We start from the raw sequence: 52,121 nt of genomic DNA, 5'->3' as shown, positions 1-52,121 counted from the left end.
TGCATCCTTACACCAAGTTTTGTGGAAATCCGTTGAGTTGTTCTTGTGAAATCTTGCTCACAAACAAACAAACGGTTGAAAACATAAACTCCTTGGCAGAGGTAATGATGGAGGTGATGGTGGATACTATTTCCTCCTGAATAAAGAGGTCAGAGGTCAGAGGTCAGGGTCTTTTCTTGATATCCATTGGGACATTTTTCTTCCGTTGTTTTTTTTCTTGAAGGGAAGTGAAAGAGTCACGTCCAGAGCAGCTGATGGTCACTGACCTGACCTGGAGATTCATGTTCTGCATGTTATATTTAGACCAACAGTGATGATACAGTGCAACTGAAAGTCAGTCTAATTCAGTTAGTTTTTGTATATTATCAATTTCATTCCTTTACAGTTTGTGCTCTCATTCAGAGAAGAGCTACTGGGAAGTCTTCTAACATCTGTGCTTCTATAACTCAGAATAAACCATAGAGTCATGCGTCGTGGTTTTATTTTTAGTCATCTGATTAATACTGAAACTAAATACAGAATGAGTGCTTACAAAGTTCGCAGCTGGATCTTATTGACAGTGAATGTAACTTTGTCATGCAGGTTGTTTTCAGTGGGGTTTTTTTCCAGGGGGAAGGGTCTGACACTGGTGTGGAGTATTCCAAAGCTCATAACAGGATGTTTACCTACGTCACCAGCACTCACACAAAGGAGAGCACATACGCTACACACAAACATCTCAGGTTTCACCTTGTCAACGCTGCATAGTCATGCTTATCCAGTAATTGTGGCTTTAATTGGTAGGCGTATATACGCACACATACGCAAACGGAAACACTCACACAAACCACAAATTAAAAACAAGTTTTCTTTATGTATAATCATGTGTTATACAAAAAAACGAAATTACAGAAAATGTCACAAATCTGTCTTTTTATACATTTTAGATTCATAGTAGTAACAGAATAAATTAGGGAAGGTGTGTACATTAAATCTATAAAGTCACAGGGTTGCAGGCCACAAAGTTTTGATTCTTCACGTGCTACAGTTTCTGTAGAGTATAGGCCTGGGACTCCATGATTGAGATAAGGCTTTACTTCAAATAGGGCAGTAACAGACAGCTGCTGAGTTGACCTGTAAGGATTATATGGCTGGATTAGCAAGGCTGTCTCAGGGCTCTGATATGCAGCTTGACTCCAGCTTGATGCTGGATGGATGCAGAGGTAAATGGTTCCCATGATGCATCTGCACACCAGAAAACTCCTCCGCTGATTGGCAGAAGCTCAGCCCAGTCTCCCCTCTGACGTCACCCCGGTGGCCCGAGGTGCAAGTCTCCATCTTCTGTATTAGATCAATAATATTCCCCTTGTCCATCTTGGCCTCTGCGGCCATGGCCTCCAGCTGGTCCGCCGCCTCGCTCAGGTCGAACCTCTGGATCTCGGCGTTGACGCGGTGCAGCTCCTCCGGCGAGTGTCTGTGGGAGGCCAAGGGAGAGAGGGGGCAGAAGCCCTGCAGGTGCACCTGGAGGCTGCAGTAGTGGAGATAGGCACAGGGGCAGTGGGGACACCGGTGAGGTCGCTCCCCGGTGTGGAGGCGTTTGTGGAGCTTGAGGTGGACGTACTGAGTAAAGCGGGCCGGGCAGAGTTTGCACTGGTAAGGCCTCTCACCCGAGTGCAGCCGTTGGTGGGTCTTCAAGTTACTCGTGCTACTGAATCTTTTATGGCACACCTATATCGGGAAAAAAAAAGATGAATTTTCAAAAATCTTTCTGGATCATCTTGTCTTGGTCATAGTTACTGCTTCTAGTCTTGTAACTTATTTTTACACTTCAATCATTGAATGTTAATCAGAGATGCGTCAGATATTTGTACATAGCCAGGCCTGTTGTTTCTCCTTGTTCCTGCTAAGCGAAGATAACTACATGAGTGTGGTGTAAATATTCACACTCAACACTCATCTAGAAAGCAAACAAGCATGTGTCCCAAAACGTGTCTTTAACAATCGTAACCACACCTTGCATTCATGTGGTTTCTCCCCTGTGTGAACCAGGTAGTGTTTCTGCAGGTGGGCGAGCTGAGTGAAGGTCTTGTTGCAGGTCTGACACCCGAAGGGACGCTCCCCGCTGTGAACTCGCAGATGAACCTGAAGACACAACGTCAGAGGTGAGTATTCACGTTTTTTTATGTTAACTAGAGAAACTAAGATGTTTTTACCAGACGACTTTAACATAACGAGGAGTAACGAACCTTGAGGTTGGACAGCTGCCCAAAGATCTTTCCGCAAACGTTGCACTCATACCGGATTTTTCCGTTCTGCCTGGTGAGAGGGTACGACAGAGTCTTGTAGCCGATGATCTGCCCTCCTTGTCTGGTCTTCCTGAGGTCGATCGCGACCTCTGTGTTGCCCTGAGAAGCAGAGGTGGGTCTGGAAGGGAGGCAGTCTGAGGAGGCAGCCATGCCCACCAGCGGTGAGCATCCTCCGGGTGCAAGAGAGGGCAATGCTCCGCGGAGTGAGGTGACCATGGATGAGGCACCGGATGTGGTGGGTAAAGTGAGGTCCTCTGAGGGGATCCTGAGGTAGCTGGATGTGAGGTCCTTGTTGTTGTTGTGTTCACTGGTCTGTGAAAGAATGAGGTCTCGTTTGGCGGATTGTGCAAGTGACAAATCTTTGTGTCTGTTGGCTAGAGGGTGGAGGAGGTGTGCATAGCTGTCAAAAGGTAATAGATGGGGTGAGAGTGTTGCGTGTGGTTTCAGTCGATCACCGCAGAAAGGGTACGAATGAGGTAGAATGCTGTTTGGGCCGAGGGAATAGTGAGGCAGATAATAGGGAGCGTGCCTCAGCGCGGGGTCGGGCACGGTGGGCTCGTGGTAAGGTTTGGCTGCAACAGGGCCTTGACTGTGCTGATAGCTCAAGTGCAAAATTGAGGGGACAGGGCGACTCAGAGCTGGACGTTTGGCAGCGGACGGGCTGCAGGTCGGCAGGGGGGGCAGATACGCGTATCTGTGGCCGTGCATCGATTCTGAGGTGGTCTGGATTGGGTAGACAACTCGAGGACACAAGGGAAAACCTGCTGAGAGGTTTGGCTGAGACAAAGCACTCTCCAGACGTCTGGGACAGGTAGTCAGGGACCTGGAGGGCTCGTCTCGGAGGATTTCCGAAACGCTGTGTCCTCGTTTCGCCGTCGTCTTCTCCTGCGCCCGACTCTGTTCTGTGAGACAAATAAACAATGGAGGATTGACGTAAGACACAGGTGACAACTTGTTTTAGATCAGACACAACAGTATTGTCATTCAACCACGGGACACATTTGTCCGTGACACTGACGTCATCATGCAGACGTGTCCCTTTTGAAGTCACCAGGCGTTTTTTATCTTTCAAAAGGTCCCTTCTGTAGTCCGACCAGTTTCTTTATGCTATAAAGATGAGAAGATAAACATGTGTGTTTCTTATCAGGTGTGTGTGTGTGTGTGTGTGTGTGTGTGTGTGTGCCTGTCTGCCAGACATCTCCCAAGCAGCTCTGAAACTGGACCCTGGAGGGGGAACAATGGGTGTTTGATCAGGCTGTAGATAGCATGGAGGACAGTCAGTTATAGTCTATCTCAAGCGGGGGGCAAGACGTACACAGGATGAGAAACAACGTCTCATATTCCAGCCCCAACACATCAACTAAACTAAAAGTAAGATTTATTTTCCTCTTAATTGTAAGCACAGGTCACATTTTTACAACATGAGGATCCAACTCTAAAGTTTCAAATGTGCAAAACTTTTCCACTTTATACCCAGGAAGTCCCGCGGAGAGATTTACTCAGAGCAGACAAAAGGACGCAAGCTGACAAACAGAGGAAGACGACACAGAGAAGTGTCCGTGTACATTTCCCCTCCTCATGGACGGAATTAACATCAGCCCATACAAACACAGAGCGACCCCTTATCTCCCGTGTGCTCCCCTGCGTTACCCTTCCCCACCCCCACCCCCACCCTCTCCTGAGAGGCCGGCTCTCGGCAAACAAACAGCACACACTCGGTGAGATATCAATCTGTCAGCGGGTTGCCTTGTCAGGAAGTTCAAGTAGTCACTGGAGCGCTTCCGACCTCTCTTCCTCCTTAAGAGCCAAATAAATAAGGGGTCTTGTGCCAGTTTGCTGTCAGCACCTCAGGCAGCCTCTTGTGTGTGTGTGTGTGTGTGTGTGTGTGTGTGTGTGTGTGTGTGTGTGTGTGTGTGTGTGTGTGTGTGTAAATGAGTATTTTTGCGGCATGTCCGTGTGGCCTCTCTGCTAACTCCTGCACTTTTTTTGTGAATGAAAGCCAAATGCTTCTTTTTTTTTTGTGAATGGGCCGGCAGCTGTGTTTCCATGCGGCGTCAAAGAAAAAGGGAAACTGAAACATTGTCCTGAAATTGATCTCATCTTACTCAGGTACTGAGGCTCCACCTGGAGACAGGTCCTCTCTGTTTTCGGGACCCTACTCTCCTCCTTTGTGTCCTGTATTTAACAAAAGGGGCCGTGGGTGGGACTTGAATGACTTCTTAAACCCCCCCACACAAAGAGAGTGTCAGTCGGCCGGTGCTTTGATCGGGTGCCTCACTCCACAGTGACAATACGCGCCAGATATGACTCAAAGCGTGGGCACAGGGTTGGTTTCTGTGAGACTGACACCTTCCCTGATACTACCGCCGCATTGTTAGATTCCAGGGTTGCCCCAACACAGAGGTGTCTGGCCCAGCTCTCAAATTAAAGGGTCAGGGTAAGTTGGCAGCGAGGAGACCCGACTAGCTTCTTCTAGCTTCTAGCTCCTATCCTGCTCCCACTGATAAATGACCAGAGTAACTCCAGCTCTCCTTTTATAGAGATAGGTGATGACTAGAAGTTAGCAAACGAGCCACGGAAAAGTCGGCCTCTGTTCATATGTCTTGCAGAAGTAGCCGTGACAAGGGGGCCGATGGGCGGGGGTGGGACGTATCAGTTGCATTTCTTTAAAGCCTTCTCCTGCTAGTTTTCCCAGGATTACCAACCCTAGCTTTTGAAGCAGACTCACCATTATTGTCAATAGGCAGTTGGCCCAGGGGGGGGTAGTTACAGCGCTGCGCAAACTCCGGGCAGTACCACACCAGCAGCTCCTGGCCCTGCTGAAGAGGTTTGATGGTGTAGAAGTAGATGTCCAAACCGCTCTGGCACGCCACCAGGTTCTGCTCCTTTGCGCTGCAGGCCGGGTTGACGTAGCGCATCCAGTTGCTCCGCTCCTCGTTCAGGCCGTCCAGGATGTGGTGTAAGTGCCCCTCCGAGAAGACCTGCGGCGCGAGGGAACCAGATAACGAGGTGAGAGATGATTCAGTTGACAACGAGGAATTGACGGCGTGGCGTGCATTGAATAAACCATGATGTCACAGGTTTCCTTACACCTTGATGGGAAGCCCTGTGTCTCCTTTCAGCTGAGATAGGTGTTGTCTCACTTTGTGGTACATAAGTCATTTAGAGTTATGAAAGCAGCAGTGAATACGAGTTTCGCTGTATGACTGGATTGCAGTAATGGGTTCACTATCCCGCCCACTATCGCTCAGCGATTACTGCATCTGGGTGATTGCTGACCTTTTGAAAAGTAAATTTAAAGTGAACCCCCCCCCCCTTCTTATGTCTTTAAAACTACTCCTCATACTTTCTAATCTTTGAAGCTGTGCCGTCACCTGAGTCATGCCTGACTTCGTTAACAGATTGTCTGTGTTATGGCTGTTTGGTCGGGGGGGGGGTGGGTTGCACGATGTCTAGGCTGCTGACTCTAAACTGTAGAATTACACAGTGTGTAATGGAAGGCGTCCTGATGCTGCCGATTTGTAACAACATACTTCTCAGGCTCAAAGCCACTTCCTTGCTTAGTCAGTGTGAGAGTTTTGTGAGTCTGGCGGAGTGAGGACATGTGTGCACGCCGTATTTACTGGCAGCGACACCGCTGCCGAGTGAAGCGCAGACGGAGGAGAAGCGCTGCGTCACTGAAACCAAACAGCTGTGCGGGCGTGACCTCAGGCAGCCATGCACATAACCAGCAAACAAACTTCAATGCATGCACTTGTGAAAACCCATTTGATTTGAGTGACATTTAACGACACATGAACATTTTCATCCCTTCGCAGGTTAGTCAGACATTGACCACAGCGGCTAAACTAGAGCCACACCACAGCCACAGCCACAGCAGCTCCTCCAGATGGAGATATACAGGATGTGAACAGTTTTGAAACACAAACCGAAGAATTTCACACGCAATCCAGAGACTCTCGTGCATAAGTCACTCACCCTCCAGAAGTACTTCCTGTCAGCCCCCGTTAGCAGTATGTCGCTGGTGTAGCTCTCCCCCACCAAGGGGCCAAAACGCGTCCCCTTAGGAATCAGCTCCTTGCTGCTCACCCCGAGCACCTGTTGGACAAAAAGGACACGGAGTCGTCAAACCACAGAGCAGTTCACAAATTGGAGGCCTGAGTTGAAAAAACTAAATTAGAGGGATGAGATTCTCGAGAATAAACTCCTACTCATCCGATCCTCTATCCACAAGCCCTGTTTCCCTTGTACACCCTGAGGAAATAAGCAATCAAGCAATTAGCTCTTATTATTGAATAGTGACCCTCGTGACGCTACTTCCACGGAGACTTTTGCAGGGCTGTGACAGAACGTGTCCCTTGTTTCACACGCTGAATATTTCATAAGCCAATCACCCGAGTTATCTTCAGTTCTCTCCACCATATTCAAATTTCACCACTACTCCTGCTCTGCTACCTGCAGGTGTGAAACTCTCCCCCTGCGTCCCAGGCCTCCAGGGTGGGGAAGAGGGGATAAGGTGTCACGGGCACACCCCTACCAGTGGACTGCACCTTGAGCTCTGTGTTCAAATCCCCCTAAAGCAATGGCAATGCATTCTCTCTTTCATCTGTCTTTCGTCACAATGCTGCCGCAGTGTGTGTAGCAGGATCAACCGTTACATGCTTACTTTATCTCCAGTTTATGCTGCTTGTCTGACGGCTCCATCAGAGGTGCACCAGTGTCAGGGATTACAGTAGCGTTTCCTGTTCTTTGAGAGGTCAAGTGCTAGCACAGGTATACTGCCGCAGACGCCCGGGCTGATTGCCGTGTGTCATCCACGGAGACTCAACCCTAATTACGCATAGGGAAACTGTTTCCTCTCCATGTTCTTATCCGTTGTCAATCCAGTTAAACATAAACCGTCCTCCACTGTAACGGCCACGCACTTAATGTGGGAGATCATTTCCAGCACCTGAGCTGTGCTTTATGGTGTAATTGTGTGCCGGGGACAAAGGGGCTGAGAATTTTAAAAGGTAGCTACTAATCATACAGGCACCTCAGGCATCGTGCTGGAGGGGCTTTGTCTCCCCGTCTTTGCCTCAACATATACATAACAGAGAGGAAAGGCTGAAATTAGACAACAACATGTCAAGTACTTCCTGCCGGAGGATGGATGAGAGCATGGAAGGAAGTCGGAGTGACGCAAGGAGTCGGCAATAACAAAACATAAAGCAGCTAAAGTGCACACTTACACATCGCTTGGACATACAAGGAATTGGTTTGATCGTTTTTCTCCCTTTGCTTAAAAAAAAAAACCTCCCCTCAATTTGAATCACTACAGCCGCACTGATAGAGGCGTCTGCTTTGCTGCGTACCTCTGTTGAGTTGTGGCAGCGCTTCAGGGCCAGGTTTCTGGGTAGGGACCGCTCGGCTCGCGTCCTCCCGTGGTCGGCGGACGCTTGCTCCAGAGGCTGGTCCTTCACCATGTAAGTGCACTTCTCCTCAAAGTCCGCCTCGCTCCACGAGGTCATGTCGACATCCTGTGTCTCTGGCATCGTTGCGGCGGCGACCCCGACGCTTTGCAGTGACCTTCCTGAGGTCAACATGGCTGTGGTGCACTGAGCGGAGGAGGAGGAGGCCTAGAGGAAAGATTCACACATTAAATATGACATTAAATATGTTGGCAAGTCTCCATTATCCCATATGTCTGGAAAAACAGATGATTCTGGCCTCGAGAGAGACGTTTCATTTCTTTTACCTTTTGCTTTTATGTCTCAATTCAAGGGACAAACACACAGACTATACAAACAACAGACGAAGGGAAGTCGAGTTTTGAATGGAGCTAAAATTAGATGGTGGAGAGTGAGGTGTGACACAGAGGAGGAAGCGGCCAGTCTGAGATGTTGAGGAGGAGAATTGGCGGAGAATGTAACTTTCCCATCAATTGCTCCGAGCAGACAAACAAACTTCAAAGTGGAACCTTCATGCTCGCTGCCCCATTGCCCCCGCCGTCCCACACATCCTGTGACCGTCCAAATCACAACCCCTGGGCTACGAGGGAGGTTCCTGTGCATGTCAAGCCCCCGGAGCAGGACCACTTTCACAAGGAAACCAGCGCTGCCGGTGAATCGACCAGACTTCCTCTGACTGACTGTGACTTGGTCCCCAGCCAGATCCAAAGTGTTGTTCTCTCTCTCTCTTTCTTTCTTTCTTTCTTTCTTTATCCCTGTTGCTTATTGACTCTCCTCTCCTCAGGAAGACTGATGTCGTTCTTGTAACTCACTCTTGACAAAATCAGTGGCCCCCGGCTGATAGAACGACACGATGACAAAGTGAAGCGAGAAAAGAGAGGAAGATAGATGGTGTGTGATTAAAAGACAATGCTCAGATATGGCTTTTTTTTAGAACTTCTTCCTTTTGAAGCCTCATCAGTTTGCCTCTGAGATAGTGGAAGATAAGTCCTGTGTATGGTAATATTTGTCGAGCACACACATTGACTGACATTACCTAATGGAAATTGACCAAAGAACTCAAAAGTCCAGCACAATTTTGTGAAACTCTCATCCCAGTTTAGAATTTTTTTGTTATATTAGTAAATCAAAAACCTTTTAAAAGTCACATGGTAATCCAGTATTTTTACATCTATATGGAAAAAGGTGTCTCATGTGCTAAAGCACCTTATTAGGAAGAAGGGTGAAATGCGAACGAAAGTGCAGAGAGATGAGATTCATGGACGACGTCGTTTCTCCTTAATTTTTCACCACAGCTGACAAGCACTGACTTTCACAAGTGTGACAACTCACTCCGAAACTACTGAACCGGTGACACAGCAAAAAATATGTTCTGAAAATGAAGACGTGAGTCAAACGGCTGCACAGCTGCGGGTGAGAAGGCAACGTGTGACAGGTTGACTCTAGAGGATCACTCAGCTTGACTTTCACATTTCACCAGATAAAGATTAAAGATAAATGAAAGAATCCATAGAATCTATAATAATAAAACACAATCTCTGTCCTGCATGAGCGAGATGACTTTAGAAGGATGTTGCACACTTACTGTGAAGCCTTGAGAGGAGCCACACATATGGGTTGGATGTCCGTGCCCTCCTTGGAAGCCTGGAGTGTGTGTGGGAGCCACCAGTTGCTGCTCTCTCTCTCTCTCTCTCTCTCTCTCTCTCTTTCTCTCTCTCTTGTCCCTGTCTATCTCTCCGTCTCTCACTCAACCTCAGTATCCTGTGTACCTGTGTGAGTGTGTGTGAGCGTGTGACTCTTGCTCTTGCCCCTAACACAGGGGAGGAGGGAAGGTGTGTGTGTGTTTCAGAGAAAAGAGAGAGAGAGAGATACACTCCCTTTTCCTCTCATGCTCCCTCCCCCCTCCTCCCCTCCTCCCCTTTGCCCCATGACTCCTCCTTGGACAGGGTTTTTATGTGTGTTTGTGTCACTGTCTTGCCCCAGGGTGTGAGGCTTTCTCCGAGGATGGGGGGGGTGCACTGGCTGTCACACAGCTATGTCCGGATCAGACAAATGAATCTTCATTTACTGACAGTCGCCGTGCTCAGGTGAGAGGAGGGCGGACCTGTGTTGTGTTTATAAATCAAGGAAACAACCCGAGGAGATGAGATCACTTTTATTTTTATTATTTTTTTTTTTTTTTGCACATGTGCATGTGTGAGTTGTTAAATTGTCTATGCCACATGAGGCTATGTTTGCTGTTGGGATTAAATAAAAGCTCAATCATTATTCTAACGGCTGTGTCCTGTGTGTTCTGCAGCTTAAAAAGTGACTGTTACAGCCCGGCAGAGTGACACCTCTTGAATATGAAGAAACTTAATATCTGACTTGTCGTCGCCACAGCAGCTGCAGACTGAGATATTTCCACGTTGTTCATTAGTGTCGACTCAGACACTCGAGTCTGAGCTCTGGGAAGGAAAGAGATGAAAAAGACAACTGCAGAAAACTAGAAATTATTCACCAACTTCTTTAATATCTCAGCAGTGCAGACTTCTCTGGTGGAAAATTGGACCGCAACTAGAAAGTATGGCCATCAGGGTGAGGATAAGTGTGATAGTTAATTATTTGATATAAAAAAATACCATTAGACCAAATACCCCCCAAAATAATTAATTTACTACAATAAAAGACCCAGAAAAGCAACATATTGGAACTGGAACTCTCAAATATTTGGCTTTCTGTGTAAAAAATACAATTAATCTATTATAAAAGCAGTTGCCAATTCATTTTCACGGTTAATTGATCAGTGGTGGCAGCGTTCGAACACTGAAACAAGCTCTTATCAGTTTGAAGGATTTTGCAAAAACCCTTTCCAGAGAAATATGTGTGAATCTTGATGAAATAATTCAGAGAAAGTTATGGGGTTGTTATCGATGAGTGTGCGCGTAGTAAAAAACAGGACTAGAAACCAGTAAGTGCCACCAATGCCAAGATACAAGGCTCGATGTAATTGAGGTACGCACTCTGCTCGGTTCAATTCCCCTTTCAGAAATGATTTTACATTAAAACATGAAGCTGCACCATGTATAGCCTGAAGTTTCAGACAAACTCAGATGTATAAAGTGAGCTGTCAGCAGAGAAATGAACGCAGTCGTTGTGAAGATGTGTTTCCTGGGGCAGGCAGGACGGTTTCATCCTGTGTTTTCTCTCCTAATGGAGACGTATGTACGACACAGTGGGGATGAGATCCAGCTCGTGTGGATACTTGTGTCATGCAGTAAGTTTATCTGCAGCCCAACTCTCACCCCCGCTCCTCTCTCTCCCCTCCTTGCCCTTTTCACTGAAGGGAATATTTGACTTGACAGGCAGCCAGGCAGCTTAAGAGTCGTCTGAATTCACAGACCTGCCATCCACACGCTTGACACGCGACACACTGTGAACAACAGACCTTTGTGCGTGTCTCATGCCAACTGATTTCAGCTCATAGGTGCGTTTGCCGTCCTCGTTCACTTTCTCCACTTTGGGGAAATTCATATTGCATTGTCGAGTCGATCCTGTTCCTCAGAGGCTCTCCGTCATGTCTGCGGCGCTTTGTCCTCCCCTCATGCTTCCTGTACCACTCACCACACCTGACCAAGCTACTAATTACGGCTGCTGACATGAGCCACCGTGTAATTTAAAATCCACTTCTCTCTCTTGCCGCGTTACGCTCCCTCCCTTTGCCTTCAGTCATTTCATTCATCACCTTCCATTCAGCGCTCATTGTCCTCCTCCTCCTCCTCCTCCTCCTCCTCCTCCTCCTCCTCCTCTCCACTGCCTCTCTATCAGAACCTTCTTAACCCTACATCCAATACGCACTGTGAGTAATTCCCATAATGACAACATGATCTTTCGCGTGTCTCTGTGGTTAATTGGCCTGCGGGATATTTGGCACGACATTCTTAAGATGACAGACGATGAGCAGGAAGGTTTTATGGAAACACGAAAAGGCCAAAAAGAAGTGAAACCACACTGTGATTTGCATTTATGTATGTTGGACAAGAAAAACAGGATCACTGACTGACTGCGGCAGAGTTGGATCTTCTGAAGTCGTGCTCCTGAAACATTTGAGGTAGTTGTTATCACATACGTGCAAGTGTTTATTTGTCCTTTAATTTGGTTTTTGATGCTAGGAAAAGGAGGTGAGGTGTCATGATTGACAGCTGAGACGGACTCACGATTGGCTGGGCAGGAGGCGAGACTCTGCAGACCTGGAAAATAAGCAAACACCACAAATCAAAAACACAACAGCAAACAATAAAACTACAAATTCAAAAAACACAATGTCAAACATGGCAAACACAGCTTCCTGCTCGTTGCTGATTGGATGAACACACTGTCCGTGTTGTTAACAGGAAGGAAATGCTGACAAAATGTGCTTTCTTGATTTTTTGGTGTCAAACGCTGCTTGGTCTCACTGTAGGTTTCCTCCTAACTGGTATCCAGACACTAGTTTTGGTTTTGTGATATCTACCTTTAATATTTCTCCGATGCAGAGGAATGGAGATGAATTAAAATTTCCTGTGTAGCTCACATCACTGAAGAACTGTCCAGACACACTGTCCTCTGGGGACTTTAATCCTCACAGTGAACGGCTTCTATCGGAAAAAACTTTCTCACACATTGATAACCCTAAAGAAAATCACAGGAGAGTGAGACTGACCTTTTAACAGTAACTTTTAAGGAGACGAAACGACAAGGATATATTATTATTTACAGTAGGGTTCCTGGAGAGTAGTTAATGCCCGTAGCGCAGAGAGCTGCTTGTACGAAGGCCCCTTTGAGGCCTCTGTAAGTGACATATAGCAGCTTTACCTCTGTAATTTCATGCTGGAGTCTCTACCTGCCTGGGGTCATTTCTCGCGGTCGGTCTAAAGGTGACCACTCCTTCCCTGTCACCCCCCCAAGAGTGAGGACGCTGGTCTACGGCAGAGAGCGGCTCATTTTATGACCCATTTCAGCCTCCGCCTCTGCCTTCCTTTAAGTTTAATGGCCGACTCGAGAAGGAACATTTTGCATCCTATGTCTCAAGTAGCTTGTTGTCGCTGGCCCCTATATCCCACCCATGTCAAGCTCACCTTCCCCCCCGCTGCCGCCGCACTGCGCTGCTATGCGCCTTGTCAACCTTGTCAGCCTCCCCGTCCATTTCATGTTACTTAAAGTGATTTCCTCTGCCCTGCACTCTATTCGGCTCGGGTTTGAGAAATCGCTCATATAAACGCACACACACACGTGTTTTATCTGAACTTTGACAGTTCGGCCGAGGTCACGTGTGCTTCACTGACACGTCAGGAGCGATATGGACTTGATGAGCAGGGAAAAAAAACTTTCTGCCTTCCTCCGTCTCGCCCTCTCCCTCCTCTTTTCCATTTCAGGTGTGAATGTGAATATATGTCACCACCCACCTCGTCCACCAACATCTCCCCTTCATGGATGATCCCCCGTTGACAGGCCGAGGGTAATTATCATGGTTTCAGGGCTGAGAGGAATGCTACTGCGCTTCACAACAGATGTCTGCTCAAATCCAGGAAAAACCACCCACAGAGATGATGATCGAATACTCTCACTGTACTCAGCTGACCCACAGTGTGTGTGTGTGTGTGTGTGTGTGTGTGTGTGTGTGTGTGTGTGTGTGTGTGTGTGTGTGTGTGTGTGTGTGTGTGTGTGTGTGTGTGTGTGTTTGATCTTTCGTCGCCCGTCCACTGACTCCTGGTCAGCAATTTTGACCTTTCCCAATATTAAGGTTGAGACTTTACAACATCATTATTCATGCTAAGAGGAGTACAAAAATTATATATTGGGTTAACTCAAACCTGAACTTAAGGTATTAATGTTAATCACTAAACTTAAAACTTTACGGCAATTCTTTCAACTTTTTCTTGTATGTACAGTGGCAGTACACTACTGGTTTTAATCATGTGTGGCACAAAGAGCTGCCACTGGTTGTGCTGGGATCAGTTCCAAACCATGTGGCAGCCACAACCACTGATTTAAAACCTGTCGTCATATTCTGTTTGGTTTCTGTCACTACAGACTGTATCTGATATGCACAGTTTGCTGGTGGCTATTAAAATATATACAAATGCAAAATCTATGCAGACACACAATTAAACTCAGACTCAAAAACACACAAACATGAGAACTACATGACCTGCAGAGCTGTGGACGCTGTGTCCTGCTCCGGGAACTCAGCTGACTGTGGTTGACCACGGATTTCATTATACAGTAAAAATCCTTTTCTGGGTATTTGATCTCAAGCAGTTCTCAAGTGTTTCCCTTTTCCCACAGTCCTTTCAAACCTGATTACCTGACTCAACACATTATTCATACTTTAATTCCTTTTTTTCTTCTCTAGTTTACGTTCACTGGACGGACCCCACACTGCTGAAAATGCTAACTTTATTTAGAATTTATATAAAATGTATGAATATGTGTAACTTTTAATCAGGGTTTACTGACATGTGGTCGGCAGTGTCCGGCCCCCAGGAGCCACACCTGACTGTATTAAACAGCTCCTCACATTGTTTTGTCTCCCCCCCTGATTACTAAGGCAGACTGAGATGATGATCAACAGGGCAACACGTCATCCGGGAAGGATGCACTCACACACACATACATACACACACATACACACACAAACACACACAAACACACACTCCTTTCAACATCCTGCTGTTTTATAGAGGTTTTATCCAGCTGAAGAAAATGGTCCTGTTGAGCTTAATGATTTGTGTGTGTGTGTGTGTGTGTGTGTGTGTGTGTGTGTGTGTGTGTGTGTGTGTGTGTGTGTGTGTGTGTGTGTGTGTGTGTGTGTGTGTGTGTGTGTGTGTGTGTCTCTCAGGAGCCTCTGGTATCTCGCTGCTCTCAGATTCCTGCCATATTTCTGGACGGCCGCTGAACAAACAGAGGTGAACCTGATCCACGTCACACTTTGACACAGGGTAGATTTTCCTCTAACTCTTTCTCTCTCTCACACACACACACACACACACACACACACACACACACACACACACACACACACACACACACACACACACACACACACACACACATCCTATCATCCCAAATAAAGACCTACAGGAAGAACCAAGTGTCATCCATTTACATGCGTATTCGTTCGTTCACATTCCTAATCGTGTGTCTCCTCCTCTTGTGTGAGTGTCGCTCATCTCTTGACGCTGCAGTGGTCGATATTGACCCAGATCTCACCTTGACAGTTGTTTAATTATTTACAGCCAAGTGGATAAAAATAGCCTGTTTGTCCCTTTAAATAAACCTTTATCAATCGAAGAAATAAAGTGAAACCTGTTTAATGGAGCTGCGCGACTGCACCAGTCATGATGGTAAAAGAAGATAGAGTTTCCCTCAGGAACAGAGCAGGACTGGGTCAGACGTGTTCACAACAACAGGAAAATGTCAGCGGCATTTTGATGGGTGGTCCCTGAAAAGAGCATTTTGACACTGGCACATCGACACTAGTGTTGATCCTTATCGCGTAAAGCTCTGGAATCTCCGTCTGCGTCTTACGTGTACGGCTCCTCTTTTTCATTCTCACATGGGCTCACCTGAGCATTTTCTGGACATTACTCTGATGTGTTTTAACCTTTGGACAGAGCCATTCTAACTTATTCTACTGTCTTCCTGTCTGTAGCTGCCTATTTACAGATCACATAAGTTTCTGTGGTGCTCTTTCAAATGTCATGTTACAAATGTCAAACTATTTTCCAGGTATACATACGTCATGTCACGCATTGTGTGTTGACGAAAGCGTTTGTTGCAATGTCTTGGAGCACAAAAAGAAGAATGGTGTGTGTAAATGCTGTGAGTTATCTGCACAGGAATGGTGTCCATTATAAAAGTGGAACTTTACTGCCGCTCGGTGACAACACCGGTGACATCACCAGGTGCCACTGTGTCTGTCTGCACATCTCTGTGTCTGTGCTGACGCTCACGTAAACACACACAGGGACACACATACACATACACACACACACACACACACTGTCTTTTAGGTGCAGTCAGACAGCACCATCCTCCACCTGTCTCCAGTGTTACCTGCCCCAGTCATTACAAGGGTCCCAGATCCCCACTGTAAGTGCACATGTCAACAGCAAAATTACAGGGCACGCACACACACATATTTGTTTTGCTTTTAAAAGGGTAATATCCGTCTGCACGCAAGCGATACGTTCATTTTCTCTATCTCCCCCCCCCTCCTTCTTTCTTCTTTTCTTTTTCGACAAACCCAGAAAACAAAGCAGGTGAGGTTCAAAGACAAAGCCCAGAGAAGGATGAGATGTGCAGAGATGACGGACGCACACTGGTGCTGTGTGTTTGTGTAATGACAAGGGGGACACTTTGTGTTGTTTGGAGCTTGTTTCTCAGTCAGTCAGTGCGGACTTTACCTCGGTGATTACAAACCCTCTCCTGGAGCCAAAGTGTCATTAGATCCCAGCTTTGTTCTCCCGGCTAAGCTCGCGCCCTCGCCGAACTAATGAAGACAAGAAAGTTCGTCCAGATGTCTGCGATGAAAGTGTCTCTGTCTAGCAATGTGACAAGTCTGACAAGGAGACGGAGAGACAAAGATCTACGTTCTGACAACGCTGTCAGCTTTGTGTTTTCACTGAAATGACTTACACCAGTGGTTTACTGTCAGTGTAAATATGACACGGTGCATGCACAAGCAATCTTCTCTTTCACCAAGTTGGCTCATGGGTAACGTGAGTGCTCTCTTTCCCTTTTCAACATGATCAGTACAAACAATGACAAACTTTGCTTCTCCTCAGGCTGATTGACTCGGTCTTATTGTGGGCTTCATTATCCGTTTAGTGTTCTGCTGAAAGAGATCACGACTGTCTGAATAGATACTGACAGAATCTGTTTTTTGGGATGTGGCATCATCCTAAAAACAGACAGAGGTGAGGTCACCGGTGGACGAAGCCGGACTTGTTTCCACTGCTCGGATAAAAAGTAATGATCGCTCTTTCGTCGATTATCAACACATGATATTAGTCACCCTGTCTTTCCTTAATCCAGAGAAACTTCGTGGAAATGGCACGGCCTCAGACAAAAGAACCAGCTTCACCTTCAGCCAACACACTGTACGTGCATGATGACAAACGCATTTAGCATTTCCTATAATTTGTGCTTCCAATCACGTCCGTCTTCCGCGTGAGCTGTAATTTCCCTTTGACTGGATCCTCAATAACATCCTGTCTGAGGACATCTGAGGGGACAGGTTGGACGGACCCTCCACCACATCACACACGGGACAGAGCAGGGACTGTTATTCCGGCCCTGGCTAATGACAGCTGAATGAGAGAAACAGGCAGGAAGCTGTTCCCTGTGATCTCTGTATTTAAAAGTGTCCTTATTATTGCTTTTGTATTGTATCGGTGCGCAGGGATCCCTTAAGAGCTCTATTATTAAGTTGAAGGACTGTGACACGACTGTGGCAGTGGATTTTTTTGCTTAGGATGTCACAAAAGGACAATGGGCTTCCCTTAGTGATGAAATAAATGCTCGGGAAAAAACAGTGTGATCCTTTCCAATGATAAAATGACTCATGAACAAATGTTTCTTTTATAGGAATCCAACAGTTGCAAATAAATGAAGTCAAAACCACACATCAACTTCACGGTGGCTCTTAGGAACATCTATCCATTCATTATCTAGACTCTCTCTATATCTTGGCTGGATCTAATCTCAGTTTACAATGGGCCATGGAGGCTGGCTACACCCTGGACTGGTCGCCAGCCTATCACAGCGCCAAAAGACAAACAATGATTCATGCTCACGATCTTCCATGAATCCTAAACTACATGTGTGTGGGCTGTGGGCGGGGGGGGGCAGAGTACCTGGAGGAAACCAACGCAGACACGGGGAGAACATGCAAACACAGAACCTCACAGTGCTGCCCTACTTCAGGAAAAGTAAATTCCCATGAGAGTGTCTTCAACGAATTAGCCTCTGGGAGCAGCGGCAAATATTTTGGGGCTTCTGGTGCAGACATGCGGGTCAAGACTCATCACATGAGTCGATCGTTGTCAACACGAAACACAAACAGCAACACAACAGTTGTTTTAGGTCCAGACGACATTTTGTTCTCCTCATGAGACATGGACGTGAACAGAGCTGACAGAAGTGGCCATGGCGTACGATTTTTAATAAATAACACATCTACATTTGGAAAAGGCTTGAACCGTCGACTCACAACAAGCAGGTTATTGGAAATCTGAATAATGAAACCAGTAGTGAAGGTATTTCAAAACCTCCAACTGTTGCAAAGCTCTTAATTAATGTTTGAACAAGGTGTCAACTTACTGTTTCTTATTGTATCTGAATTCGATTTCACAACGCATGTGAAAGTGCGTCAGTTTATAAAGAGGGATTACTCAGTGTGTTTTAAATAAGGCCTTGGTTGGCCAACAGCATTTATTGTTTCATCCTGTTATGTTAAAACCAGTTCATCCAGTCGCATGATGTTAGAATTTTAATGTTGTTTTTTTATGATCTGTGTTGATTGACGTGATCACTGCTTCCTTCTCAGTTTCATTATTTCACAAGGAGGTGGGGGAAAACAAAATGAGCACCTCTCTCTCACTGAAGGAGCGACTGGGAGTGCAGGGTGTGGAGATTTACGAATGAGTTAACCTCGTGGTAACCCTGCGTAGTGAAACACAGCAGGTGGTCATCCGTCTTTGTCCGCAGCGACAGGTGCTTCCGACTGTGGGGGGGGGGGGACAATGGAGGAAAACAGGAGGAGGAGGTGGTCTATGGACACTCGGCCATTCTCTACAAATGCATTGAACCCACCCACTCACTCCGAGCATTAAAGTCCATATTTCAACACAAGCACAAACACGTTCCTACAGACTGTCAGTGTTTTTCCATCCCGTAGGACAATAGTTGTGTGACCCACATCTGAGCCTGACATAGGCAAACAGGAAGAGATCCCCTCAGCGTATGACGGGTATTCTTGACTCCAACGTGAGGAAGAGAAGAAGAATGGAGTGAGGGGGAGGAGGAGGCCGGGATCATCCTTTGACCCAAAACATCCACCTACAAACATTTCCGATACCAAGGGTCTATCAGAGGAGGCCTGAGATCAGCAACACACCCACGATTACATTGATTTCAACATAGGTGAAGCATTTCTTGCTCTTCCTCCACCTGCGTCTGTCTTTCCCCACTTTCACTGTTCAGCCGTCCACACCGGGACGCCACCACGTGAGGAACCGTCTCCTCTCTTAAAAATCCGAGAGCTGAGTTGCATGACAGCTCTGACACGCTTCCGAGAGGCGAATATGAAAGTTACAACTCTTCGGAGACATCTGACTGTCTGATCGGCCGTGGTATCCAAACAATGCGTTTCCTTTTCAAATGGAACAAACGCTGCTGTGTAATTATACCTGTCCCAAGGCTCTTATCTGCATAGCTGCAGGATGACACACAGCCACAGTGTCGCGTCACTGGAGAAAAAACACAACACATGCAACAGGATCGACTCTGTACAAAACCCTGCAATTGATTTGAGCTGGAAACAGGTTTCTCTGTCGGCAGACTGAGAGAAAATGTTATCAAAATAGAGATTAATCCAAAATCTATGCAAAAATATAAATCATTCACTTCGGTTGATCCCTCGGATACGTGCTACCTCCGAGTCCTTTAGCCTCTACTATCACTCATTGTGTAAGAGGAGGTGCCGGCGGTAATGATGGTGGAGTCAGGATTGATTGATTGAAGTAAACAGAGGACGGAAGAAGAGGAGGATGATGAGCAGTAAGAAAGAGGAGTGAAGGGTTGACCTCTCTCCTTTGCTGCCACGCAGATAAGAGCGGTGATGGAGATTTCCAGTGGACTCAGATAACCTTTACCTGGAGGGGCACACGTCACCTTTACAACTTCACTGTCTGCACCAAGTCTAGACTTTTTGTTTTTGAAATAATAGGGCGATAGTGTCATATACTTTATGTTCTTTATCTTCTAGGCTCAACCTGAATAGTGACATTGGATACAAAAGAACTTTGGACTGTAGAACAAAAACAAGTAATTATCAGCTTTAGTTTTTCTTTCTTAAGTTTTGTTTTAAATTCAGCGGAATCAGAAAAACAGTTTAAATCCCTGCAGAGAAATTGCTGCCTTGCTGTTGCTCAACACTGCACACACACACGCACACACAGACACACACACACACACACACACACACACACACACACACACACACACACACACACACACACACACACACACACACACACACACACACACACTTGTCTAAAAGGTGTCTAAGTAAAAGGAAATTAGAAAACTGCACCAATGCTAATGTGCAAAAAAGTCACGTGTGAGGTAGAATCTCATTATGGACAAAAATGTACAAATCACATATATGAAATTGCTCAAATAGAAAATGAATATTGCTCCATTGAATTAAAACCTGTTAAAGATGGATCAGGTGCATTTCATCAAATTTATTGTCTTAATTTGCTTTATAACAGTTTCGCATGTATATATAAAGGTGTGATGATTAATTTTGTGTCATTTAATTTAAACCTTGAACACGATGATTAAACCAAATCTGAATTCATTACAGTTTATAAACTCAGGGTCGGTGTTGTCTGTTCTCGCTTGTTCCCAGCAGGGGGCGCTGTGAACACTTTCTCCCAGCGTCGCTCGCCTGTCTTCACTCGTTGTGTGTGCGTCCTGACGTCACTTCCTCCTGTTCGGCTGCGGTGCCCCCAGTTGATGTTTTGCAGGATCAACACAGTCGTTGTCAAATCTCTCTCTCGCTCCCTGAGGCCGCGTTTCTTGTCCCGCACTCCCCGCACACCGGCTCCCAGCATGTCCTTCCAGTACCCGCAGGCGTACCGCGACCAGGCAGTCGTAAGTACACCCGGCCGGCCGGTTAGCCTAGCGTGCTAACCGGCCGGGGATGCTTAATCATCACGCTCATTCATTCGCTGGAGCGAGCCGTCTGCTTTGTTAGCATGCTAGTTAGCTTAGCCGCGCTCCTGCAGCACAGACCTGACAGTGTTGACAAATGAATGTGACGCCTTTTAATGCTAGTTTTTTGTTTTAAATGTAAATGAAACACATTAGCTAGCATGTCCGTCGCTACTTCGGTTAACTGGGCTAACAGCTGGGCTGGACGTGCCAGCTCGGTAGCAACAGGCTGCCTGGGCTGTTTGGATGCCACACCCAGCTGCTGCATGCTTCTAACATCTGTCATCTGCCTCAGGTGGACGACTACCACGGCAGCAAGATGCCAGATCCGTACAGCTGGCTGGAGGACCCGGACAGCGAGAAGACGCAGGTAAGATCAGCTGAGAAATCACAACACACGTCATAATGACATGAAGCCCAGATTGGCACATAACGTCCCTCAAAAGACAGCTGTGTAATTATAGCCTTGTTTTGTTAATGTTGTGCTGCCTATGTCATGTGTTGTCGTGTGGTGTTTTCCAGATAATGGTGTCATTCATAGTGCATGGGGCTCTGTAAGTTTTATGTTTTGTTGATGTGATCGGCCTGTTTCTGAGATGCTGGTTTACTAAGAGATCTGGAGAACTAAACCAGGTCCTGTTTAAACACCCTGGTTGTTCCCCTGCAAATGTGCTCGTATATCAGTACTTTTCATTTTTTTGAATTGAGCACAGAAATGTTACCGCTGTGTAAATCATCCACGTATTGATTTCTTCTTCCTCCAGGCCTTTGTCGGTGTTCAGAACCAGCTGACGTTGCCGTTCCTGGAGCAGTGCGAGGTCCGGGACCTGTTCAAGGAGCGCATGACGGAGCTGTACGACTACCCCAAGTACAGCTGTCCCTTCAAGAGGGGGAGCAGGTGAGGTGATGGAAGAACTGCAGGTTTACTTAGGGTTGCTTTCATTAACACAATAAAGCCTCCTATATTGTATAATAGCAAAGCCTCCTTTTTCACCTGAATGGATTTTTCCTCCTCTGCTCAGGTACTTTCACTTCTACAACACCGGCCTCCAGAACCAGAGTGTGATGTACCTGCAGGAGAGCCTGGAAGCTGAGCCCACAGTCTTCCTGGATCCAAACACGTTTTCTGATGATGGGACAGTTGCCCTGCGAGGTAAGAGATGAAAATTAACTTTTGTGTGATAATGTTGTTTGATCTGGTATAAAAATAGAATCTGTGATGTCCAAAAATACTTTGCTATTTATAGTATCCACACTGACGGCCAAATAAATAATTTAACGTCGCTGTTATCTGATATTCTATTTATGTCTCTCCTCCTTTGAGGCTATGCATTCTCTGAGGATGGGGAGCACTTGGCGTACGGCACCAGTGCCAGCGGGTCCGACTGGGTGGAGATCCAGTTCCTAGGGGTTGAAGGGGCCACGCCTCTAGAGGACCGCCTGGAGCGAGTCAAGTTTAGCTGCATGTCCTGGACCCATGATGGGAAGGGGCTTTTCTACAACTCCTACCCTGAACAAAAGGGCAAGAGTGATGGTGAGATCAAGATGTGCTTTCTCTCTCCCCTCCCACAGCTTTGTTTTATCACTGATCTTTCTGCAGTACACACCCTCTCACTTTGCTTCTCCTCTCTACTCTCATCATGTATTTTTCTGTCACCACTGGGGGGCAGTGATGAATCTAAACCCTGTTGTCTCTGTTAGGCACTGAAACCTCCACCAACCTGCACCAGAAGCTGTACTTCCACGTCCTGGGGACCCCGCAGTCCGAGGATGTGCTGTGTGCCGAGTTCCCCGACAACCCCAAGTGGATGAGTGGAGCTGAGGTACGACCAGAAGGTTATCTTGCTTCTGAGAAAATAAAAGACCCAAAGGTTGAGTGTTTATTGATGTACGACACATTCATGTGTACTGCAGGTATCGGATGATGGGAGATATTTGCTGCTGTCCATCAGGGAAGGTTGTGATCCAGTCAACAGACTGTGGTACTGTGATCTTAAGACCACTCCTCAGGGTATTACAGGTATGTTATGCCCAACTGTTTATTAAGCTTTTCAACATAATTTTTTTTTTTTAACCCTGAATTAAAACTGTGACAACTAAACTACATATATAGCTTTGCTTTGTATTTATTGTGCCTGTTCAGCACCTTCTTATTTATATATAATATTTCCACTGGCATTTTCAGCCTTGATTTGACAGCCAAGTAGGATCTGAACCAGGGTGGCTTCAGTAATGATTCGCCTTCTTCATAGGATTAAAACACTCCTTATGTTCCAGGACTTTTGCCGTGGGTGAAGCTGATCGACAACTTTGACGCAGAGTACGAGTATGTGACCAACGAGGGCACGTTGTTCACATTCAAGACGAACCTGGAAGCCCCACGTTATCGCCTCATCAACATCGACTTTGCGTCGCCTGCCCAGAGCAACTGGAAGGAGCTCATCCCTCAGCATGACAAGGACGTTATCGGTCAGTTGCTGCAATACTCACATTAACTGTATTACTAAAATATCATCTGAGATTCTTAACTTCTTACCCATCGTCTTTCCTTTGCCACGTGTCGCCCACAGTGTTCGCCACCTGTACGTACTCGAGCTTCCTGTTCGTGTGTTTCCTCCACGACGTGAAGAACGTGTTGAAAATGTACCGTCTGAGCTCGGGGGAGGAGCTTAGGACCTTCCCCCTGGACGTGGGCTCTGTGGTGGGCTTCACCGGACGGAAGAGAGACTCTGAGATCTTCTACTATTTCACGTCTTTCCTCTCTCCAGGTAACGCTATCTGCAAGTTTTCAGAGACAGAGTGTGATGATAAAGCCGCTAAAATGAAAACGGGATTGTACTGACTGAGTGGGACTGACTTGATCTTGCAGCTGTGATCATGTGGTTTGATTTCTGGGTTACGTGTTTCTCACATATTGTCTTGAACAAATTAAATGATGCTTTTCCTTTTTTCCATCCAGCCATCATTTACCACTGCGACCTGACCCAGGAGCCGCTGCAGCCCCACGTCTTCAGAGAGGTCACCGTCAAAGGCTTCAACACCTCCGACTACCAGACCACCCAGGTGACAAGCAATTCTTTTTTCTTTTTGTGTTCCTAATAACTGAAGTGGTCCCTGAGACATTTAAAGGAAATGTGTTTACATCGAGTTGTTCACGACAGCCGACCTCGACCCAGTTTTTCTGAAGCAACGACTCGATGTATGAAAGGTATTAATCGAGTTGTCAGGAGAGAAAAAAAAACGCAGCCGACACGTGTGCTGGACCAGAACAAATCCCTCTGTCTGTTGATGCATGACAGGAGGCGTTTTCAAACTGTCTAATGTCATATTTCTCAACTTTCAAACAGCTCTTTAATATGTTTTATTATTCAAATGAAAGCAGTTGAGCCTATAATACAGTTTCTCAGAATCCGATTCATTGTTTGATCTCTACTGAGGACAGTGAATAACATTGTAAATGTGAAAAAACGGAGGCACTGAGGACCGGCTGTTATTGTGCCTCCTTTCTACTCCTCTCTTCTGACTCAAGGACAGAATAAGATCCAAGATAAAGCTTTGTTGTCCTTGAACGGTTCCCGACAGCCTGTCCTTGTCCATGTTTTGTCCAGATCTTCTATCCCTCCAAGGACGGCACTCAAATCCCCATGTTCATCGTTCACAAGAAGGGCATCAAGCTGGACGGCTCCCATCCAGGTTTCCTGTACGGCTACGGGGGCTTCAACATCTCCATCACACCGAGCTTCAGCGTCTCCCGCCTCATCTTCGTCAGACATCTCGGGGGAGTCCTCGCCGTCGCCAACATCAGAGGAGGAGGAGAGTATGGGGAGACCTGGCACAAAGGTGAGGCTGAACATGTGACACGCTGATGTACGTCTGATCACGTGACCATTCATGTCCAGGTTTGTGCGCTGGAGTTAACAGGAAGTAGATTGTCTTCTCTGCTACCGGTTCTGGAAAATAGAGAAAATACTACAATCGAGAAACAACAATGAACAGTGCGACAATAGATTTATTTTCTTGGGCCACAGACAACGGGGAAGTGTTAATAACGTTTTGCCGCCACTTCTCCGCTGGTAGTCGAGTTGAGGATGATAATAGTCCCAGCGTTTTATTCAAAATAAAACCGGTCCAGCAGCTTTATTTGTCAAGTCAGGCTCATCCGTCCTTGTAGCACAAACCTCTCATTTACATGCTTCCACTCTGTGCTTTTCTCTTGTAGCTGGCATGTTGGCCAACAAGCAGAACTGCTTCACAGATTTCCAGTGTGCAGCGGAGTATCTGGTCAAGGAGGGATACACCTCCCCGTCCAAACTCACTATCAACGGAGGCTCCAATGGGGGTCTGCTCGTGGGTATGTATGCTGCCGCCGGCTGAAGATCAACATTAACACGAGTCTGAGCTGCACAGTGATCAGTCGATGACGTATCTGTCTGCTTCCTCTCTCAGCCGCCTGCGTGAACCAGCGGCCGGAGCTGTTCGGCTGCGCTGTGGCTCAGGTCGGCGTCATGGACATGCTGAAGTTCCACAAGTTCACCATCGGCCACGCCTGGACCACGGACTTCGGCTGTTCAGAAGACAAAAAGCAGTTTGATTGGCTCATGAAGTAAGTGATCCCAGAACGAGTTGAAGTCAAATACTGGAATAAGCGTTTCATCTTTAAATGTCTAATTTAAATTTTTGTAAGTAGAATGTCACTTAGCAGAACAGTCTTCTTAGGAAACCACATGTAAATTCACTAGATCCAGATTTTTGTTTGGATCTACACCAAATAAATATCAGTCCTCTTAACATGCCAGATTTTTTTTCATTATGAATTATTGCCTTGAGAAAGTTGAGAGTTGGCCGATAAGTGCTGATCTGAAAAGTCTTATTGTACAGAATAAATAATACATTTACATTTTACGTAAGCCAGTGTTTGTTCTCTCTAACTTTCCACTCCTTCTGTGCCTCAGATACTCCCCGCTCCATAACATCCGCATCCCAGAAGGCAATGGGGTCCAGTACCCCGCAGTGCTCCTGCTCACCGGTGACCACGACGACCGCGTGGTGCCCCTCCACTCTCTGAAATACATCGCCACCCTGCAGCACATCGTCGGCCGCAGCTCCAAGCAGACGAACCCCCTGTTCATCCTCGTGGACACAAAGTCGGGCCACGGCGCCGGCAAACCCACCAGCAAGGTCATCCAGGAGGTGGCGGACACCTACGCCTTCATCGCTCGCTGTCTCAAGATCTCCTGGGTCAAATAACTAGTGTTTTTCTTTGGTACTCAAAATCATCTTTTGGAATACTGTTCACTTTCTGTACAACTTTACAGCAGCACTTGCTTATGTTTACCAAGCCATCACTATACACTATATCTTTAGTCCTGGCCATATTTGTAGTCCTTTTAAATCCAAGCGACTACATTTTCAGTGGTGGGTGTTTAAAACGGAGGCTCACCTTCACAGTTACAGCAATCAGCCAATCAGCCGTCACAGTCCTGAGGTTTAAGTGGCAAACGTTTATTTGAATTTGATCATTACCGCTCCAACATGATGCGTATTATTTATTTTTGGAAAGGATGTTGAATGGTATTGGGTTGTAGGGTTCTGACGAGACAGTGTTGTGCAAGTGGGAAAACTGTGTGTGTGTGTGTGTGTGTGTGTGTGTGTGTGTGTGTGTGTGTGTGTGTGTGTGTGTGTGTGTGTGTGTGTGTGTGTGTGTGTGTGTGTGTGTGTGTGTGTGTGTTCAAATGTCAGTCCCTACATTTCTTTCAGACTGATGATGATTTCTACCTCTTGACATGTGCTGATTGTTTACCTTCGTAAAGGGAACAGGACACAATGCCACAACTACAATAAATCATCTTTTTAGACAGTGAATTTGTTCCTGTCCGTTTATTCTTTTCAGAAAAATAACACTGATAGACAGTAGCTGTAGTTTTTTGTCTTTTACATACATTACAAAGAGCTGACCTATAAGGTCATGGTCACCAATATTTATCTAGAGATGAACTACAATTTTTTTGTTTAGTAGCAAATTGAGAAATAAGAGTTATTCTTTTGTTAATCTGCCACGAGTTGTGTTTTTTAGAAAAGGAAGTGACAGCAGGAACATGTGTAGATGCTGGTGTTTTTGTGAGTGTAGGTGTCCAGTCGTCCACCAGGGGGCAGTCGCCGTGACACTGAGCAACACGTGCAGCAGGAGCAGAAAGTGAGGGTGGTCTGACAATGGGCCCCATGTGGGTTACTCAACATACATGTTTTGTATTGAAGAACCTCACTGATGCTTCTCTCTCCTGTTTACAGAGGAAATACTTCAGAGAAATTCCTTTCAGAAATGATTTCCTCTATTTAACCACTGCTGTGACGATTATTATATTTAACTTATGATATAAATTCACAAAGAAATAAATGAAAAGTGCTTTAGTTTTTTTTTATCAGTTAGAAATAAACAACTTCCTGTTTTATTTTCCTGCATGAATGAGTCTTTGAAAAAGGAAAACATTTCTGCAAGGAAAATCTGCAATTTAACAAATTAATAAGTAGAGAAGAGCAGGTTTGACTGAAGTGTCTTCAAGTGACAGATCTTCATTCTCATTTCTGTCCTTTAAATTAAACATTTTGTTTTAATCCAACATTTCATCCAGTTGGAGACATTTGAGAAAATATAGTTCGGCCTTTACATCACAGGACAAGCTTTAAACGGTTAGTAGGATAAATTCATCTGAGCTCAACGGGGGAAATGATTTGATTTTGTTTTAGAGGCTTTTTTATGATTCAAGGAAACAAAAGCTCACAGCAAAAGAACTTTAGAATTCTTCTTCTTGTCAAAACTTCACTTCCTTAGTTTGAATTTGAACTTATAAAACAAACTTCCCATTTCTTCAAATAAGAAATAAAACATTGTAAAACAAGATACAAATCATGACGGTAATGAATTTAACATTTAAACGAGGAAAATAAATCTCTCTCAATTCAGTCCTACACAAAACTGAATTTGATGTACTTGTAAAAAGTTCTTTACACAGAGCAGGAGATGAAGTTGTCAGAACTTTTTATGTTTCTCACAGAGAACCAAAGAAAACGTAAACAAATTCTGACATCTGAAGACAGAAACACACACACATAAAACACATTACAAATTATATCAATTAAATCCCTTGCACAGTTTTGCACAGTTCATTTTGACCAGAAAAAGGCAAATTTACTCATCTGGTACAAACATAAATAATTTATCAAATATAGGCCTGAATTCAAGCGTGCATGAGAGTCTAGTGAACCACCAGGCGGCGCTGTGCAGCCCTGTGACACTGCAGCAGGCCCAGAGAGACTGATGATCTGCTCCGAATTATAAACGAATATATATAACAAAAAAATATTTCATCTTATCTCGACCTGACGTCATCTTGTTTATTATAAATCATTTGTTATAGATCATATGTTATATATTATCTGTTATATGTTATAGATTATAAACTATTGATTATAGATTACATGTTATAAATGATATGTTATATGTTACAGATTATATGTTATATATTACAGACTCAATTATTTAACGTTAGAGATTCTAAATTATAATATTTAATTATATTTATATTTGTCCACACGTGAGATTTGGATTCAGACATGTTCATCTTCTGCTCTCTGCACGTTACTAAGTTTTAATGCTCCTGGCTTCTGATTGGCTGACACGTTTGAAGACGCTCAAAAATATCCAATGAGCACACACCTGTGGCCGTGCTGAAATATTAATGCGCCGACCGGAAACGGCCGCCCGGGCCACTGCGGAGGGACTATATGAGGGACTATATTCCTCAGCGGATGAGCAACGATTTAATTAATTCCTAACGACACGTGGCGGTTTTAATAATTTTTAGATGATTGGTTTATTTTCTGTGGAGGAAGTTTTCAACCTGAGAAGATGAGAAGAGCAAATATTCAACTACATCCAACTTTTCTTTAAAGTAATAAAATTCAGTTTTAAAGAAGCAACATGGAAAACCACTCACATGAGGCCAGAATATTTACTCTTTATATTTACTTCTAAATAAATGAAATATTTCAATCCCTATGATAAATGTGTTATCTTTATTATTATTAATATTATTGTTGTTCTTCTCCTTATTAATATTATTATTATTACAGCTAGTTTTTTGTATCCTCTTGAGTAGAAAGGTTATTCCTTTGTGTAGTGATTTGCATTTACAGAACAGATCTACTTTGTCAGTTTAAGATTCTTTATAAAAGTATTTTCTTAAACTTTTCTGAAATAGCTTGAGGCCTAAAAACCCATCCAGGTCTCATGGTGGGGGGGGGGGGCATTATTCACAGGGTGGGCTTCAGGGTTGTTGCACGTGATTGGTCCCTTTAAGACAAAGACCCTGTAATACTGTGAACCACACAAACCGGTACTTTGCCGCCTCTGTGTGTGATCGCATGTCTTTCCCGGAAACAGAGGCGTGACCTGGGCCCCTGTCCCGCCATGTTGGCTCTGCTCAAAGCTAAAGGGACTTCATGTCTGCAGCGTTTAAATCCTATACCCTTAGCTCCCATATCAGCTGATCCAGGGTCAGTTGTGGCCACTGCAGGAGAAGTGAGTGCACGAGGAGCAGATGTCAGATCAGTGAGGAAGGTTTGATGAAGAGGATAATTACCAACATTTAGATTGAGGGCTGGAAACCTCCTGAAGGAAGGTGTCATACTTGTTTTGGAAATGAAAAGGAAAGTGTAATAACTGTGGTTTTTAATGGAGGATAAAGAGGGTGCTGGGTGGGGGGGGGGGTGTGGAGTATTGATCTTTATCAACAAGGGACAGAGGTGGGGGGATGGCTGGGAGCCTGCAGGGGGTGGGGTGCCACATGGTTTGAAGAGCAGTGATAAGCTCAGGGACAAGCAGAGGGTTCGCTTCTAATATCCACTCAGTGTGGAGCTGAAAACATCTGAAACTGCAGCTTCCACCTTCTCCTCACCTCAGGACCAGTGGGTTGAGCTCAGAGATCTGAAAATGCTCCTCATCTCTGCAGGCTCACTTCTGTGGAGACGCTTTAAATCTGCCTCCTCTTCCTCCTCCTCCTCCTCCTCCTCCTCCTCCTCCTCTTGTTCCTCCTCCTCCACCGCCGCTGCTGCAGCTTCTGTTACAGCTTCACCATAAAATATTCATCCATGGAAAGTCTCTCTTTGATTGCAGCGCGGTCACTTTGGCGTGCACGCAGGTTCACAAGTCGCGCAGCCTGAACATGTAACTCAAACCCCAGCGTCGGTGTGAAGGCTCCAGCTCCTGCGAGGCGACACCTTCCCTCCACATTCGCTCCAGCAGCGGGACGCAGAGCGCGCACTGCTCCGCCGGGGCCATCGCATCATCCACGGGGGGAAACCGGGAGGATGTCCGCTCCTACAGGTGAGTCACTTGTTTTTTAAACTCTCTACAGAAACGCTCCTGTTGCGGTTTATTCGTCTTTTACTTTGCACACATGTGGTGTTTGGCTGCAGGATGAAGCGCATCTGCACAATCTGCTCCCATTGATCCGAATGCAGATGTGAACAAAGTGACTGGTGATTGGTTCTGGTGCCACAGACACTCAGTGAAGTTATGGATTCATTAATGCGCCTTTAATAAACCTATAATTTAATAGGGGTGGATTTAATCACGTGCAAACTTCAAGACCTTATAATAAAGAAATAAGAATGAAAACCACCTGTTAATCAAATGTGATCGATCTCCTCCAGGATCGATGCTAAAGCTGTTGCACGAGTATTAAAGGATCATTGATGAGATCTTTCGTTAAAGAGACGAATCCCTCATCAGGTCTGAAGCCTCGTTCAGACGTCATTTCAACTTTGAACAGGTCCAGTGAAGCTTCGGGGGGAAACACGTGGAAACACACTGACCTGAGGAATCCCAGGAAAACGAAACGAATCTAATAAAGAGCTGAAACGCGGATATTCGTGCGTCCTTTGTGCGCATTTTTTTGTGCGCATCGGCTGCACAGGCGCTTCTTCTCCATCCCCCACCCCCCTCTCTCTCTCTCGCTCTGTGACGTCACCGATACGTTCATTCACATATTTCCAGGCTCTTTACTCCTGTCGGAGCACACAGAGGAATTTCAGGACAGAGAAGAGCACGTGGTTTAGTAGAACATTGACTCACCTAAGTGATCGTCCTCGTTGCTGTTGTCCGAGTGAACCTGAAGTAGGACTGAGTGAATCTGAGAGACTGAGATGAAGAAGTGTTAAAAAAAAAAACAGTCCTCAGTTTCTTAAAAATGTGTCGGATTGAAAAGCTCTTGTAAGAAACGTGTGTTTCTGCCGAAGATATGTTTAATAATCACATGAAATATGATTTGAAACGAGCGGTTTAGTGGCGTTTTGGTGAAATGCAGAGTGTAGAAAATGCACCACAGAGACTTGTGGGTCACCTTTGTGGTCACGTATGGAGCACATGCTTCACGTGAGAGGCTTTAAACTCCTTTTATTCGTTGGTTGAAAATATTTCCAAACGAAATTCGTGGCTATGTCCAAGAAACAACTTTGATTTAGAGGAAAGTTATTCTTCTTCTTCTTTTCCCAGAGCAGGAAGCAGAGCTTGTGAGAGGAAGTGATTTGAAGCTGCAGTGACTGAGGCCTGATCAGAATTAAAAAATGATAAACTCATCGTTTAATCGATGTTTTTCTGCTTGTGAGACGCTTCCTCTTCTTTCTGGGTGAAAACCTGTGTGTTGCATGAAGCTGCTTCGGGAGCACAACTCTGTTTACACTTTCTTGTGGAAGGATGTAAAAAGTGAGGGATTGGGGGCTGGAATGCATGAAGTGAACGACAAATAACAACCCCCCCACCCCTCCACTAAAAAGGAGAAAGAAAGGAGGAAAGAGAGAGAGACGAACCCAGTGAACCCTTTGAACTGCATTGACAGCAACGCTGGGCTAAAGGCAAATTTCCTCTGGGAGCCTACAGGGTGAGGAGTGGGGGTTGGGTGAGGTTAGCTGGGGTGAGGGAGTCTAAAGTCTGCTCAGGAAAGTTGGTATTCAAACAGCTCAGGAATCTGTGTGTGTGGCACCGGGGTTCAATCATCATGATCAACCATTCTCTGCTCAAGACTCAGAGATGAGACCGAGTTCAGTTTGCAGAAACTTTACCTCCAAGGCTTTTTTTCACTTCTTGGATAATTCACTGAAACAAGTAAATAGTTTGAGCTTCAGCTTTTCAAATGGAGACTTGTGTGTTGGGTTAAATCTAAATCTTTGTGAATTCATTGTAATTTACAGTTGATATTCTATTTACAAAACAAAACAAAAATCTGTATTTAAAAATGGTTTCAATGGATAAATTATTTTTAATTTATTTTCTGTTTAGTGTCTAAGTTCTATTTCCTCATCTGACATAAGTTTGATAAAAACACCAGAAGTTACATTTGAATAAGTCCAAACCAAAGAAAACCTGCACACTCTAAAACTAAATTTCCTTACAGGTTTAACAGAGATTCATTCATTCATTCATTCAACCAATCAATCAATTGTTTTATTTCATCATGACTGGACTTTTCATACAGGCAGAAATGTGACGTTTAAACTTACATTACAAGCTTTTCTTATCAAAGCTTTTAGGCCAGTTCATTGCAAAACATACAAGAAGTTGCTCTTTTGTCCAATTCATTTGTAAATTAGTAGAAAATAAGAGAACTGATTAACATGAAGTTACAAACTACATTTAAAACTATTTTATCCTGCAGCAGTTTGTCTCATAGTGAAGCAAATAACAAAGTAGATATAGATTAAAATGTCTTGTCCCTTGATCAAGTATGGGTCTGTTAACTTTTTGCAGAAATTCATATGAACAGTTTCTGGTTTTGTTTGATCCTAAATAGAAGCAGAAGAAACGATTGATCTGAAGTTAAAATAAGTTTGAAAACATTTTATCCTGCAGCATGAAGACAAATAAAAAGTGTGACATTTATTTTCAGTTCATTTAAAAAAATAGGCCCATTCATTCTCAAGTTACTAATATGAGTTCCCTAACTTTTAGTTAAGTTCATTTGAGAAACTCCTCTTCTCAAACCTTCACTGTATTTCTTCACAACTAGAAAAGTGAAAAAATACATAGATCTTCAGTGAAAAGACGTTATATAAAAATATAATAATCTTGTCCTGTTAATGCATGACTGTGGTTGTTTAGGTTGGTGCTGATAGTAAGTAAAAAAAACTAATGTGAAATAGACTTTTTTATATTTATGTAGCAAATATACATTTCTGGACTTTACTTTGACAAACTTCATATACAAATCACTTGGTGAATAAAATAAATCTGTACAGTAAAATATGAAAAACAATCTCATCACATAGCGACACGGTTTAATGAAAAATAACAAAAACGAAAGAAATGCAGCTGCAGTTTCAGATCAACTTTAAATTTGATGTAGTGTCAGTTTCTTTACTCTTTGTTACAAAAGCTCTTGTGAAAAAATGTTGGATGGATAAAAGAAAACTGAGTTAAAATAAGTCAGAAGTTGTAAAGTTAATAAAAAGGCGACTCGTGTTTGTTATAAAACAAGAATAACAAAAGAACGTAGATGTATTATTAGTTTATATATATGTCATTTCACTTCCTTTACTTTCTTTTCAATATTTCATATAGAGAGTAGATGATTTAATTCTCTTCTCCACAAGGAGAAAAGTGGAAAAAAGACTGAAACAAGTTGAACCAAGTTTAAGAAAACAATCTCATCCAGTAGCATTCGGCCAAATAAAATAACAAACAGTAAAAGAAGTTGTTTTTTGCAAATGTTCTTCTGAAAAGTTGCTCTTTTTAGTCCATGTGTTTGTCTCCATGATAAAACAGTGGAAAAACAATGTGATTTGAAATTAAAACTGGTTTAAAAACCATTTGATCCTCCAGTTTAACAGCAAATATTCAGGTGGATGTAAAGTATAACTTCCAGCTGGTGTTACAACTAACAACAGAAAAGAAAAGTTCAAAGTTTCCTTACAACTAAAATATATTTGGGATGTTTTCCTTTCACTTGACAAATGACTTAAAAAGTTGTTCACTCTGAGTTTAAGTCTTTTAAAATCTCCTCATGTTGGTGTTTCCGCTGCTGCTTGTGACAAACAGGCTCATCCACGTCAGGCTCCTCTTGTCATTAGCCTGCACACATGTCAGTGAGGTGTGTGATTTCCACTGACGTGTCCTAATCAGAAAGCTCCTGTCAGGATATGAGTGAGTGGATAACATCTGACACTGGCATCCAACCCTGTGACCCAAACAGTGCGGAGGCCTCCTCCTCTGCAAGCATCTTCAAAAACAGGCCTTCGCGCGGGGGGCTGGGATGGATGGGATTGGGGGCAGGGGGCAAAAAGCGCGTGAATTCCGGAGGGTGGGCTCTGCGGCCCCGGTGGGTGGAGATGGGGCTTGTTGTTGTTTCATTCCTCCAACGTGTTTTCCCCCCCTCTTCTCCTCATACCCGGGAATAACCCCTTGACAAACGTGCCACCAGGGGAGATGTGAGATAAGATGGGGTGGGGGGGGGTCCCGGTGAAAGCATGTTCTCCAGGCCTGTTGTTATTGATCTTGTGTGTGGTCTCACCAGAGCTGATGGTGGACATGTCATCTGAATTAGCACTGAGAGGGGCAGTGCTGTTTAAACCCGTGCAACACTTTCACTTTAAATGTTTTCAACGGAATAAGTTACATTTTGTGGTGTACTGTAGTTTTGAGCATCAATAAAGTATCAAGTTTGATTAATAATGGCTGTTTTTTGCCTTATTAAAGTTACTTAAAATAATCGGAGGTCTTCTATTTGCTGTTTCTTTGTGCTGTTGAAACGCAGAATTGAAAACAAGCTACAGGCCAACTCCTGCCTCAGTTTACGGGCTCTCTCTCCATATTCTTAAAAACTACCAAATCCAAATGTCCTCAGCCTAAAGGATTGATTTCCCATTGACAGCTTCACGTCACAGGACCGAACACATCAGTTCTCCCAATTGTTTTTCTCAGGGTTTTTTCCGTCACATTCCAAAGCTGTGAGTTCAGCTCTCCTCTGGTGCCCACTATGATGCTGGGAGGTAACTGGTCGTATATATGGGGGGAACACGAGCTGCAGCAGCAACAAGTCCATGCATGGAAACGCAAAGAGAAAGTGAACATGTAAAGTTTACTCTGTGTTGTTCTCAAGTTATTCTCAATTTTTAGTTACAGTAAATTCTCTCTCGGTTGTTTACATATTTCATATATTGAGCTTAAGTTTTTAAACCATTTAAGAGCAGAGTTGCTTGTATCTGTAGTCAGAAGTCAGTGGGTTGAATAACACAGATTGTAAACTAGTGGTATTGTTGGTTTACTTTGTATCTTCCAAATCATTTAATGTTCTATGCTTGTATAATAAATATCTGAGAGGATCCTCAAACATGTAGATAGATAGATAGATAGATAGATAGATAGATAGATAGATAGATAGATAGATAGATAGAAAGTCAAGGGCATTGCACAAAGAGAAAACAACTAAAAAGAGACTAAATACGAAAGATGAAAACTATGAATAAGAGACAAGTGTGCAAAATTACAGTAGTGGTTTGCAAAGGTAAAAATAGGAATATGACCAAAATAAACGTGAATATAAGGTGCAGGAGTAATCAGAGAGTTTTGTTGTGGACAGAAACTAGAGACTCATGGTTTTGAGAGTTTCACCGTTTGACAGAGGTACAGGTGTGTGATTCTCTCTGTGTTTTAGAGAGGGAGCGTTTCTTGTGACTGTAGGTTATTCGTTGAACTTAGAACAGAAGATTGAACTGAATTCTTTGGTTGTAATGTGTGTAAGAAGTCATGTTGATGACGTGGGACAGATGTTTCACCACTGTAAGGGTGTTTCATGTTAGCTGGGAACTAGCAAATTAAGCAATGGTTGGTGTAATGTGCAGATTTGTATCTCTACTCACATGTTGCAGGTCCATGAAGCACAAAACACAAAACACAATACACAATACACAATACACACAGATAGCTTCATCGTGTATTTAAAATCATTGATTATTTTTGTTACAATGGTTTATTTTTTGTGTTTTATCTGCTTATATGACCTCAAACCTATTAAGTCACAGAGCTGATTAAAATGTCTATCTAATTATCTGTATATAAGATATGATGAGACTGACTTTATTAATCCCAGCTTTTCGCCAAGATTACAGTAACGGTGAAAATACAATAGAGTACAATAGAATAAAATAGGGAAAATAAAAAATATAGTGTATTATGAGTGGTAATAAAATATAAAGAGTAATGCAGAACCAGTGCCTTATAGAAATAACAATATAATTCAAATGAGTTATGTGAGACAGTAAACTATTACTAAAGCTTTAAGAGAAAGGAGTAGTGTTAATAATAATAGGAGAAAGTAACATGGAAGTAATATTGCACATATTGAACATAATATGATGCTAGATGTAGTAATATTGCAGATGAATAGTAATACTGCACATAAAAAAGTATTATTACACATAAAAAAAGTAATATTACACATTATATAGAACATTATATGATGCTAAACGTTGTACTATTGCACATGAATTGTATTATTGTACATGACCCAAAGTAATATTGCACAGAGCGTGTAGTAGCCTAATGTTGTTGTGTTGCAATATGTGACGGTTGTATTTCCTAATCACGCGACACGTCGTTGTTGACGGTTGCGGGTGCGACTCCCCTCTTCCCCGGGAATCGCGGGGCAAGGGGAGCGAGTCGCGAGGGAGCGTGTAATTGGCGGAGTCACGTGTTCTCGCGACGGGAACGGACACAGCCAGCTCGCGAGCGAATGAGAGCGAAGGAGAGAGAGAGAGAGAGAGAGAGAGAGAGAGAGAGAGAGAGAGAGAGAGAGAGAGAGAGAGAGAGATCAGTACAGAGGTGGTGTGAGTGGAGAGAGGGATCGAAGGGACGGGAGAGAGACATGATCGACGGACCTGGAGGCAGAACGCACCTCGTACCATGCGAGCGGAACTGGTGACCGATGGGATCGAGGATGTCGGATTAATGGTGACCGCCGCAGCCCGTTTTCGCAGAGGAAGCTTCTCTAACGCAACTTGGGCGCAGAGGGTCCGCGGGGAAACATGGCCGAAGGTTATAAATCTGCAATTATTACCACTATCAGTATTTATTTCTTCCTTCTATTCCTCTGCCGCGCTCATAGTTTTTCTTTCTCTCTCTCTGAATCTGCTACGCGCGTGGAAGTAAAGGGGGAGGAGGAGGAGGAGAAGGAGAGGGAGGAGTGGTAGTAGTAGAGGAGGAAGAGAAGAGAGGAGGAGAGAGGAGGGGGGGGCAAGGTGCAACGTGATTATTGTTCCAAAGCTTTCACACAAAAAAAAAAAATCTACGACCTGAACCTCCAGTGACGAGCAGCGCGTGCAGAGAGCGAGTTTCTCTGCATGGATTTGTCAGAGCTGTACAGTAGCTCGAGGAAGCATGTGTGTGTGTGTGCGTGTGCGTGTGTGTGTGTGTGTGTGTGTGTGTGTGTACACCTGCCTTCTGGATCCCATGCAGCCCACTGCACTGTTGCAGCAGCGCGGCTGTGAGACGCAGCCCTGCACGAGTGGACCTGTGCGCGAGCCAGAGGCAGACATCTGTCATGGAGAAATAAACGACTTTCTTTAGAGAGAGAGGAGGGCGAGGGTGAGAGAGAGAGAGTGTGTGTGTGTGTGTGTGTGTGCGTGTGCCTTGATGCACACAGGATCAGAGCACCACGCGCCCCGGTGTGATGGCTGGAACAGTAGCACACAGGAAACCTTCGTGTTTGCAAGTGCTTGGGGATTCCCCCCTTCCCCTCAACACACACGCACGCGCCTCTTGAAGTTTTAACACTGCTAAACTTATATAAAACAGTGTGCGCGCATGCATGGAGGTTGCCCCCCTGTGATCCAAAGGCCTTGTGTGTGTGTGTGGAATGATCCTAACCCGCTTCCTCGTCCCCTTGTTTCCAGGAGGGCCGGGTAAAGGTGGCGGAGAAGCCGCCGAGCAGGAGGACCGGCCTCGGCCTCAGGTCCTGTCGGGAACGGGCTTCTGCAAGTGGTTCAACGTCCGGATGGGCTTTGGATTTATCTCATTGACGAGCAGCGACGGGAGCCTCGTCGAGCCGCCTCTGGATGTTTTCGTCCACCAAGTAAGAACAAAGTCAAACACACACATTAGGCACGTTTGTAATCTCCAATCTGCACAATCTGCTTTGCGCACTGGCCTCCTCCAGGATGTGTTTTGGTTTTTCGGGATACGCGCAAAAGCAGCGAATTACGCACAGTTTCTATGAACACTTTCCCTGTCACTCCTCCAAGGCCCCCCTCGTTCTCCCTCGGTCTTTATTTTGCACGTCAGGCAACATCCGGATGTTTTGCATTGTTCAACACGTTACTGTGTAATCACATGTCGTGCACGGGCCTGAGGAAAGAAAAGAACAACAACACGTTGGGTTTCCTCTTCGAGCCACATGCGTCCAGCGCCCTCCCTCCCTCCCGCACGGCCCCAGCTTCCCTCCTGCTTTGTGAAACGTCATGTGGCTGTGACACGGTTAGTTTCACACTTTGGGCCCCGAACTACACAACAGAGCGTCCCCTCGGATCAGGTTGTGATCTCGGAGGCTGCAGGTTGTGTGTTGCTGATTTATTCCAAACCAACATCCTCTCCTCACTCGAGTGACCTGCAGCCTGGTCTCTCCTTTTTTTTTTCCACTGTTGATTTATTGTGCATGGAGTTCATTTCAGAGGCCTTGTTTTCGACTTATTCGTCCCTCCCTTCTTTCAGCTCCTCCTCCCTCCTGTTAAATCGCCCCCTTTACAGTCCCATAAAGTGGCTTTAAAATACAGGAGGAGGAGGAAGGAGTGAGTGAGGATGAGGAGGGTTTCTGTGTTGACACCCCCCCTGAGGTCTCACTGGATGCTGTGCTGAGCAGTTGGGTTCTGGCATTGATCAATTTCCTCATCAGCCCCTTTTCTCTGAGGTTGAACTTCAATATCTGTGGTGTGATTGTATCGTTTAAAGTTGCCGGGCAACCCAAAATTAGAAAATTGACTTTTTTGAGTTTGGATTGTTTTTCTCGAATAATGATGTTTTTGTGCCAGTTTGCTTTGATGAAATTGGATCTGTGACTCTGCTGAGTTTAATATTTCTCTGTTATATTTGTCAAAGCATTCACTCCCCCTTATTTTTAATTTTTAAATATATTTGAATTAACCTATGACTTTATTTTGTATTTGACATTTATCCTGACATTGATAGAGTCATTAACCACCTCCACTAAGGAAGTTATGTTTGTGTTTGTTTGATAGTTAGCAGGATTATGGACGGATTAACACAGAACCTGGTATAACGATGCTGAATGATTCAGAGAAGAACTTTTCATTGTTTTCTCAGAGAATAATTCATGGATCATAAAAGAAAAACATCTGGCATGTTTAGATGACGGATATTTACGTGTGTGTGCAATTTGGTGCGGATCAAAATAAAGATTTGGATCTATTGAGTTTAATGTGGTTTCATTAGGGGACTTTTGGGCCTTAGTGCCATTCTAGTTTATTATTATTATTATTTAATTATTTAGATGATTTAAAAAACAGACATGACATTCAGCTGTCAGATATAGATTTCAGGGATCACATTTAGTTTAAACTACACGTTGACCTTTTCTGGTTGTTGGCATGAATGTGCATCATCGTGTCCACATCAAATATCGCATTTTTAATTATGATTCATTTGTGAGCGCCGCTGTGAAAATGAGCAGAGGCTGAATCACAGCAGCCGGGTGATGATCAGTTGTGGATCGATACCGTCAGGTCGGGGCTCTGTCGACTGACTCCACACTTGCAGGCTCCACATTTCTCTGCTCCTCGTCAGAGATGTTTTAGCAGTGAATCAGTCCGGGAAGAAGAGGGAGTGGTGGTCTATAGTCTGGGAACCAGCCTGAAGAGCTGCAGCACAAGTCAAATAAACACATGTGTGTGTGTGTCAGAAGCTTGTAGGACGTGGCTGCATGGGCCATGTAGGTTCTTTTCTTTTTTCTAAAGAATGATGTGGTTCAACAGGCTCGGTCCAGGTGTTCTGATAATAATTAGGTGTAGAGATGAAGTCAGCTTCTGCTCTGGATTAGGATTTTCTGGAATCGTGTGTAGCTATCGTTTAATTCTTTGAACGTTGTGAATCATGCATGATTGACGAGAATATAATGAATAAAATGTTTGTATAGCCCAGCGTTTCTGGCTTCAGCTTGTGTTGACAGTAATGTAAGTGTCGCTCAGCACAAAGAGCAGACGATATGCATTCTCAAACCAGGATTTGCATTCATCTCGAGACTCTCATTAACTCTGTCATTTTGTGTGACTGCTGCTCCTCCTCCTCCTCCTCCTCCTCCTCCTCCTCCTCCTCCTCCTCCTCCTGTGTGTCTGCTGGCAGCCGGGAGTCATTCAGACATATAGATGATATTTCCGGGTGTTTACGTTTGTGTTCGTTTGGCTTCAGGATCAGAGTGTGAATGTTGTAATGCTTTTGTGCGGCTGCAATTGAAGCTGATTTTTATTTTCCTGTATCGATAAATCAGATCAGATATACCCCCCCTCTCCCATCATATCTGTCAGACATATTCTTTTTGCATAAATCCATTAATTCACCGACATCTATTTTATTTCTGTTGTCTTGGGGGAGGGATCCCTCACATGTGACTCTCCCTATGGTTTTCTTTTTTGTACCTAAGACCTATGAGGCTAATTGTGATTTGTGAATATGGGCTACACAATTAACATTTAATTGATTACCTGTTTACTCAATTAATCTATTGTTTATAAAAGTGAAAAATGTCCATCATAATTCCCCAATTCACCTATGGAAAGGTATTAGAATTGCATTTTCATCCGAAGCAGATTCAGTTTCCTTCTATAAATTAAAAAGATATGGATCTAGTCTTTACATTTGAGACACTGCATCGAGCATAAGTTTGACATTTTATCTTTCAAAGGGAATAAAATGAGTATTTGAGAAACCAGATTGTTGCCGTTAGATTTTCTTCTCATTGATTAATGCTCTAATTGTTGCTGCTGAACAAACAACTGATTGCAGTGAAAGAAACACTTCTAATCAGCGGCAGGCTAACAAGCAAACCTGCATAAACAGGATCTTATTTTCAAATACAAGCTGTTTAAAAAGAGAGAGTTTGACTTGACGCATAGGTCGGGCGATATTTCCTGCATTTATGATATGAGGTTAGGAGTAATTTCATGTTAAAGAAATAAAAGAATAGAGCCTTGGAAAGACAACAGAGTTATTCCTGACACTGAAATGCACGAGAGAGAGAGAGAGAGAGAGAGAGAGAGCGATAGAGAGGTGTAAGAGCTTTATAGGGAGGGAAAGGGAGTATGGGAGGACAGGAGAAAGGGGGAGTGAGGACGAGGAGGGGGATGGGAAAATAAGTGTGGGTGAGGGGTGGGGGTGTGCTAGTGGTAGCCGAGGAGGAAAACATGAGCAAGAGGTTGGAAAAAGACGAAGGGCAGGACGTAAGAGAGGGTGTGTGTGTGTGTGCGTGTGTGTGTGCGTGTGTGTGTGTGTGTGTGTGCGTGTGCGTGTGCGTGTGTGTGAGTCAGCGAGAGGGTCCCCGCCCGACCACGAGTTCTCTTCCTGGGAGGCCTCTTCATCAGAGCTCCTATCTGATCATTTCCTTTTGGAAGGTGAGCGTGTGTGTGAGGGAGCGAGCGGGCGAGCGAGAGTAATTAAGCTTCTTCACCCGCTCCAGCCCTCTGCTCAGTGATTCTACACACAGGCCATTTCATTATCTCTGTTTGTCAACCCCTTTCTCTACCTGCACTCACTGTGTTTTTTCCCCCGTGTGTAAAGTGTGTTTGTGTGCGTGCATGTGAGTTCCTGCTGGGACATGGGGGAGTGTGTGTGTGTGTGTGTGTGTGTAGGGGGGGTGCACTCTTTCCCTCTCTCTCTCCTCAGGCATTCTTTAAAAGAGGAATTTCTTTAAAGACAAAAAGGCAGGAGGGTTGGGTGGGGTGAAGGGGTGTGTGGCGGTGAGGTGGGGGGGCTGCTTGCCCTTTGTCGGTAATCAGTTTGAAATGTTGAACAGTTTGCTGCTGCTGTGGTTATTCTCCTGAAACCTCCAGAGAGTGTGTGCGTGTGTGTGTGTTCAATTTATGGAGCCTCTGAGAGTAGGTGTGTGTGTGTGTGTGGTTCTTGAACAACCAGGTAGTCGATGTCTACATGTGTGAGCCGTTCGAAGATGTTTTAGTTTTTTTGAGTGTGTGTGTGCGTATGCGTGTGTGAGTGCACGAGGGAGAGTGTGTGTTTTGTGTAGCGAGGTTAAAGTGGGCCCCTAGTGAGATTAACCTCTGGTCCGTGTCACCGTTTGGCATGCAGGCCCCACCCATCTCTGCCTCCAGATAGCAAGTATCAGGCTTTGTCTCTCCTGCAGCCACACTATCCCCCCCACCCACCAACCCACCCACCCGCCCGCCGCCTCCTCCTCCGCCCCCGCCTCCACCACCCAACCCACCCTTCTCTTCTGCACATCAAAAAACACAAGAGAAGAAGAAAGAGTAGTCACATGACTTCCTTTTGAGGAGCCGGCCACATACAGCGGAGTGATTGGTAATTGGAAAGGTGGCGGAGGAGAAAGCAAGCTGCAGGTCACCTGAAACACAAACAGAAGCCAGTTCAGCTGCACTCTGACATTTTGGGTATTTTATCTGATTAATAAAGGAAGTAACATAAAACATTTGAAAGAGGCTTTTTGTGCGCTCATTTTTAAGTTTTGCATGTAAGATAAATAATACAAAATCCCAGTAAAACAATCAAAACCCCAAATAAATAATAATAGATTTTTAAAAAAGGCACCAAATTCTCAGCTATAAACTGCATTTGTGCTTGAAAAAACCAATGATCAAAATGATTGCAGACAAATATATATATAAAAAAAATACACTCTTGCTTTTTTCATCCAGATAAATTAGTTGATAAGATGGGAAATTGGTTAAAAATGTCAAACAAATGCCTCACAATGTTAGAGCGAGAGAAAATAAATCCTGGCTCTGCACCTTTTGTCCGGATCAATGCCAAAATTTAATGGGTTCTTTCTTGGCTCACGTCCCATCCTTCCTCCAGGTCTTTATGTAATCCTGCTGACAAGCACACCAACAAATAAAGGGGTGAAATCATAATCTCCTTGGTAGGGTAGAGAACTTCTGTATATGTAGGATATGTCACTGCATGTGTAAGAAATTAAAATAATCGACTATCAAATTCCCTCTCAAAACTGTAGAGAAAAGGTTGGTAAATACTGTCAGTTTATTCATTAAAAACAGTTTCCACTGATGAGAAGATAACGTGTGAAGCTAAGATCTAAAGGGGCAATGAAAACGTCTAAAGCCTTTATATCTAAATGTGTTGACGTCCATTTGATCACATATTCCTCCAGCTTATCTGTACCTATCGAGTAAAGCGGTTAATGACCCACATCCTCCCTCTGTCACGTCTGACCAACTGTTTGTCATTACATGTTTTCTGTGGCAGTTTGAGGTCATTGCCAAAACAAACACAGGACAAAACAGTAGCTGCTGTTTGTTTTGCTTCTGCAAATGTGGTCGAGTGTAACACAATCAATGAAGTAACGACTTTGATTCAAACCATGTGCCAAAACCACATCGATCTTTATAACTTAACAAAAGTGCTGCTTAGGATTTGAAAAAATAAGGCTTGTGTTAAAAGCAATCGATATTTTGTGAAAGGGATAAAATATGAAAGTTTCAAATGGTCCAAATGGACTTTTTGTTACAAACACCAGTGTTTTCTGAGAGAATCTTGATGCTTTGTCGTTGGGATTCTGTTGTGAATGGGCAGGGTTGTGCGTTTTATCACCCGTCACCTCAGCGAGGCTCATTTCCCCTCTCGTGCTGATAAACGTAGCGAGATGATCGAGTGCCCCCCCCCCCCCCGCAGATCAAATATTTGCCCCGGTCATAATCGGGGGAGGTGGGGTGGGGGGGTGTTGGATGTTGTTAATTTGAGGCACGGGAAACATGAAGGCTTTTAAGTGTTTGATGGGGGTTGGGAGGGGTTCAGGGGTCAGGGCCACTAATGACAACGTGCTGAGGAGTGCCGGGATGTCAGCGTCACGAGAGAACGGCTCCGTTGGTGGTTTTCCTCGGCGTGTTTGTGAGTTTGTTTTTCTTTTCTCTCCTTTCGCTCGGCTCCTCTCGCTCCTTTTCCCTCGCCCCTCTTTCTTCTTTGGTGTACACGCGTCCTGTCGGGTTACGTCCATCCGAGCTGATCTGGCCCAGCTTTGTCCACTTAGCATTTCCTGTGTGTAAAAAGCTACTTAATGGCACCACGCCACATGGTGACCGCCATCTCCCTCACGCTCACCCCGAACACACACACCCTTTTCCTCCTAAGGCCAGCTCGATCCGTGGTGATTGGCTCCGTGTGGGCCACCTCTGATTTAAAGCATCCCATAATTAGCCCCTCCATAGCTGTTGGGTCTCCTCTCCACTTCCCCATCCCCTCATGTTACAGCTTCCTGTATTGATTGCTGGGCCCTGGTGATGACGAGGTCCTGGCCAATGAAAAGGAGGGCTATTTCTATCCAGGATGTTGGCGTCCGTATTGAACGCTGCCTCCTTCCTACACACACACACACACACACACACACACACACACACACACACACACACACACACACACACACACACACACACACACACACACACACACACACACACACACACACAGAGAGCTATAGGAAGATATTTATTACATATAAGGAATCTAGAAAGAGAAGTCAAGCAATACTAGAGTTGGTGTCCATTTTGTTGGATCAGTTTCTTCAGTTTTGTAGGGTGTGTTAGTGGGGGGGCTGTGGTGAATTGCAGAGAGCTGGTGTGGTCCCCCACTCGGGCAGGGGGTGGTGCTGGGATGGCTTCACCGCTGACCCTCGGGATTTCTGCCGCTGACCTGTGGGGCTCCTTATCAAATGGGGGTTTTGTGCCCGGGTTCCCCTAAAGTCCAGCCACTGATCAGGAGTTGCTCCTCCACTGGAGCTGAACAGAATGTGCTGGAGGCATTTCCATGAACCACTGGCTACCCCCTTCCCCGAACGAGCCCCCTCATCCCGCTATAACCCCCTCCCTGCTCCAGGCCACTCCTCCATTTTGTCTTCTCCCTCCCTCTCTGTCTCTCTCTCTCTCTGTGACGTTCCCTCGTTCCTTCTCCCGAGCGGTGCCCTTTCCTGACCTCCGGACGTAAAGTGAAACGGGTCAGGACACCCGCCAGGTCACTGGAGAGGAGGGGACTCGGGTTGCAGGTTCTGATTTGTGAAGCCTTTTTTGTTTTTGTTTATCCACACACACACACACACACTCACACATACACACATGTAAATACACATGATGCCTCTCATTACATAATTGAGCAAACTGAGCTGTCGTTCAGAAATTAAACTCTTAAAGACTTGTAGGCATGAGTGTGATACCACATCCTATATGGAGAAGGTCTGTGTGTGTGTGTGTGTGTGTGTGTGCATGTGTGTGTTTTCCTGCATTTCTACAGAACAAAAGAGGTTGTGTGGTTTCCTCACTGGTGCATTGTGGGCATTGAGGGGGTTGGAGAGGGGGTAGGGTGCTGAGACAACCACTCAACTTTGACCTGGAGAGACAAGCTGCTTGTATGAAGACAGGAGAGGAAGAGGAAGAGCTTGTGCTACCAGTCGATGGTTATTCATCATTATTCAGAAAACATTATGGGTGATGGGTGCGATTCTTTTTTATATTTGCTTTTCACCAATTTACGCAGCAGGACTGTCTGTGACTGGGCCGATTTAATCGTGCTAATCATTAAACCGTTCACACAGCTTGAGGTGCTTGTGTTTTTTGTTTCCTAAAAAAAATAGAAAGCAGTGTTTTGGTTGAGAAATTAATAAATGATCAATCTTGAGCCTCCAGGCGTTTGAGATCAACTCTTATCTGTTGCTCAGCTCCTCATCCCTTCTGTTTCCTTCCCTCCTCTTAACATCTGCTGTGCAAACTCTGTCGCTTTCCCTCCTTTTCATTCCCCCCATCCTCGTCCTTTTTTCCCCTCAAAGCCAAATCCAATACCCGAACGCACAAAATGAATGAGTCGTCCGTCAGCAATTGACCAGAAGCACAGTGGCCTTGGCTGGAGCCCTCACAAACAGCAGGGAGAGAAAGGAGAGGAATTCTGAGCGAGTGGAATAGATTAATATTTGGCAAATGACTTGTATTGAATATTTCAACACCGGTGATTTTTCTTTCTTTTTAAAGTGGGTAAATGTCAAAGTGCGTAAGTAAGTAGGAGGAATATTTAAAAAGAAGTTTGATCTGAAAGCAGAAGACACAGTTGATCTGTGAATATTTTCTATGGGCAGGAAACTGATTATTTTTAAATTTAGATAAGTAAGATTTTAGAATATAAATTAAATAAAGTTTTAAATTCAATTTCAGTCATTTGAAGCAGTCTTTTCTTTTGATAGTGCCTCTTGAATTTGACTTTGTAGCTTAGTAAGATTTATACTCAAGATTGACTGAAAAAAAGAAAATATAGAAAACATCTAAATATGCACATTACTTTAAAATTAATTAAAATAAGACAAATATATGTCCATGACTTTATTTAATTGTCAGGTTTAAAGTTTTTGAAAAACATAACAGAATTCTGTAAATCCCCTTTTCCCCACAGTATTAGTATCAAAATTTCTGTTCTCACAGTATCAATAGGAAATAATTGTATTAACCTTATTTTCACTTTAATAAAACGTTGTCTTTAAAATAGTTTTAGGTATTAAATTAACGTTTTATGTAAAAAGAGATAAAGTTAATTATAAGGTTAATATAATAAACAAACTAATACGATTAAGTGTTTTAAATTGACATAACTACCTGTTTTTAAAAATGGTATTGCATTGAAAAACTCTTGAGATATGTTTCTGATTCAGTAAATGCCTTTAGATTTAATTTAAAAAGAGTTTGTGATAATATTGAGTTGAGGGTGTCAGATAAGCCAATGCTTTTATTTTCTTAAAAATAAGGTTTTTAGTTAAAAGAATAATTTAACTAAGTTTATTCTCATCAGACTAGTTTTTCAGAAACAATAAAACCAAAACTATTTCAAATATATTTTTCAATCTTATTTAATCCCTGTTTTATTCTAAAATTTGACTTGATCTAAATTCATTGTATAGTGATTATCAGATTTCTGGACTCTATTCTTAGTTTGAAATCATTTCACACGCTTTTGTCACTTTGCATTGTTTTATACATCAACACCACAATCTCTCTCTCACATAATCATTTACATCTATAAATAAAGCACCTATAGAGCACTTTTAGCTTCCTGTAATTGCAGCCGGCGACACAGACGCTATAGAAAAAAAATGCTGCCGAGCACATTTTCGCTCCTTCCTCTCGTTTCACATTTGATTCCCTCTGATCATTTGTTCCTTTCTCTTCCTGTCTCCTACACGTTTCTCTTCAGCCTTCAGCAGAGCATGCATTCACAGACACCTTGTATTATATATATCTAGATAGAGGAGGGAGGAGTGGATGTATAGTAGGTAGCAGGTAGGTTTGCTGTGCACTCTGCACTTGTGTGGGTGTGTGTTTACCTATATGCCAAGATCTGCAGGGGTGGGTGCGATTCATGAAGGTCGAGGATCCAGCGCCTCTCAGTCGTCTATTCTGTGTGATCAACGAGACATAAATCATTGTTCGGTGGTTATGCAGTAACCAAATCAATAATTCCGATCATGTAGATAAGACAGATGGTGGAGGGGCTGATGGGAAATGGTTGCACTGGTGGAAAAGACAACCTCGTGTTTTTTCCCCCTGAAGAATGAATAGGAAGTGGTGTTTCTGCGAAAGGTAGATAAAGGGAGCACAGCAAGTCCTTCTGTGCGCAAGCTGCCTCGACAGTTGGTGCAAACCACACACAGTTGATCCACCATGTTTGAAAATGACGTCTTCCTGTGTTCGTCGTGCTCGTGTGTGCTGCAGCGACGAGCCTCCAGAGCAAACTTGCAAGTGTTGATAAGTCTCGTCTCTTGTGTGACAGTTATCTGGAGACAAGGTGTTGATAGGATGGTTGTTTGTTCACTCACACATCGTATATGTTAATTTTTAATCTGATCGATGTGGACGTGAATAACTAAATTGTGTCATCTCATTACAAAAAGCAATTCTTAAACAATTTATCAGTAAAGCATTTACAGCCTTTGTCAGTTCCGTTTATTATTTTAGGTTAAAATAAAAATACCCATGAGAACCAGTCAAGGCAAAACACATACCACTGTGTATTTAAAACCTTTAGAATGACGTATTTTGAGATTTTATAATCAACATTAATTAAATCCCAAATTATTCATCACTACAAAAGGACGTGTGAGTTAGAAGATCATTGAACAGACTCAGATATTGTTTCAGCTTTTACACTGACTTGTGTTTTTATGATATTTTCTATTACAATTCCTATTATATAGATTACATCTTATCAATCAATCAATTGAGTCTAAAATGAGTGAACATGTAAGTCACTTTTGTTGCACTTTTACCCTCTGGTGTGAATATATTGTCGTATTTATAAATCTCTGTTAAATAGATAATTGCTTTTTTCCCCCCACAGAGCAAACTGGTGATGGAGGGCTTCCGCAGCTTAAAGGAGGGTGAGCAGGTGGAGTTCACCTATAAGAAGTCCTCTAAGGGCCTCGAGTCCCTGCGGGTGACGGGACCAGGTGGGGGACCCTGCTCAGGCAGCGAAAGGAGACCCAAGGGGAAGGTCCCACTCCAGAAACGCAAACCAAAGGTAGACCGGTGAGTGTGATGATAAAAAGGAAAAAAAAAATCTGTGTTCACGTGATTCCGTGTCTGCAGCAATGAGGTATTTTGTGCGTGAGCGTTGGTCGTTGCATTTTCCAGAGCCGGGCAGTGCTGCTTAGTAGGAGACATGCTATACATACATCTCACTGCACCAAGCCTTTTCTGAGTGGGCTGAGATTATAGATCAAATCTATTCAATCTGCTCGAGCACATGCCTGTTGCTATGGTTATTGTGTGCCATAATAAGGAATTGAATAGGGCACTTTGCCTTCCATTGCTGCTATTTCAAATCAATTTGCAGGCTTTTACATTAGAGGCTCGGACTGGCCCTATATGCTTCTCAATGTGGCAGTAGGTCAATCAATTGTTTTGTCCTCAGCCAAATCCTGAAGGGTGCTTTGCTGAAATGTGTCAGATCGAGCCATATGGAGCTCCTTGAAAATGCCCGGTGGTTCGAGCACAGGAGGCAGACAGAGCGTGCCTTCATTTGATGTATGGAACACCCTGCTGGGCAGAGCCGAGCAGAGTGCTGCATCTGCTGTAGGAAGGCATCACATGACGACAAGGCTGCCTTTTTACTTTGAAAAGGCCAAGCTCTGTTTGGTGGTGCTACAGCGGATGAACCCAACCAGTTCCTGTCGGAGGTGTGAAAAGAGATGCTTTAGTCTGAAAGGGAGAAACAGTATCTGGGAGAGACGGCTCCCTGATTGTTTTACACAGCTGAATAATTCAGCTTATTTGGGATAATTGATCCAGTGTTAGGTCAAGTGTCTCCAGCTCCTGCCTCTGGACGGAGGGTGGATTGGATTCAGATATGTCAGGTAGATATCATCCGGCCTCTTTGTGAGCACGCTCAGTGGGACATTTTTAGCTGCTCTGACCCCTGCTGGTCACTCTGTTATGCAACAAAACCATTGTGTGGTCCATTCTTTGCACTGGTGCTCCTCAGATCACAGCTTTCTCAAGTGTGTTTGATGTGCATGTGACTCGTGCAGGAGCATCAGCGTGTGTGGGAATAATAAGAGAAGACAGTGATTATGAAATCACAAGTTAGTTCACAAGCAGGATCTTTAAAACTGTTTTTTGAAGATCTATCAAATGTTTTTTTTGATTGTTCTTGTTATTTAATATAGTTCATCAATTAGTCATGCGAATTATAAAAATCCATCAAGACAAAATATCAAAGTTAATATTCTTTTTAAATAGTTCTTAATTTATAAAACAGCTTTAGACAAAACAAAGTTATTGAGCAGTGTGAATTAGTATCAATAAAGTTTCCGGCATTAGGTGCTGCATTATGTGCTCATTATCCTTTATTGTACAAATTTTGTTACCAAGAATAATTTTATTTAATATCCGACTGTATTATTTTCTGTAAATGTTAAAATGTCGATAGTTTTCGGGATTGGGATGAAAATAACTGATTAAACCATGTTTGTATATTTAGCCCTTGTTTAATTAAATATTAATAATATAGTGACAACCTTTATAAATCTAATTGTTTGTTTTTGTAATGAAATGCTGATAGAATAATGTATTTTCATTGATACCCATTGATTTGTTATAAAAAAGCTACTTTTTAATTAATTTAAAGATCATTCATCAAAGTATTTGTAATCAAATTAATTTAGTTCCAGTTCAGTGAATCTAGGTTGTTAGCAAACTTGTTATTAGCATTTTTAAACCTGCCCTTAAATATTATTTATTCAATTACCGCTACCTTTTGTAAGAAACAAATGGCAGATATTTATACTTCTTTGTTTAATTAATTCTCCACAGGAGTTCATTTTTAATTGGAGGGAAAGAAAAGGACTATTGTTAAATGCTTCCCGGAGATAATTCAGGTCATTTTCAGAGGCAACAAAGACTGAACTAAACTTCAGATTAAAAGCTGTCTTTTCTTCTGTCGTGGCAGTAATTTGCTGACATGTTTACCGTGTACTCTTTTTGTACATTAGGCTGTCAAATCAGATTCATCTTAAAATCCTGACCCACTGATCCACGAGCTTCAGCTGCTTTCAGACAACATGAGTTTGTTTGGCCGGAATTTAAAATCCACAGGAAATAGTGATGTATTAAAATTGTGAATTTTAGATTTACCTGTGAAGTGTTATTAAGAATTGAACAGCAGACCAACAATAAAACTAGAGAAGAGCATCTGAAGCCTAAAGCAGCAAAAACGGTCTGAACGTCCATTTAATCTGACACCGTGCCAGAAGCACTGGTGGCATCGTGACAGGTGGAGATCTCGGCCACTTCGCACTTTCCACTGCTGCCCTTTCAGCACTACAGTGTTTCTTGTCATATTTAATAACATGCTGGAGTCTGGCACGTTGCAGAGTGACACTCACACTGCGAGAGAGCAATAGCGTGTGTCATACCGCCATCTGGTGGTGAATCCAGGCTGGAGCAGGTATTTTTGCAGGGCTGAGAATAGATCCTTCGAATGTCATATTCAGACACATGTATTTATTCTTATGGAAATTATAACTATTAACTTCAACTGACAAATTATTCTCAACAAATTGTATTATTTTACTCATGAAAATAATGTAGTGATGATCTCTGCTTTTTGTTGCTCTTGGAAAATATTCATCCCATGTCTTCTCTCTTCACCCCCACCCCCACCCCCACCCCAATGGCTGTTATAACTGTGGAGGTCTGGATCACCATGCCAAGGAGTGTGGCCTGCCCCCCCAGCCAAAGAAATGCCACTACTGCCAGAGCATTACGCACATGGTGGCTCAGTGCCCCCACAAGGCGCTGGCGCCCCCCACAGGCTCTCAGGACCAACTTGCGTCTACCTCGGCCACCAGCCCAGGGGCCGGGCCCTACCTCTGCCCCCTGGAGGAGGAGGAGCGCTCCGGCTCTTCTCCCCTGGAAGGCTCCTCCTCATCCCCCGAGGAGCCCCACACACACTGCGGCCCCCGGACCCAGAGGTGGAGGAAATCCTGAAAACAACCCGCAGAGGTGAACCCATTCACCGCTACTCCCGACCCTCATGTCTCCCCTCAATCAAGGATACCTGAACCCCCCCCCCCCACACCCCTCATCTACCTCGCACCTGTGAAAAGAAATGGGAGGTCTTGATTTCTTTACATTTATTTTATTTGCTTTTAATTTTTTGATATTTCTAACCAGTGCAGCTATGGCAACGATCAATGGGGTACGGACAAGCGTGAATGTGTGTGACTGACTGACTTGTTGTCATCTGGTGCTGCTATGGCAACCACCGCTGGAATGGTGACTGCAGGGAATGACTGTTTTTCTTGTTTCAATCAGTGCAGCTGGAGAGTGAAACAACGTGGTATGAATCTTTATTTCTCTCTCCTTACTCTCTCTTCCCCCCTCGGACCTAAGTGTTGGCCATTTTGAATGCTTTTTCCTCACAGATGTGGTCACATTTTGTTTTTTAAAAGCCGCAAATTAATATCCTGTCGACCCAAACCATTCCGACAAAATCAGGATGCACACACGGTAGCTCATTTTACGAAGGATTAGAAGAAGACTCTTAAAAGCTCAAGACCCTCTGAGCGATTATCGAGACCCGTAGGATTATTCGCTTGGCTTCTAAAGATCTCAAGGGAAACTTTATGGATTCCAG

At 44.1% G+C, this 52,121-nt stretch overlaps 3 protein-coding genes across 3 annotated transcripts; 2 read left to right on the top strand and 1 right to left on the bottom strand.

The window, feature by feature from the left end:
• Positions 1–833: 833 nt before the first annotated feature.
• Positions 834–9,549, bottom strand: prdm1c (PR domain containing 1c, with ZNF domain). The gene is made up of 7 exons (XM_035143383.2): positions 9,321–9,549; positions 7,640–7,903; positions 6,264–6,383; positions 5,014–5,266; positions 2,226–3,187; positions 1,993–2,121; positions 834–1,707 (listed from the first exon to the last, which is right to left on the bottom strand). The coding sequence occupies exons 1-7, from the start codon at positions 9,345–9,347 to the stop codon at positions 1,150–1,152; spliced, it is 2,313 nt and encodes a 770-aa protein (XP_034999274.1). The 5' UTR covers positions 9,348–9,549; the 3' UTR covers positions 834–1,149.
• A 10,904-nt stretch (positions 9,550–20,453) lies between these two features.
• Positions 20,454–26,560, top strand: LOC118099667 (prolyl endopeptidase). The gene is made up of 14 exons (XM_035144372.2): positions 20,454–20,638; positions 20,994–21,068; positions 21,463–21,596; positions 21,721–21,851; positions 22,023–22,232; positions 22,400–22,521; positions 22,613–22,718; positions 22,976–23,167; positions 23,269–23,466; positions 23,658–23,761; positions 24,307–24,538; positions 24,918–25,049; positions 25,145–25,301; positions 25,651–26,560. The coding sequence occupies exons 1-14, from the start codon at positions 20,501–20,503 to the stop codon at positions 25,943–25,945; spliced, it is 2,226 nt and encodes a 741-aa protein (XP_035000263.1). The 5' UTR covers positions 20,454–20,500; the 3' UTR covers positions 25,946–26,560.
• An 11,042-nt stretch (positions 26,561–37,602) lies between these two features.
• lin28b (lin-28 homolog B (C. elegans)) lies at positions 37,603–51,508 on the top strand. The gene is made up of 3 exons (XM_047338198.1): positions 37,603–37,818; positions 48,324–48,504; positions 51,153–51,508. Exons 1-3 carry the CDS (start codon positions 37,603–37,605, stop codon positions 51,470–51,472), a joined length of 717 nt encoding a protein of 238 aa, XP_047194154.1. The 3' UTR covers positions 51,473–51,508.
• Positions 51,509–52,121: the final 613 nt, after the last annotated feature.

The sequence above is a fragment of the Hippoglossus stenolepis genome, chromosome 20 (assembly GCF_022539355.2).
Source record: "Hippoglossus stenolepis isolate QCI-W04-F060 chromosome 20, HSTE1.2, whole genome shotgun sequence".
Lineage (NCBI taxonomy): Eukaryota > Metazoa > Chordata > Actinopteri > Pleuronectiformes > Pleuronectidae > Hippoglossus > Hippoglossus stenolepis.
The sequence above is the reverse complement of the archived record's forward strand: the minus strand, read 5'-3'. Positions and strand labels throughout refer to the sequence as shown.

Excerpts from the sequence above, each read along its gene's own strand:
- prdm1c (XM_035143383.2), bottom strand. The coding sequence starts at position 9,347 with ATGTGTGGCTCCTCTCAAGGCTTCACA. Across the intron at positions 7,904-9,320 it reads GCTCCTCTCAAGGCTTCACA|GCCTCCTCCTCCTCCGCTCA; the intron begins GTAAGTGTGCAA and ends TCTTTCCTCTAG. Across the intron at positions 6,384-7,639 it reads GCTGCCACAACTCAACAGAG|GTGCTCGGGGTGAGCAGCAA; the intron begins GTACGCAGCAAA and ends TTTGTCCAACAG.
- LOC118099667 (XM_035144372.2), top strand. The coding sequence starts at position 20,501 with ATGTTTTGCAGGATCAACACAGTCGTTGTCAAATCTCTCTCTCGCTCC. Across the intron at positions 23,467-23,657 it reads CACGTCTTTCCTCTCTCCAG|CCATCATTTACCACTGCGAC; the intron begins GTAACGCTATCT and ends TTTTCCATCCAG. Across the intron at positions 24,539-24,917 it reads TGGGGAGACCTGGCACAAAG|CTGGCATGTTGGCCAACAAG; the intron begins GTGAGGCTGAAC and ends TTTCTCTTGTAG.
- lin28b (XM_047338198.1), top strand. The coding sequence starts at position 37,603 with ATGATCCTAACCCGCTTCCTCGTCCCCTTGTTTCCAGGAGGGCCGGGT. Across the intron at positions 37,819-48,323 it reads TGGATGTTTTCGTCCACCAA|AGCAAACTGGTGATGGAGGG; the intron begins GTAAGAACAAAG and ends TTCCCCCCACAG. Across the intron at positions 48,505-51,152 it reads CCAGAAACGCAAACCAAAGG|CCAATGGCTGTTATAACTGT; the intron begins TAGACCGGTGAG and ends CCCACCCCCACC.